At 42.4% G+C, this 71698-nt stretch overlaps 3 protein-coding genes and 1 long non-coding RNA gene across 5 annotated transcripts; 3 read left to right on the forward strand and 1 right to left on the reverse strand.

Moving 5' to 3' along the window:
• Window positions 1-17804: 17804 nt before the first annotated feature.
• lactbl1b (lactamase, beta-like 1b) lies at window positions 17805-39515 on the forward strand. Of its 2 annotated transcripts, XM_037101540.1 has the most exons (9): window positions 17805-17927; window positions 18030-18110; window positions 22673-22739; window positions 26322-26499; window positions 29579-29685; window positions 30956-31113; window positions 33611-33858; window positions 35978-36083; window positions 37662-39515. In XM_037101540.1, exons 3-9 carry the CDS (start codon window positions 22680-22682, stop codon window positions 38638-38640), a joined length of 1836 nt encoding a protein of 611 aa, XP_036957435.1. In that variant the 5' UTR covers window positions 17805-17927; window positions 18030-18110; window positions 22673-22679; the 3' UTR covers window positions 38641-39515. The 2 variants fall into 2 exon arrangements, with proteins under 2 accessions (XP_036957435.1, XP_036957436.1); XM_037101541.1 differs by lacking the exons at window positions 17805-17927; window positions 18030-18110; window positions 22673-22739 and adding an exon at window positions 25595-26113.
• A 1744-nt stretch (window positions 39516-41259) lies between these two features.
• nmur3 (neuromedin U receptor 3) lies at window positions 41260-48259 on the reverse strand. Its single transcript, XM_037101566.1, has 3 exons — window positions 47841-48259; window positions 45612-46529; window positions 41260-42208 (listed from the first exon to the last, which is right to left on the reverse strand). The coding sequence occupies exons 2-3, from the start codon at window positions 46453-46455 to the stop codon at window positions 41778-41780; spliced, it is 1275 nt and encodes a 424-aa protein (XP_036957461.1). The 5' UTR covers window positions 46456-46529; window positions 47841-48259; the 3' UTR covers window positions 41260-41777.
• LOC119021338 lies at window positions 42087-44243 on the forward strand. The gene is made up of 3 exons (XR_005075529.1): window positions 42087-42220; window positions 43162-43235; window positions 44062-44243. It is a non-coding gene; the product is annotated as an uncharacterized LOC119021338 (long non-coding RNA).
• Window positions 48260-68981: 20722 nt separating the features above from the next.
• On the forward strand, window positions 68982-69991 carry si:ch211-220m17.5 (guanylin family protein). The gene is made up of 3 exons (XM_037099701.1): window positions 68982-69143; window positions 69274-69466; window positions 69579-69991. The coding sequence occupies exons 1-3, from the start codon at window positions 69069-69071 to the stop codon at window positions 69635-69637; spliced, it is 327 nt and encodes a 108-aa protein (XP_036955596.1). The 5' UTR covers window positions 68982-69068; the 3' UTR covers window positions 69638-69991.
• Window positions 69992-71698: the final 1707 nt, after the last annotated feature.

The following is a 71698-nucleotide window of genomic DNA, read 5'->3' on the forward strand; positions in this document are numbered from 1 at the left end:
ATTCCTATGTATACATGTTCACACAATATATTTTCCTTTTCTTTACATTTAATCTCTTTTTCATCTCTTTATCTTGTCCCCATTTTTCCTTCAAGTCAGCCACCCATAAGCTGATCTTGTGTTTATTTGTTTATTTGTTGTGATCCACGTCAGTTTTGTCCTAAAGCACAGCTGGTGTCCACACAAGAACAAACACATAAATACATGCACTAGAAAAAAAAAACATACATTAATCATTACAGTGCACACGTGTGCTCTGTGTGTGTGTGTGTGCTCTGTGTGTGTGTGTGTGTGTGTGTGTGTGTGTGTGAGTGACGGATAAACAACCTCGAACCTTTTATTTTCATACATTTAAAAACAGCGTCGTGCGGCATCGCTGACCTTATAACCAGCGGCCATCAGGTTCGTCCACGGCGCATCAGTCTAGACAGTTTCTGTCTCTCCCGCTGTCCTTCTGAACTCTGCGGCTGTATCTTTAAAATGCCTTCAAGGTTCAACGAGCTTGATGGAACTTTCTGGTACAGTCAAGTGCACACAGCGTGAGTGATCAGGCCCTTTCTTGTTACTGAATCATGCAATGTTCAACCTCTCAGACGGCTTGTTTTAGGAAAACAGCCCTCCCCCGCCTGAACGTGAGGAGAGGAGAGGAGGGGAGAGGTACGGCGGGAAGACGGAGGCAAAAAAGGTGACAAGAGCGGAAGTCTAACGCTAATGCAATCTGAAATGTCCTGTAATGCCCCGTCGCTAAATTGGAAAAATTGACCTTCCTCGTAGAGGTGACACAAGCCTACAATTGGAAGGCGTTTCGGGGGCTAAGTGGAGGTTTTTTCGGAGCAGGCTGCAGCAGACCCTGGAGGCCAAGCAAATATTTCATGAGTAATTTAATATCTAGAACATGAGAGCGCGCTCCACTCAGGATGCTGGCCCGGATATAGACAGCGATCTGGGGAGAGGGAGGAGGAGAGGAGCGTAGTTAACGCTGTACAACAACTTTCCTTCAAGGGTGCTCGAGGGATAAACCACCAGCAGCGCCTTTAAAAACTCTCTCCTCTACTGGACCACCACCACCCGTCATTGAACACAGTGATATTTAGTATTTTCTACACACGATGCACGTCACTCTAAAATACTACTGTGTCGTCCAAAAGTGGTTCTCAGAATCATCAGCACGTCACACATTAAGCTCAGTTTGCTGTGGCTTTGCTGTAAAAGCCTGTGTGCTTCTGTAGCTAAAGAGCATCCTCCCTCCCAGCAGCTGTTTGAACACACAGTTTCAACCGATTTCACCATTTACACCAAATTTATTAGAGAATATACAGCAGGAAATTGATGTTAAACACGTCAAATTTTACAAATCCAGTGAACAGTAATATATTCTATTTCTTTGGAGAAAGAGGAGCGTGGCAAAAGTCACCAGTGTCCTTAAGAAAAACCTTCAATTTTGAGACATGATGCTTTGTAGAAACTGTATGAACTTTGTGAAATGCTAATGACAACGCATTCTTAAATTGTTGGGCCTACTTGTTGATTCAGCAAACATTATACATGAATATATTTATTTATTTGTTTAGTAAACTGTTTCCCCCAGTGCTGTTTGCATATAGTGAAGGGAAGTGACATCAGATCTCAGGTGGTCACGAGACGTTTGAGGTCAGGTGTGGATTGACAGGCTTTAAGCTGTCCACTTATGATTGGATCAGTCGGGACAGAAGGTAAAACCAAACATGGACAGTTTCCCTCTTTCAGGACACACCTGTCCAGCTTTTCACCTAAATGTCAGTTACGGTTAGTTCATTAAAAGGGCCCCAAGCTCAAATTAATACTCGGGCATAATGTTTCCCACCTGTGTTCAGCCCGTTAGCATGTTAACATATACTAATAAGAGCAAAACAGAAGCTCAGGTCATTGGTAATGTTTACAGCCAGGCTGTAAGTTAATGCTGTAACTTCTCTGTGCTGTATAACCTCGAGACACCTTTTCTGCACAAGTAATTGTGAACAGGTCTTTTCATGGCAGCCACTTAACTACTTCGATGTCATTTCACTTAAATTTATTGGCCCACAACCAAGTTTTGTTTCGTATGTCTGATAAAATAAACATTTGCTGTTCTTCACCTCTCTTGGGTCCATCGCAGGGAACACTAAAAGATCCTTTTATGTTAAAAAAAAAAAGAGAGAGAGAAGAAGAAGAAATCCCAGCATTTGATTTTTTGCCTTTTCTTGTACTTTCGTCTCTGAGTCATAAGGTTCAAATAGTTTTCAGCCCTCCAGCCACCAGCGAGCAAGTTTCGCAGCATTAAAATTGCAAATCACTTCAGCATCTTCTGAAAATCATTTTCCTGATTCTTTAAACATTTAAAGGTTAGTTGCTGTCAAACAGACACAACTGGCCAAGTTAAGTATATAAAAAAAAAAGAAAAGAAAAGTTATGACTTGTTTGGAGTTTGTTCAAAACATAAAACATATTCATGATACGAGGGCGACAGTAGTGTGAGCCGTCGGTTTGAAGCGGAGCTCTGTGACAGGAAGCTGAAGCGTTGCAGTGATCGCCTCAGCCAAAAAGTTTAGGAGGCTCATGCGACACACCTCACAGTCAGGATGGATCAAATCCAGTGTCTTTGTCTGCTGTCGCTGGAAGAAACACACTGGAACACATGTATTATAGAGGAAGAGAGCTCGGAGGATGCAGCGAGAGGAACATAGACGTCTTGTTGAACAGGGATGCGGGTAACCAGAGTTATTCAGCTGTGCGTAACACAATATGAATGCGATGCATGTTGCAACATCTGGAATGTAGACTTTTTTTGGGAATGATGCCATCTTGAGCTAATTTTTAAGGATTTATCTGAAATGCAACATGACAGCTGCGTATGAATGCACTTTAAAAGAATGCACATGCAATTTCCTCCAGTCATGTTTCACCGATACAAAACAATGCCGACGTCTGTGCGCTGAGAATCAGCACATTGTGTAAACATAATCGAACATTTGAGCCATGGCAACGGGAGCCAGGCCGGAGAGGCCGGCCGAACTTTGGATTTCATGTTAAAAGGACAATTACAAGATTAATAAACAGCATCTCAAGACTTCTGCTTGGATTTAGCCCTAAATTACAAGAGCTAATGTTTCAGTAACTGATGAATGCTCTGACGCTAACTTCAGATATTAGCAAACCGTGTCCAACTGTACAAACTGTATTTTCATGTGAAAAAATCTGATTTGTCCCCTCCAGTATGTCACTGTTATCACAACCATTCGGTTTTGATAACATTAATAACACGCCATTAAAACACTTCAGATGGCAGACGGTGCAGGAACAGTATGAGAATCAGTCTGTCGTTGTGTGAAAGTACTAAAGCAAGTCATATGTCGGATATTTAGCTGAATACAAAAGAGAAACTCGTGTGCAATCGTCAGCAGTCTTAATTTTCTCTGCACTGACTTACAGCTCACTCTTTATGATAGCCAGTGGCTCAGTGACATAGCGTGACATTAACCAGCGTTTGCAGCCCGTCGCAGATTTAGGCGTGTAGTTTTTAGCTTGGCTGTCAGGGTAATGGACTTTTGTTGTCACCCACCTGCAGGAGCTGAGAAATCTTCCTGCAGGTGATTCCTCCAAACTTGATATCAGATTGTAACCAAAGAATGCACAAACAGTGCTGCTCCGTCTCACAAGGTGGTGATGATACCGACTCATAGCGTTATTAGCATTTAGCATAAATCTAGCCACAGGAGGCATATTTAAGACCCTTTCACGAGTATTAGTTTGGGGCTGGGGTGGTTGTATTATTGTATGTACATAAAAGGGTTCAACTGTCTAAAGATTATAATGAATTAAGATTACGGTACTTAAAATGTCAGACATTCATTTTGGCAAGTTTTTGGTCATAAGATGTCAGTAATGTTGAATAGTCTGTGTTCTTGTATCGGGGGAGAGGAAATGAATTACGTTTGTTTTACAACATTATCTGCAACATAACAATGGCCGCCTCCTCACCGATAACTTTAATTGTCAACCTGCACACAAACTCTCCCGAACGTGTTCCGCGTCACAGAGGGATTTCCGAGGTCACAGCTCTTCTGGTCTTCGCTAAGTGGCTCCACGGTCAACGACCAGCGGCGACTGATGTCTTTCTTCCTCCTCAGGGGGGACGCCGCGAAGGTGCTGACGCTGAAATCGATGGCTGTCAACACGTTGCCATTCCTGATAGAACGAGGGACTCTGACAACTGTGGCTGCCGCGAAAGACAAGGACGCACATCTCTGGTGAGCTGGAGGAGGAGAGCGTAAGATAATCTGCAGGTCTTCATGCACTCATCCTGTCACCACTCAGTCTGAGGGGCTTCCTGATGTGACCACAGGGACACAGTGAATTTAATCAGTTTGCACTCAAGATGGTGGTGAGAGAAGATAATATTAAATAATTTTTATTTCTGAATATTAAATCCACTGAGTTTGTTGAAAGGTGCAGAATGAATGTCTTTTCCTTAAAAACTTTATTATTCTTGTGAATTCTTGATTGCAATAATTTTCTTGGGTCCAAAATGATTGTTTTGTGTGTTTCTGTGTGAGAACAGGTGGTTCCAGCTTCTAACAAGGATGAAGAGCCTGTAGTTTGTCACCTTTGGCATCAGGTGGTATCTGTGTTTCGTTAGTGATAGTAAGAGTTTCGGTGGTTGCCAGTTTGTGGGGGGTAAAAACCCAAAAATGGGCAAGTTCTACTCAGCAGACTTGTACAGCGCTAATGGTAGCTAGCAACTTTAAAGTTAGCTCGAGTTAGAAGTGTTTACGTCAGCTTGCATTAGCTACGTTAACTTTAGCTCACTAGTTTTAGCAAAAGTGTTTTTTCTAGCTAGCGTGAGCAACAGAAATCTTTAGTGGTGTTAGCAACGTTAGCGAGTGCAACAAACAGGAAACCACATGAGGGTATCGGGTTTAAATTTGGTTTGATTTTCAACATGTGTTGGAGATTATCTTGATATCTTGTCTTATTTTGTTTTTGGAACATGGGAATATTTAAATAGCTTTTATTTGATGGGGGGTAAATGGTTGAGATGAAGTAGTTTATGCACTCCCGACATGGAGAGTCTCAGTGGTTTGTTTAAAAGATAAGATAAAATGACGTAAATATCATATTTCATTTCACATATATATAGCCTTGAAGTCATTAAAGTCAGAGAGTTCAGGTCAAGTTTAAATGAAAATGTTTAATTTGAATTGAATGTCTAGTTCTGTAAGGTCAGGGTTAGGCAGGCAGCGGCTGGGGTCAGGGTCGCTCTCCAGGAAGTGAATGTGAGTGATTTTAATGACAGTTGAAGTGATGGAAACACGTGTGTGTGTGTGTGTGTGTGTGTGTGTGTGTGTGTGTGCATGTGCGTTGATGTGTTGACAGCCAGCCCTGGATGGTGGAGTGCTCCTGCCTCCCCGGCTTCGAGCCTTACCATAAGCCATGGCTGGCTGCATCAGCGGTGTCACACAGGGGTCACGAGGAGTTCGGTCTCCCCTGAACTCTCTCGATGTTATCTGAAGCATGGAGGCATCCGAGCTCCTCCCCTCGAGGCAGCGCTGCCGAACAAATCTGTGTCAAACTGCACGAGCCCGATAAATCTCCTCTGCGGTGCAAAATAATGAGAGACATCCGCTGCTGGCCTCCGTTGGCAGAGGCTGATCAATGGGCCACCCGAAGTCATTAAGCTCTGTAAATGACAATCGACGGAAAATTACAAACGTGTGAAACCTGCAGGATGGCACTCCGACGGGACTGGCACAGAGATACAGACTGAATGACCTTTGAGCTCCAGTGAGTCTGATACGTGTATAGCATTACATAAACATGTATTGTCTGTTTGTGTAAATGTAAAATATGTGCTGATATTGCCAGTCATGTCAGCAGCTTCAGACCCTTATCTTCCCAAATTATTTCCTCAATAGTTTCCTCAGAGTTCCTAAACGGCAGTATTGGCATCTCAAGTGTTTATACCTCCATCCACTCAACCATCCTTCCATTTTCCCGCCACTTATCTGGGGTCAGGTCGCGGTGTCAGTAGGTTAAGCAGGGTATTCCAGACGCTCATATCCACTAAATTCATTTCCAGCTCCTCCTGGGGGATGCAAAGGTGGTCCCAGGCCAAATGAGGGGTGGGATCTCCCCCCCGGAAAACCTCCAGATTGAGGGAGGTTTTCCAGGAGGGGAGATCCCACCCCTCATCCTCATCCCTCATCCCATTCATACCTAGTACAATAAACACACCCTGCGTTGGGGAGTTTTCCATCGGCTTATTTGCAGCGGCGGTCAGTGATGATGCTGTTGCCGTGTGAGCGCTGCGCATGTACAACCAGACAAAGGTCAAGTGTGTGGCGGTGGCTGCCTGACGAGTGTGACACCGCGCATGTTCTTCACAAAGAAACAAGCGGCAGGACTGGTTGAAGGTGGTTCAGTTAACAGTGAAGAAGCACAGAAAGAAAAACAGATGAACATTTATTTCATTTTTACGTTTGTAGTTCCTGTAGCTGCCGTCACGATAAAGGGAGAAAATTGATTTGATTACTTGAATCATGATCCAAATGATTATGAAAGTAGATAAGCTCATAGTTTAATAATTTGTAATTCAATAGTCTTTATGTCACGTACACCGCAAAGGGAAATGTGATATGGTTCTATTAATGGTCATCTAAACTAATTGAGTCGATATAGCTCAGAAAATCTGCAATATTAGAGGTGCGAATTAAACATATCTTCATTTTTTAATGGGTCGTTCAAGCCAAACAATTTTGGGAAACACCGAATGAGTTCATATTTGAGATTTTGCGAACCAGGTATGAAGTGATGAGTCGTTTGCTGTCAGCACGCGACGTCACACAGGCTGCGTGTGGACGACCTGAATAACGTGAACTGACAGATGAAAGAAGGGACGCTGTATTTTTCTCGACTAAACCAAGAGAAGAGAGGGAGATGATTCAGCGTAGTTTACATGTCGTGCCTGAAAAGTTCAACTTTTTCGAGACACTATATGACCCACTGGTATGGGAGATACAGTTAATGGAATATTGATTGCTTACAAAGCCCCGAGAGACCTTTTTATGGCTCTATTTCCCTTCCTGCCCTCCGAGGTCCTCAGATGTGTCAGTCTCTGTTGTTCCAATGTGTCGGATCAATACACAAAAGGTGAAAGAGCCTTCGCAGTTTGAGCTCATAGACGCTGGAATGACCCGTCTGAGGTGATCAGGGCTGCAAACTTGGCCTCATCTTTTAAATCGCTGCAGAAAAACGCATTGTTTAAAAAAAAATTAAAAAATGCTTTTCGCTGATTTGATTTGCTTTATGACTTTCCGTTTTAATCTCTTTGTGTTTCCTGTTGTCAGTTTTTTTTTTTTTAATTTGCTTTCTGTTTTTAATTCAGTTTTGCGAGGCATTTATGTAACTGTGTTTTAAACAGATGCCATAAAAAAAAAATTAAAAATAAAAAGGTCAAAGATCTGTTGTGTGGAGTTGTCTTTGGGTTCGTTCTGCCTCCCAGTGGTCGAATATGTTCCAATCAAGCTTTAACCAAAAAGTTTGACAGAAAAAAATGGTTTAAGGTCCCATGTTAGATGTTCTAAGCATCCTTAAAGCATAAACAAGAGGGAGTAAAGGAGCATCCAATAATATAAAATCATTATTAGCATGAACTTCATATAACACATGTCAAAAATAAATAATTATACGAATCCAAAGGCTGAACAGGCATGAGGACGAATTGGCAACAGATGGAATCTCCCCCCGGAAGAAGCGCCTTCCCATGAAGTGCACATCAACCCTGCAATTAGTCAGTTGTACTTTTATACCACACACACACACACACACGCAGACACACACGCTTCTGCATTCCCAATCTGTTTATGGTTTTGCCAGTGACACTGAGGGCCATTCGCTGACCTACATAAGAACTCTCTGTGTGTTGGAGGTGGCGCTTAGTGGCGAGAACGCAGCGTCCAGATGCCACTTCTGTACCGCTCCGGAGTGAAAATAGGTCAGAGGTCAGGGAGGAAAACCAATGAGAGAGGGAGGACTCACGCTCTCATCAACGGACTCCGCGGAACAAAGAACAAAAAAAGAAAAGCCTGAGAGCTGGATTGTTGTTTGCAGTTGGCCCGGCTTGTCTGTGGCCACACCATCAGACACCGCAGGCGTGAAGCTTCGCACCCACGCTCAGGAGGAGTGTGTGTGTGTGTGTGTGTGTGTGTGTGTGTGTGTGTGTGTGTGTGTGTGGCGAGACGGTTGTGTGTCTCTAAGCCTTTAGAAATTATCATGAGTGAGCAATTTAAAGGTCTGACATTAAGTGGTTTCTAAAGGGCTTATGATAGAGACAGTGTTACACATTACGCTGCTGCTGCTGCTGCTGCTGAGATAAAGCGTTATTACAGGGCTGCACATCACTGGTCAGGGCCCCTCAAGTCAAGTACTATTCAGTCCAGAGAATAAGTGCAGCTGAGCTTGCACTGAAATCTCAGTTTATTCACAATATCACTACACGTGTCCTCTGTTTTATTTGTAAAAGTGTAAGACGGAAGAGGATCTGTGAAAAATGACAGCGATTGGCGCACGGTGGAGTGAACTTCTGATTCTACACTTGTGAACTGAGGGAAACAGGACGTGATTTCGACCTCGACACCACAAACTGTTTGAAGATTTTGAGTTTGCACGAGAAAATTGACTAGATTAAGCACTTTAAAGCTGTCAGTATGGATGCCGCCACGCTTGACTTTTGACTGAGCTGTGAGTGGACAAAGCAGTTCGAAGAAAAAAAAACACTGAAAGAGGAGGAGCGACTCACAGCTTCAGCGAGATCACTGAAACCAAAAAGGGCCGTCAAGTGTTTTAAATCAATCGCTGCCTTTTTTTGTGTTTAATTGGCAGTATCAATCTACTGGTATCTCTCCCAACGAGAGCGGGATGGAAAACCGCATTGATTTCTTGTGTGCCGACCGGAAAACCAGCACAAACATCTATACTGCGCTATAAGCAGTGTGAACAGGACTGTCAGTGTGTAGCAGAGGGGAACCAGGACACAAACCGAGACCCGAACAGACAACAAGCGGTTTATTGTTCTCTCAGGAAGCAAAGAAAACTCCTAGGAGAGCTTCACATGTTTGTCAGAGACGAGCAGAGGCGGCGATCGATCTGCAGGAGCTCCTGTTCAGAGCGTTAGTTACTCAGTACTGAGGGAAGAAAATACATTATTTTTCATTCAATTTTCATTCAAACAAGAAAGTCAGTGTTCAGAAAATCCATGTGTAAAGATAGATAGATAAAGAAAAAGTGCTCCGATGAATCAGCAAGCCATGATCAGTAACGGTTAAAGTGCATTGTGTTGTATAGTGATGGAATGTAATTAGTTCCATTTACTCAAGTAGTCTCCTTGTTGTTGTTGTTCCTTTTATTTCTACATTCATCCGACAGCTTGAGTTACTTTACACATTTGTATTTTTAAAAACAAAAAATATGAAAAAAGTCACAGTGGAATATGATGTTAAAGTTGAATCAGATAACGTTTTACAGCTGAAACGTTTGTTTGTTCGTTCGTTGATATTGTGCATGTAAAGCGCTTTGTAACTCTGTTTTTTTTTTTAACACGACGTTGCTTTAAGTAAAAGATCTGAACACTTACAGCCCAACTGGTGCTGCAACACTGTCGGGTCTCCTTAACTCAAACATTAATTATTCATTGTCTTGCTGTGGTGTCACTCCAGAGTTGTCAGGAGGACTCAGCTCACCTGGTCTGACTGATGTCCAGCCTCCGCTGTGGTTTGGGGGTTTGCAGTGTGTGGTTGTTGATTGTAATCACACATAGAGATGGGAAAAGTGTAAAAGTTTTCAGGTTTTCAGAGGTTGTTTTTTTCTTAATGATGGACAGAGAGAGAGAATAAGAACAGAGAAGAGAGAGAACTGCATTTGATTTGCTACTGCTGTCAGGAAACTTGGTTATCTCTGGCTCCTCTGTGGTGTTTTTTTTTTTGTTTTGTTTTTTTTCTCTCTGTCTGATTGCTGATCATTTGTCCAACAATGTTGTTTAGAAAATTGAGGGTTGAAGTTTTCAGTTTTCAGTCTTCAGGGGATTTCCCCCTCCCACTCTCTCTTAATAACAGAGAAACTCACTGTGATGGTTTTGTCGTGCTGTCTGACCCTCGCAGTTTGAGACGGTTTGTGGGGATCAGGAAGACGTCAGGAAGAGAAACATTAAGGATCTACGTGATACTGTAATTGAGTGTCACATGTCAGTGCCTTGGCTGGAATGTTCCTCATGCTTCACCGTACCTCCTCCCATGTGTGCCGTCACGTGAGCCTTCTGGCAATTGGTACCGGTTAATTTTCCACTTTTCCCCCTCCCCTCTCTAATGCTCTTGGCTTGATGTGCTTGGCAAGGCAGCACAACAGTTTGCCACCGTCCACAGAACATCCCCAAACCAAGACGCTGCACCTCCCTCCCCCCCGGGGGGACCAGACATGATTACAATTTTTGTATCAAGGATGGAAAATCTCGTGGGTTTTGCGTTTGGTGGCAACTGTTGGCGAGACTGCAGAGACTTGGCACTCAAATATAAAAAAAAGAAAAAAAAAAAAAAAAGGAAATGGGTTGGAGGCCAAGATGCAACACAAGCCACCAGTGCTATTTACTTTAATGGTGGTTTTTTTTTCCCTCCGTGCTGGAAAAACACATCACAGTTTACAACAGCAGAGTCTAACGATAATTCATCACGAGACTCTTCTGTCACATGATAAACCTGCTTTGCCAAAAGCGCGGTGATGTGCTCCAGGCCGAGGCGTTCAGGTACACAAGACTCTTTTACATGTAAACTGTGTTTCGTCTGAGAGCTGCTGGTGTGGAGATGAAGCTGAACTCTGAGTGAGAGCAAACCTGAGCAGAGCGCTGGTGCCATCTAGTGGCAACACATCAGGATTGTAGTGAGGAGAACTAAAAGAAGGACAGGATGTTTTATAGTAACCTCCCAGGATCTGCTCAGCCCCTTTTTTCAACAGACCTGTCTTAGTAGGGGTAGTAGAAGCACAGGTGGTATAATAACATTTATTTGGGGTCTTTGTATTTTAAGCTTCCTGTAAGCAGTGAACATTCACTTTACACCCATTCAGTCCACAGTCGTTGCTGACGAATGTGAGGAGCTGTCATTTGAATGCCACTCTGCTGCTGTGTCTCACTTCAGGGTCTGCATCCTTCGGAGGAGCATTTGAAGGCTGATTGCGTCACAACGCTGCACAAAGGCTCCTCCAATTGCAGCCCTCTTTTCCCTCTTTTTGGAGGATGCACCACTACTGTCCTTCGTGGCTTCACGTATCCCAAGATTCTTTGCACGTCAAAAAAGATGAAAGCAAGAAAGAATATGGCAACATCACATGGTTGCATCGTCATTTTCACGGGCCTGGGCAGCAGAAATCGTGATGTAAGGGACATGCTCCGAAGGCTAGACTACCCCATTTAACAACTGCTCTGTCTCAATTCAGGGTTTGCGTCCTTCAAAGGACCCAGGCTCTGACGTCTTCGAAGGCAAGTCCCTCGGAGAGACCTTGTTAACCACGTCAACCATTGTTAAATGGGATGGTCTAGCCTTCCTGGTTGCGTCACCAGATGTTTGACCCTAAAATCACGATTTCTGCCACCCAGGCCTGTGAAAGTGACAATCTGCGCCATGTGATGTCACCAGTTTCTCTCTTTCTTTATTCTTTTTCAGACACGCAAAAAATCTTAGGATATGGGAGGCCACATAGGACAGTAGCAGTGTGTCCTCCAAAAAGAGGTAAAAGAGGGCCGCATTTGTGGGCTGCATTTGGAGGAGTCTTTGGATTGGGCACCGTGATGTAATTGGCCTTCAAATGCTCCTCCGAAGGATGCAGACCCTGGATTGAGACACAGCAAACAGTTGGCGCTGCCCTCAAAGGTCTCTCCGAAGAGGACTCGCCTTCGAAGGATGCGGACCCTGAATTGGGACACAACATGCCTTTCAGAGGAAACATTGCACATGTTTACCACATCAAGTATCAACCTGTCTGATGCATTAAAGTGGGGACAGGTGCTCCTAATCAGGCGACTAGACCCTGCTCCATATATAAGTGAGGGTGGAGGAGAAGGAATCGCTCTTCTTCCAGAGACAAAGCAGCCACGATTGTTTCAGAGTGTCTTTGTCCTCAGTTGGTTTGTTGTTTTCTTTTGAGGACGGAGGTCTGGTAGTTCTGTTTTGATGTCTTTGTTTGTTAGTTTAGTTTATGTAGTCTTTTCTTAGTTTAGGGAGAAACGCTCTGGGCCCAGACATCCTCCAGCTCGACACACCCATAGTTTTGTTTAATTCTGGTATCATTTCTAAATAAACGTTCATCTGCTTTTGCAAACTTGTCCTTTTTAGTATGGCATCCTTTTTTATGGCGTCACAAGATCGAGCCGACCGTGTTTTAACGTGGCCGTGACGAGGTCTGGTAGTCGCTGCTTTCACAGCTGTGTTAGTTCAGTTGTCTTTTTAGTTTAGAGGGTGAAGTTCTGGGTCCCGTGGTCCACTGTGTGGCCGGCCCAGACTTCCTTGATCCTTTTTGCTCAGTTTGGCCCGGGCCTCCAGACTCCAATAGTTTTGGTTGTCTGGTATTATTTGAACATAAACATTTCCTGCGGCCCAACTTTGTCCTCGGGTCTGGTGTTTTGTTGTGGCCGTAAGGATTTGGACCATGTTTCGCTCAATTCTGACTCACTTGCCTGTTCTGGCTTGGATCCACATGTACATTCCTACATTTTTGCCTCACTATATGTGTATATCTAACAGCTATAGTTACTTTTTGCTGTAAGATTTTTTACATATCAAACACATGACGAGCTTATACAATGATGTTTTGTTGCGGTTGAAAAGAGCAGTTGATTATGTGCATTATTAAGGCGTCGCTCTGGACTTGTGGGTAATTGTGTCACACTGGAGCAATTAAAGTGGACCCACGTGGAGCAGACAGCAGGCAGAAAGATCAACAGATGAGGTTTTATTCCAGATAAAGCAACACGGCTAACGAAGGAGATTCAGTGCGGGTGTGGAGGGAGAGAAGACTGATGAGGAGCAAAAGACGCCGCCTGAAATTTACATTTTTGACTTGCAAAAATGCAATTTCACTTAAATTAATTCACTTCATACGAACCACTGATGGTGTTAATGTGTCCCGTGAGCTCAAAGAGTGGAGACACAACCACAAAGAGAACCTGGAGCAGTTCAAATGGATTTAACCTCACCCGATCTGACATTTGCTTTGAAGTTAATCATGGTTACCACAGGGGAGCTCGGTCATTAAGGCCTCTGCACCTCACTCATCTTTTCATAAACCTTTTCAGGACAGGAGATTCAAATCCAGAGATATCAGACCACACTGACATCTACGTGTCCGTTTTACATTAAAAAAATACAGCGTATCATCAGTGATGGTCCACAAAGCAGCCGGGGGAACATTTGATTATATTTGACATTTAAACGTCTGATCTCAGGTTACCACACAGAAAAAGGTTGTAGTTTGAACATTGTCCACTAGAGAGCAGTATCACCTTCTTCACTGGCTCCACTATAATCCTTCAACACTGTGTGTGTGTGTGTGTGTGTGTGTGTGTGTGTGTGTGTGTGTGTGTGTGTGTGTGTGAGTGTGTGTGTGTGTAAACTAAACACTCGAGAAAGGTTGAGGACTGAACTTTTGAAATGTGAGCTCAGTACTTTAAATAAGACGCAACCGTTTCGATGTCAGGGATAAAAGATGAAACAAGGCTGTAAAAAATACACTAGTACAGTGACAAGACCTACATTTACTGAAATGTACTAATGTACTGAAGTATAAATTAAACAAAATCGGCTCCAAACTGCATTACAGACCTTTGCATTAGCAAAATATTAGCCTGAGATAGCGAATGGCTAACTTGGTTAGCAGTAAACTGATCACAAACATACACGTTATACCTCAATATAATTAGGATTCTGATATAATTAGAAGGCTCCTCTAAACGCAGCCCACAAATGCTCCTTCTTTTCCCTCTTTTTGGAGGATGCACCGCTACGATCCTTTGTGGCCTCTCATATCCCAAGATTCTTTGCAAAAAAACAAGAAAGAAAGAGAGAAAATGGCGACATCGTGAGGCGCCACTTTCTGCCTGGGCGGCAGAAATTGTGGCGTAAGGGTAAAACATCTGGTGACGCAACCAGGAAATGAGAACAACATGATAAATCTATATTTATACTGCAAGAGAAAAATCCTCTTTATGCCTTCATCTTTTTAGAAAACATGTTTTACAGGCCTTCCCCCTCTTTTTTCCTTCCTGAAATCCCAATTATTTTTGTGAATAAGATGTACTGTCATGATGAGAGCAGACTTCGGGGACCCAAATGTGGAAAGACAGCAGGCAGGAAACTTGACAAAAACTAAGGGCGGGACTTACATACTGTACAAAGTAATCTAAGGAGGTGATGAGGTGCAGGTGGAGTGAGGTGGAGAAACAGTCGGGAGAGAGCGAAGGAGCTGATAGGCTGGAAAACGCTGGAAACAAGGCTGATGAAGGAGATGCAGTGCAGGTGTGGAGGGACACAAGAACACAGGAGGGAAAAGACTCCAATAAAAACCCAGAAAACATAAAACCAACATAAAATGAATCTAAAAATGAAATGACAGGACCGTGACGCCCGTCCTCACTTACACCTCACTATCTTACACATAATCCCAAAAATAATAAATAAGCGTTTCCTGTGTATTTGCTGATATTGTTTGTTGTCCCTGGGATGCATTTTGTATCACTGGTTTAAAAAAGAGCTAAAGTTTTATCACTGACATTAGCGGTTCTATTTTTAAATGAAGATTTATAAAGAAATTCTGTGAAGCACTATAAAGGTCAAATAAAGTATAGAGCGCTCTATTACAGCAATGCAACGTGATCACCGTCTGTGACTGTTGATGGAAAACAAAGGATCGGATTTTCCATTTCATGTAGCATTAAGTCTGTTAATGCTAAAGTCTGAGGATTACTGCCGTTATTTACATTAATGATGGGACGAGCGGGCGCAATCATACATCGTATATATCTATATATGCATTTAATGAATATAAAATCAATTAAATGGAGTGGAGATCAGAGGTGGACGCTGTGTTTTGTTCAAATACACTTTGGGAAATTGGTGGGAAGGGAAAAAAAAGGCATACGACTGATTTTATTGCGCTGAAAGATTTGTAAGGGTCGTCGCATTTTTAGTAGGAGAGGATGAAATGTTTGCAATTCTGTGGCTGCAGTGAACGAATATGAATATCAAAGTTCACCCTAATGATGAAGATTTAGTCATTGTCACTGGAAAAATATGATGAAGTTTCCTAAACAACCGAAGTAAATGACGACCGGATAAAAACGCTTGTCGGCTGAAAGTCTCTTGAGGCCTGAAGGTCCCAAGTTAAAATGAAAATACGAAGATGGAAAAAACAAAACAAAGCGATAAGAACGCTACAAAATCCCCTGTCAGGACAGAGATTGTTTTAGCTTTAAACCCAAGAAAACACTCATCCACACAGGCGCCGTCTATGAGGCGCTCTGGGTTTTATAGGTGTGAGACGTCATCTAGCTTATTCTTATTGTGGGAAATTGAGGGAGTGATTGTTTGTGAGAGAAGTAGCAGTGTTTTCAGTCAGCCACAGAGAAGTGAACGCTTTAACGGATAGTAAAATTACTCATTCACTGCCTCAGAGGAGAAACAAAAAGTCCCTCTTCATGTAACGTTTCTTCAGCGTGACGGACGATGGCATTGTTGGCGACACCAGTGTCGTAACCTCTGTTTCCTACAGTCGCTCTGACCTGCTGTCTCACCGGCCCGGTCGCCAGCATTTAAGGTAAGAAGCTGCAATTTCTGCAAACCACAAATACGTCCAAGATTTGTGGCAATTGTGGCACATCATGCTCACATTAAATGATTATCAGCTGACTTTCACATCAGAAGGTTGAGGGGATGACCACAGCTTGAGTCACCTCATTTTCAGCAGTTTTTGTGGCGACTAAAACAGGGAATTTAAGCCAAACCATGATGTTTCCCTAACCCTAACCAAGCAGAGCAAATCATAAATTTGACTTAGACAGATGTTGCGACATAAAGAAACACTCAGTCTGAACCTATGTGAGGTTTTGAGTCTGGGGATTGGTCCGGGCATCTCCAGTCTCCCATGACATACTCCTCCGTGTCTCTTCGTCCGTGTGTTTCCAACTTGGCTTCATCCTCAGAGGCTTGCTGGCTAGTTCTAAAAGGTAAGCTAAGCTAAGCTAACACGAATGAAAGAAACACACCGACAGCGGCCTGCAGAAAAGGAAACGCCACGGCCAACAATTCACTTTCTGTACAACTTTTAATTTTCTCTCCTGCAACACAAACTCCTGCCCAACACCAACTTTTAGAGGACACACTCCGACTTTAGTGCTCTCCGGTCGGACGCCTTTTAAATCACAATGTTACAAGGGTAGAGGGCTCAGAAGTCAGCGGCTGCGAGCCGATGACATTGGATGATGGCGACATCTATCAGCCCAACCCAAGGCTAAAGTGAATTAATTTAGTCTTAAACCAGAGGTCACCTGTCTCTGGGGCAGGTCGGAGAGTCTGAGGGTGAAGAATGGCGACGACTGCTATGCGTCACTGAAGCGCAGCGGGTCTGGGGAAGAATGAGGAGGAAGCACAGCCATCTTTATGCCACGAAAATATAAAGTCTGAAGTCCTTTGTCTCGTGACATTTGCAATCCCTGTGTGAGAACATGTCTATCCTACAGATCAGGTATTACTGCGACAAGGGGATTGTGCAACACTCATGTTATTAGTGAACATGTAATACAGCAGACGCTCTTATATCACCGGTGATCTTGTGCATAATCAAAGCGCCGGCGAGGACAGCTGCTTCCAATAAGCCATGTGCACTGAAGACGTGAGCTGCTTACATATTTATTCCCTCTCTTTTTTTCTGCTCTGCTGTAAAGTCTAAGTAAGCGTTACCTTTACAAATCCAAAGTGTCGTGCTCCTCTGTGATTTTTAGGCATTAAAGGACCAAACCAAGCACAAGCAGCAGCGTGTTCGCCATCCATTTTTGCATTCATCAGTTTACATCTGACCCGCGAGGAGATGTTTTTCACATTCTTATTTATCATGAAATGAGAACATTGCGCATAAATAGGTCAGGCGTCTTCTACGAATCCAAAACAGAGCCGGAGTCGGGGGAGTGAGGTCTAGTTTAGATTCAGCTTCTGCCAATTTTTTTTTTTTTTTTTTTTTTGGAGTGTGTGTGTGTGTGTGTGTGTGTATTCTCCCAGAAGCGAATCCAAAAAAAATGAAAAAATCGTGAGGCGAAGGAGCACGCCGAAGAAAACACCAGAACGACATACGGCTCCAGCAGAGGGGCTGATGAACTATCCAGGTGACCAGTCTGCACTAAAAGCAGAGTTATCTGAGGTTTACATGTTTTTTTTGTTTTGTTTTGTTTTTTTTTATTCTGTCCTGTTCTATCAGGAGGATGTACTCTGGTAGAAACAACCCTTAACCTCAATAATGGACCATGTAGCCTAATCTTTTCCCCTGTCAGTAGGAACTATTTCCAGCTCAGCAAGTGGCACCATTTGGCTTTTTGTTTAGTTGAGGGAACCACACAAACACACACACACACACACACACACACACTGACGGAGCACCCATTTTTTTTTTTTTTTTTGCCGTGGCAGATGTGGCCATTGGCTGTGATGGTTAATCCAGAATGCTGGGTTTGATACAAGCAGGATTTAGCCATAACCATGATGCTAACATCTGTCGAGATCCGAGCCGCTCCGAGCTCCCAAACCCAGACAGAACAAAAAAAGCGGAGTATTTCTGCCGTCCTGGCGCAGAGAAGGGAGAGGCGGTGAACAGGTAAAGACACTGAGGTAAGTGTGCGAGGAATTGATCAATGTAGAGCGATTCGTGGCCTAGAAACAGAGGCACTTGATGCATTGCAGGCTTATGTAACATGTTGTTTTTTCCCACAGCTTTGATTCCAGACACTCACACATGCATGTGTGACGCATCACCTCGCTCGCAGACAGGAGATCTGTTTGCCTCTGTAAAAGGTGAATCAGTTGCAAAATCTAATTGATTATGACTGCTGTTTGTTGTACTGGCATGAATTCATCAAACTAGAGTAACAATTGGAAGAAATTACAGTGATTGGTGTTTAAATTTCGTACTGAAATGATAATAAACACTTTTTTTCTCATGTTAATCAGAGAACCACACGTTTAATGCTAACAAGGCTTATCTTAAAGATGACATTACTTTTAATTTGGATTTTTTTTTTCGACTGACTGGAAGTTATTCGGGGTGACAGCCCTAATTAGATCACCTCTTATCGTTTGACTCACGCTCTATTACAGTCTCATTATGTCGACATGTGATTACACGATAACAAACTGTACTGATTCATGATTAGCAGCGCCGAGGCTAATGAGCGCGCAGCGTCAGCTGGGATTTCTAACTGCGTAAACCGAGTGAATGATACGATGCCCAATGTTCTGCAGACTCTCTGAACATCCAGACGAGAACTTTCTACTGTATGTGACGCTGATCGAGGTGGTTTCAAATCACACAAGAGGTTCTCTCGGGAAACAACATCAGCAGTTTACTTTTGAGTGTATAAAAGTGAGAAAGCAGTTGCACGTTAGTGGCTTTAGATCGATTGATGTGATGAAACTGTTGTAATCTTTGGCAGAATTTGGGTCACTGCAGCAGACGACACAGAGAGAACAGAGCAAAGCAAATATCGACTTCCATTATTGCAACATTAAGCCGACAAAGTCAAAAACCCCATTAAAACTCCAGGAACCATTGAGGTCGCCCTCATTTACAGTGATACACAAACAAGCTGAAAACAGTCTTGAGGCTGGCAGACGATTTATTTTCAGCGTGTGTTGATCATTTCAAGAGTTTGGGCCACTAAACCAAAGGCGGATACTGTGGTAGCTTTCCAATAAGGGTCTTACAAATACATAATTACCAATAGTGTGCAGCTAATATTTAAACAGAGAACCAAATTCACAGTTTGTGAATCTTCCAGTTTGCCTCATGGGACCTTATTTCAGAAAAGCTTTGAATGGTGGTGAACGGAGAGACAAATCATTTTTTGATCGGCTCTGAATTATGCCATGAGCGACACATACATTGTTTGTCAATTAAAAAAAAATCATTTTTCAAATCAAGAAAGTCAAAAGAAAGTAAAATGTCATCTGGTTTTGTGAGGTCTCATGGGGGAAAGCGGAAGGGGCGTGACACCTGCTCTCTATTTGAAGAGGCAAGTCAAAGTCCAGTTTTTTGGAATTGTCTTTTTTTTCAGTTTTTATCTATTTTATTTCATTTTCTTCGTTGCTGTATGGGTGCCCTACTCCTGCACTGTGTTATTTCATCTATATGAGGCGAGAGGACTAACGTCATGGTGTTTCTCTTTTATGAAGACAGTTGTCTAAAAAAAAAAAAAAAAAAAACGGAATAAACAATAGATTAAACTGTAGTTTAGTTAGCATGGATTTACAGTTTCACATAAAAAACTTCACATTCTTAACACATTCTTAAGTTAATTTTTATATTTAATGTTGTAACAATGCCGTGCTTATGATCTGGTTAGGGTTGAGGCACACAAACCACTTGTGTGGATGTCAGGAAAACATCAGGTTTTTGGCTTTAAATACCTGTTTTTGTTGCCTAAAAAAACAACAAAAAAAACTATCCTGGTTAACTGGACTTTTTCCACAAGGCAGTGAAAACAAATCGTTTGTATGATTTATAACCTGCCGTAGTCCTCGGACATTACAGTGTTAAATGTCCCACAACCATCTTCTCGACTGTATAGCTGATGTATAACAGACTTGGGTATAGCATAATAATGCGTATCTGGAAAAAAAAAAGCATTTTCAGCTGCAGGATCATCAGCAAGTTCATGTCAGTGCTGGAATGATGCAGCCTGGTCAGCACTTGTGAAGCTGCTCCGTAAGCAGCAGCTAATTTTGGCTCATTAGCTCCGACACAATGAATAAATTGCGAAACGCCAGGTCAGATTTTAGCTCGTTGCTGTATATTTGACAGATTTTTAATTGGTTTTGGAGGCCCAGAAAATGTCAGCCAGCACAAAGACTCTTTTTTTTTTTTTTTTTTAATTTTCGCAGTAGGATTAAAGGTAAACATGCGTAATCCGCTGTGCCGCTCACAAGGTTGACGAGCTGACCCTGAAGTCACATTGGAAACATGAATAGCATGAAAACCAAATACAGAAATCGCTTTGTGAGGAAAACATCGTTCATTGTGCGACTGTTTTTTACAATGGCTCATTCATCAAGAATGTCCTCGTCACGGAAGTGAAGTCGCCACGAAAAAAAGAAATAATCACATTATTTCGTTTCTCATTTCTTATTCTTTTCGTTTGTGTTTTTATAAACACCCATATGTGACGACTCTTCGGCTTTCTGCGCTTTTGAACAAAGGCAGAGAAATCCTTGACTGTCAGTCGGAGGAAATTGAATGGCAGAAAATTAATTCAAATTAATTTTAAGTGAATGAATGTCCAGCTGAGCAGTCAACAAACCCGTCAAAAGAAACACAGTTTGCATATTAGCGTGCTTCTCCGTCTTCAAGTTCAGTTCCTCTACACACTTCCAGTTAATAAAAGGCAGCAGGAGCAGCTTCTGGTGAACTCTGATGGTGTATCTCTGATAAAAATGAATAAATAAATAAATAAATAAATAAAAATGGCTCCAGAGAGAGAGCTACAACAGTCACGAGGCATATACGACCTTAGACTTTAGACTTTCTATTCATCCCACTTGTCACAGTAGCAGATAGACAGACATACAGACAAAATACTAAAACAAGATTTAGATAAGAGAGAAAAAAAAACAAACAAAAACAAAACAAAAAAAACCCCATAAAAATAAAATAGCATTATTGCGCAGGATAACTGCACATTGACCTTGACTCTGTAGCAAACAAAGCATGCAGTTTGCTCTTAAAAGATGGTCACTGAACCTGATGTCTCAGATTCAGTGACCATAACCCAACATGGTTTGGATTGCAACCGCCTGAACACGCTGTCCAAGCAAACCAGTTCAGTGTGCTGACATTTCCGAGGCAGCAGGGGAACTTTTTTTTAGGCTACTTTTCTGAAAATAGCCGGATGTTTTAAAGCGACTGTGACTCTGCGGTCTTTTGTTTGGAGGCACTTCGACTTGTCTGTGCCAGACGAGACGCAGTGTGAACGGAGGCAGATAGAAACACATTGAGTGATGAATCATCGCAGGCGGAGGAACGCAATAATCTTGTCACCTCCTATGCCCCGCTTTATACATTATAAACTAAACAGACTTGAAGCTAGTTTGTCTACCCAGTACTTGTGTGTATCTGGTTCTGTTATCTCCATCGTCAGAGTAATGTCGCCGCGTACATTTCAGCAATCCGTGGATAAATGCTGAATATTGTTACATTTCTTTATGTTGCAACTTTATGTTTCTTTAGCTTCGGTTTCTATTTCATGCTGTGACAACGCTGTGCTTATGATCCGTTCAGGTTTAGGCACAAAAAACACTTCACTGTTCAACTTTCCCACAAGATACCAGATGAAATATACCTTCACTAATTACTGTTGACACAACAACACTGGTGCTACTGTAGCTGCAGAGACAGTGAAGGAAATATGTCACTAAGATGTTTAATCTGCTCACAGATCATCACTTTTAAAGTTAGTCTGGTTGGACATATTGTCCAGCAGTGTAAATGACAGATACAGTAGAGGAAAATCTTTGTTTTCATTGTATTAAAATTACCATCATCATCATAAAACTAAGCTGCAGTAATTTTATACTGTGTGGAAAAGTTACAGTCAGTGAATTATAGTGTAAAATGAAACTGTGGCGAGGGCATCACACTGTAAAACACATTACAGTAACGCACAAAACCCACAAAAATACAATAAACAGTCTGTCAGTGTTGGGAAGGATTAGGAAAATCATGTTTTGATTATAGAAAAAAACTGTTTTGGTCACCAAAATCATGGTTCAATGTGACTTTCCATCAAAAAAATCCTATTTTTGTTCGTCCTGAGGTCTCCTTAAATATATCCAGCGCTGTCAGACACATATTGTAAAAACGTCAATATGGTACGTCACCCACAGATGCAAAACTGTCTGTGGTAGATTAGAGAGTCACACTTTTTTTTTTATTTATGGCTGTAAATTGCAGACACATGGTTGAATCAGGCATCTTTCTCCACCACATCTGAACCTTTTCGTACCCTCAGGTGCGAATAAACTGCAGTATCGTCCATGAGAAGCTGGAATTTATCAGAGAAAAATGAATTTATTGAGAAAAATTCAAATCGTGCAACCCTGATAATAAGTTCAGTACTTTTATTTTACAATGTTTTGTTGGCACGTTATGTCCCCTTGTTATGTATCACAGCAGTCCGAGCTGCTCTAGCAACAAGAAAACGTCTCAGAAAAAATGATTTACTCTATAATATCTGTGAATGTTCTGTTCAGGCAGCAGTAAAAGTCAACATTTTTATTATACAAACCTTCCGTCTCACAGAAATGAAATAAAAGAGTCATTTGTGCTTGAACGGTAACATCTTGGTTTTGTTTTTCATGCGCAGACTAACCATGGGCAAGGCCGGGAGCAAAGTCCTCAGAACGGCCTCGGTGGACGGGGTGCAGGCGCAGGTAAAGGCGGCCACCTCACCTCACACACACACATAAAGACGTGAAACACTCAGACACTCAAACACAGGCAGGAATCAAATCACACAAAACACTGAGCTGGTGTAATGGTTGATGCTCTGGTGATTACAGGAGTGTGTGTGTGTGTGTGTGTGTGTGTGTGTGTGTGTGTCTCTGGTGAAATGGCCCAGCTGTTGTGCTCTCCAGCTCTCGGTCCCTGTTACGCAACCAGGATCAGCAGCAGCTTTCACACTTCATTTTCCCACGTCGCATCATCATACCTATAATCATCCAAATACATTACTGAGCTCCGGAGAGAAACCATTAATATCTTGTGATTAAGCGAGAAGCAACAGTCACTGGATGTTCCCTGACGATGGATAGAAAAATTCTATTAATTGCCAGGACTTTCACGGCATGTTTTATTTATACGAGCTGCGCTATAAATACATACTGTACATCAGCCAGTGACGCGGCTTGATTTGAAGTCAGACAATCATCTGCAGGCCACAAAGAATTTTAATCACAGCTCTGATCAACACACATGAGTAAGATGAGGCATCTCCCTACTTTTTGTTTTAATTTCACATGCAGAACAATCTCATACTGTAAACGTGGGCCTGTGTCAATGCAGGGAAGATAACTAATCCATCCAAATACACTTCACAGTCTGCAGACTTGCATGTCAACGACAGCTGGTATGATCTCCGTGTAATATTTGAGGAGTTTAACTGAAATGCATAACATGTCCACGATAATCCGTCCGCACACGTGTAACAATTTGTCGAGTGGCAAATGTGTTTTCACTGATTTGTTTTCAGATGATTTGTTTGTTGCGGTTGATTCCTCATTAATGACTTCTCCGTTTGTCTTTCCCCACTAATGATGACATTCTCCAGTCAATTTCCCGTCATTGGCGCCAAAATCAGATCCGTTTTGATGTTGTCCCGAAGTCAAAATAATGCTGCCCTGCTTTTAGAGTAGACCTTTTTCCACCGCAATCTTAATTAGTATCACTGGTAACGCCTGTGTTTAACCTACTGTTTGTTGTCAAAATGGCTGCTGTGTATGAGGTCTATTGTGTTTCCTACGGTGCCACCTCCCACCTTAACCTGCACTGATAAAATGTGGAAAAACACAGGACATGTGGTCCTGGGTGGAGACCCGGGTGGGGCTGGGCCTTTCTGTGCAGAGACTCCATGTTCGCGCTTCGTGATTGCGTGCAAAGACATGAATGTGAGGTTGATTGGTCGCTCTAAATCGCCCGGTGTGAATGTGATTGTGAATTGTTGTGTGTCTCTATATGTCAGCCCTCTGATGAACTGCCGAAATGCCCGGGGGGGGGGTTATGTACCGCCTCGCTTGCCCACTGTCAGCTGGGATCAGCTCCACAGCGCCTGCAGCCCTGCAAAGGATAAGCGGTTACAGATAATGGAAATTGCAAATAACATCTCCTGGCCCGCCTGCAGCACCCTCACGGCACACACTTTGAGAGTCACTGATGTATATTCATGTCTTAATATACACAAGGTACAGAAGGTGTTTTGCCACATCTGATGTGAGTCACACTGATTATCTCGTTACAACGCAAGGTTTTGCCGTGAAACGCTGGGTCCTTACACTCATGTGGACACCACTTGATGCACACAACCCATCCAAACTCCACAGTGGATGAACTACACCCTCATGGCAACAGCACTCTCAAATGGCATTAAACCCCCCACCAACCCCCTGCACCAAGCAGGACAATGTGCCCTGACACACCACAAAAACTGCTCAGGAACGGCTTGAGGAACACAATAAAGAGCCCAAGGCGTCTTCCCAGATCCGAATCCAACTGGGACCCGAGGGATCAGGCAGCTGGCACCACAGGAGACCCCCTGAGGTCTTACTGTATGAGCACGCTTTGACAGGTCAGCTGTTTTGGCTGCACGAGGGGATCCTGCTCAGTACCGAGCAGGTGGTTTTAATGCTGTGGCTGACCGGTGTGTGTGTGTGTGTGTGTGTGTGTGTACGTACAGTACAGAGTGTGCTCGGATTTACAGTATATGGTGATGATAACATGTGCAAGCGTTCATCAGAGTGATTGACCCGACGCTGCAGATGGTTGACACGGGGGGATTCTTCTTGCATGATGTCACGACCTCATACGATCTCGTGAATCCAAGTTGCCTCTCAAGGTGTCCGAGCGACGACCTGCGGAAACATTTGTCTGGTTGTTTTGCTCCGTGAGTTCCAACTCGCGAGGGAAATAACACTCAAAGCAGACTTTTTATATATATCTCACACATGTTTTATGAAAGTAGTGCTCTGAAAGGGGATAAATTCTTGGTATTAACAGTAACAGCAAATCTCTCTCATCCGTGTCGGTATGTCATCATATCACAGAACCTCACCGTTTGCTATTAGAGGAGGATAAGCAAGCAGGCTTAGAAACTGTTGGCATTAGCCAGAAGAGCTGAAACTTTTTAGTGCTGATGCCGTTTATATCTTAAATGTTGACAGCTGGTTTTTCTGACTGTCACCATGTGTATCGGTTCACGTATTTTATTTCAATCGAAGGATATTTTTGGCTGACTCGCAGTAAAAGCTCCAGAGACGGCGCGCACGTCGACAAGAGTTACGTACCATCGACTCTGGTCATTCTCTTTATTCTGGGTGAACAAACAAGTCGTCTGTAAAGTCTTTCGGGGAGACGAATAACTGTTATTGTGGTGATTGTGTTTCTAAATTTCTGAACTCTAACAAAGCTGTCAGTGGTTAGAGCGAGAACGCCGCTGTCGTACATCTTAGCCCCGGTCGTTATCTCAATTCGGCTCAACGTCCCAAATCATCTGTCCCTCACCCGCTTGATCCAAATTCGCTGCGCCCAAAGTGATTGTACTTTTCAGCTCACGCTCTGGCTAAAAGGCGCAACCCTATCGCCCCGGCTCATCTTGTGTTGGTGCCATCTTTGTCAGCTCGAGCGGCTCGGCGGTGGGCTCCGCGAGGCGAGGCTGGACTGAAGTGAATTGATTCGTGGGGATTAGGGATTAAGACTTCCCCGGCTGCTTCGGTGGAGTAAATCTGGGGATTATGATGTCAACAGCCTGTGGCTGCAGGAGAGGAAATTGAATTGTGAGGGACGGGAGTGCCGATGGGCCGGGATTACAGCACAGTCAGTGAGAAATCAGAGATGGGCGTCCATGTCTGTGCCTTTCTCCTGCTCAGGAAACCCTCCATGGAGCACCATTTACTGCCTTTGAGGAACAAAGGAGTCACTCACATAGGAGAAGCAACTCTGAGTAAATGTTTAGGATGTTGATTGAGTGAGAAGACGATTTCTGTGTCCCTGGTAATCCGGTCCATCCTGCTTGGGCCCTGTGAAGCATCAGGTGGTGAGTACTGTTAAGTGTAGCAAGGGTCATTTGTCTTAGACCAAGCTGAGAGGGATTTCTGCTTCTTTGCATCAACACAGATGGCACGGAGGAGAATATCTGGCCAGACCCTGTAAAAATGAGAAACTTTTTCTAAGTGTGTGTGTACAACAATTCTGCACACTTCCTCTGCTGACCTGCTGTGTGTTGTTGTGTGTTTGTATTCAAGCCATCTCCCGCTGCGGCTGCTCCCGCTCCCGCTGCGACCGTTAAATTCGAAGGACTCACAAAAACCAGCAGGATGAAGGTGAAATGGACCCAGCTGGGTTTGGTGTTCTTCCTCGTTTTATCTCTGGTGATGACAGGATGCTTCTTCTGGCAATATCAGCTGCCAAAACTTCTGCCAGGTGAGACTGCAGACACCACTGATAACATGAGATGCTTTCAAAAATGTTTTTTTTTTTTTTTTGAACTGCTGATGCTGCTGCTGGTGGGTGAAAAATGTCTTGAAGCTGAGCAGCCTTCATGTCAGCCAGTCATGCTGAGTTTATACAACGAGCCTCTCAGGTTCTATGTTATCAATCAATCAAAGTTTAAGGTTCATTTTTTTATCATCTCACAACATCAGGGTTAAGAAAAATCCAAAACAAAACAAACTTTTTACAGAGTCGAGTGTGGACGATGAACTGAGGAGTCTCACAATCAATCAGTCAATCAATCAATCAGTCAATCAGTCAATCAGTCAGAGGTTTACAATGACATCCACTCGGAACAAAACAAAGAAAAAGTGTAGAAGCGATTAAAATGAGAAAAGAAAACTGGCAAAGTTCCTCAATTTGCAAGTAAACAAACATTAAAAACAGCTTCTATAACGGATAATCTGATGAAAAGTGTATAATTAAAATGTCAAAATAATGTTTAATTATGCACAAGCTGTAAAACATTGTGATTATGGCAGACATCTGAATAGTTAAATGATTATTTTTGTGCTCAGTGCTGCAGCATTTGACAGTTTTCAGACCACAGCTGATGGTGTTAACACGCACGCGCCAGTAGAAAGACGAAAACAAACACACAAGCTAAAAACAAAAAGACTGAACAACACCGACACACTGCCTCTCTCGCTGCCACAAGACTTTAAAAAAGAATTAAAATTTGAATTGCAAGACGACGGCGGTGAAATATTTCATGTGCACTTTGTTTGTTTGTTTGTTTGCTTTTTTTCTCACTTAGCTGGCAGCCTGCCCTGGAAGACATGTGATTAAACTGCTGCTGGCTTACTTGAGACTTAATTAAGGACCGTCTGTGATAGGCTTAAATATAACTCTACCACAGCACAACTCAATGAGTGACATCGAGTACGGTGACACAGTTTATCACAGTTTCGCATTTTTTTGTTATTATCTGTGAGGCTGTGACGTCCAGCCACTGCAGACTCTTCCTTGTTTATTGCATTTAGCTTTTAGCTCGCAGCCGTGCTCCTTATCCGCGTCCCCACAGCCTCACTGTCCTGCTGGAATTTGATAATCAACAGATTATGTCGTCATAATTAAGAGATACTAATCTGGTAATTAAGAGATTAAATGATTACTTAATTATTTGATCTTTATCTTGTGATTATGAGCTAAAATGCTGGCCCACAGTAGCCGCTGGTGTGCTTGCTGGGACTGTGTATAAATGGCGGCATCATAACGAGTGTATGATCGCAGACGGCAGCGTCGATTATAAACAAGTGCAACTTGACGGAGAATAAAGGGAAAATTCAAGATTGACACGTTGGAGAGAAGAAGAGACAGAAATGTTTTTCTAACTGTTGTCACTTCAGTCTGGTGGAATCAGACACAGCGCTGGAATGTGTCGTCCCTCCAGCTGTACGAGCCCTCCCCAAACTTAAAAATGACTCCAAATCAAACTTTTAGTCATAACTCTGATCAACACATGACACCCACCGGCCAGTGTCGGTGCCAGTGTCCAGTCTGGACCGGACGGTCTTTTTTCAGTGGCTTTTTGGCTGATTGAGCGTGCAGAATCGCTCTGATTGGCTCTTCAGGTGAGCGAACCAGTGCACAAAAAGAGAAACAAACAAAGGAAGGAAACGCCCCTCGAGGCTGTCGCTGTAGTATCCATGATTTCACCTGTGAAATGTGCAGTTTCTCTTCATTTCTCTCCTCAGACTTCTTGCAAGCGCCGCATGAAACTTTTTATCAGACATATTTCTGATTAAAAGTGATTATATTGCGATGAGTGGTGACAAAAAAATCCTGCTCAATCATACTGATTTTTTCATTATCGTCTAAGGCAAATTAATAATCCGCCCACATACACCTAGCTATTTTAAACTTGACAACTCCCATGTAAGATCTGATCTGAGATTGCCAGAATAAATGCTGGCTCAGTAAATTCCTGCAAAACGAAAAAGTTTCTTTTTGTTGCAACTTGACGTTTGTTTAGGTCTTATTTTGTATTTTTCTCTTCTGCTTCTTACACACAAAAAACACTTGGTTAGGGTTTAGAAAAACAACATGGTTTGGCTTAAAATACCTCTTTTGGTAGTCATGATTAGGGAAGGAATTGAGCCGACTTCCCGTTAATAAATAGTTGTTTTTTGTCATTACAAAACCAGCTGGAAACGTCTGCAGGTGTCTTTAAAGAACAACCAGTTTTGACGGCACAAAGCTCCACCTCCTGACGCAGAAGTGACGCAACATCAGTCGTGGCTTCAGGGCTGAATTAAAGCCTCTTGTTTTGTCAGTTTTAATTACTTTTTAAATGCGAATATGTATTCATAAACATGTTGCGGTAATTTCTAACTTAATCACAAAATTGAAAATGAATTGTCACCTCTGACTGCCCACAGGCAGTACCCAGATCATTAAGTCTGCTTTAAATGTGTTGACACTTAATTATAGCAGCTCATCAGGCACCTTGGCGTGAAATGAACACACAGCCAAGACGCTTTATTCTCCACAACACACTCTGGGTTTGTGTTCCCTCCACGGTTCTATACGAATAAAGAAACGACAGGTGACGTTATTAATGGAAAAAGCTCGGCTCCGCGGGCTCTGATTCATATATTCCAATGTGCGCTGATGTGTCTTTTTATATTCCAAAAATCTAATTTTTCATGTATAGCAGCCGTTTGGAATGAAAAAGGCAAATGGAGGCCTGAAGCTACACAATAAAGCACACTGTAATATCCTTGTTCATGCAGAGTTCACAGCGGGACCAGGCTACGTCTCGTTTCATCAGCGACTTATATATCACACATCCTGCCGAACTGTATAGAATAAGATCAATGGGGTTCATCAAAATGCAGAGGGGACTAATGAATCCTCGAGCCAGCCAATTACACCACATTATGTGGACTTTTGTGCAACGGGTACATTATTCAGTCAAATACCAAGTAGGCATTACAATAGCGTGTCCCTCTGTGCTTCCTCTGCTCTTTCTCTCCTTCTCCTCTCTCATTTCCCGTCCTGCTCCCAGATGAAGCGATGGGTCGCAACGCCAAATTGGAGATGATGTGTCCCCGTTTCCCCGAGCCTCTGCCCCTGGAGCACCCCATCCCCAGTCTGAAAGAGGCCCTGGAGAAGGTGAGCGGAGTCGCTCGTCGTGCTCGGATTGCAATCTGAGGTTGCGTCTCCATCGTGCCCGCTCACGTCCGAGTAAATTTACAAGCTGTCCAGGGTAATCCTTCACACCAAATGCCGTTGCGGTCGACAGAAGGAGATTAAAGATGCTGTAGATGAAAAACTGAGTGTCTGTCCGAGCAAAAAAAAGCTGTGGCTCCGTACGCGAGGAGCAAGCAAAGGGCATTGATTTCTACTGATGTCATATGATTTGTTCGACTGTCCTCATTTCATTGGAGTGTTTGAACATCAGAGTGAAAGCTCCATGGTTTCATACGGCAGTTAATAAGGGACCTTTGCCAAAGCAAAAGCTACGTTTGAGCCATCAAACAGCGTCAGTGACTGTTGCCACTGCATACATGCTGTTATCAACCACCAGCACATTTAAAAGATGTCTTTCATACCTGTAAGTTCACCTTATCTGTCCTGCAGTGGGGGGGGAGTATTTAGATCAAGTTACAAGTAAAAGCTCTGTACTTGAGTTTAAGTTCACCCAAAAATCATGATTCAGTCACTCTCCCCTCACGACCGTGTGGACAGAAAGTCTGATGAACTTTTGCAATCCACATAACATTTAACATGGAGCTTTATAATAATAATAATGAATAAATAAATGCCGTATTTTTGGATCGGGACAGTACCTATTAATAAACATCGAAAACTTCTCTGTGAACATGCTGGATTATAGCAAAGCTACTAATTTGCATCTTTTTTGCTTCACAGCAAAATGGTGTTGCAGCTTCCTCCTCAACATCTGAAATACCTGTGGAAAAAAAAAAATCACAAAATGGCTCCACATTGCCTGATTTAAACCCAAATGTTCACTGCAAGGCTCAAAGCGTGAGCACGCTCCTCGTTTGAGCGATCAAACGAAAACCAGAGGGAGCTCACAAAATCAAAATGGGAGAACAACAGAGGCAGTCAGAAGTCTGGCAAAAAAACAGAAATCCACAAGTGTAAAAATAAATAGAAGCCAGTGGGACACAAGGAGACATGCAGGAAACACAGGAGTAAGACCGACGAACCAACAGAGAATGAGGGCAAACACTGATTTATAAACACGGGTGGTGATTAACTAATGAGACGCAGGTGTTCACAGAAGACTGGCGGGGGGAAACAGACAAAGGGAGGAAGTGAAAAACACAGCTCTGGAAAATGACTTTAACATTTACACTTCAGTTCCGATAACCAGATATAAACTCCTCATCCTCACATCCGGCTCTGTTTCTTCCAGGTGGACGTTTTGCTTCGGCAGTACATCAACCCCATCAGCCTTCCCTCTCTGTCAGCCATCGTCATCTTAAACGACACCGTTCTGTGGACCGGCAACTTCGGAAAAAGGAACAGCAGCGACCCGAACTCAGGAGCCCCCAACGAGTACACGATATACAGGTGAGCGATATACTGTTTGTTCCTTTTACATATACTGAGGTTGTGAGTCAAAGTCCTCCTAACTTACAAGATTACCCACATTAGTAGTAAATAACTTGTTACATTTACAGCATCACCTACTAAGAAAAGTAACTGGGTGGATTTCTTTCACGCTACCAAAACTGAAAAACCCTTCTGTGATGCCTTGAGCATGTTGGTTATATTGTCTATATTGTCGGTTGGTTATATGGCTATACTGTCCAGAAGTTACATAATGTAACAGATTACTAATTTGTAACACACTGGATTACATGAATTGCAAAAAATGAATGCATTATGCTCCTTGTCACAGCAAACAAGTAATCTGAGTACTCTAACACGTTGCTTTGTGAGCTTTTTATAACTTGTTTTGGCTTTTAAAATCACTTCAGCTTGTAGTTATGAAATGATTTAAATGGGAAAATCAAGATAAATAATTCAAGTAGAATATAAGTTTGATAGAATCAGGCCAATAAATGTACAAAAAAAAATCAATCAGAATAAAATACCAAACAAATAACCTCATACAGAAGGAGAAATAAATTTTCTCTCTAGCCGCTATTTTTACTGATTCAGTTGCTGCCGTCTGAAACATTTCAGCCCAGGAGGCGCTTTATTACATCACCCTAATTTAGCGTAATTGGCACATAATCTCTGGCCGTAATATTATTTAACAAGGTACACATCTGTGCAGCAGCTCCCGACTTTGATATTTTAATTGATGCTGCAGCATGATGTCTCTGGATGTCTGATGATTCGGGGAAAGGACAGCTACATAAAAAAAAAAAAAAAACAGTTTTAATTGGCAGTTTAGGTAAGTTTTGATTAAATTAAATAAATTAAATTAAATTAAATTGCAGCGCCTCTGTCGTAAATTAATATCCCGGATCCGCAGCAGCTTGTCAGACGTAATGTACGTGCAAACTACGAACAAAACTCATTACGTCATAACAGTATCATGTGTTTAAAACCTGGATCTTGAAGTAAACGTGCTTAACGCTGTGATCCGACCCTCTCACTGAAGTCACGTAGTGCAGGAACAAGTGATAGAAGTCTTTCATCCTATTGCTAGAGGCTGAACCATCAAAATGATTTTGAAGTTGGAATAAAAAATTTAAAAAACATACGCAATGTTGCGTTTAAAAGCTCCTCCAGAGCCACAGAAGACGCTCTTAACGACACACCATGTACCATCTAGGTTTGTGGGATGCCATTTTCAAGAAGATAGATGCTGTGATCAGTAATTACAGCACTGAGTGCACATAAAGTCAAGCACAAATTATCTAAATGTCCCCATGAAAGCGGCCTATATGTCAGAGGAAAATGCAAAACCATACGTAACGCATGTACACACACGCAATGTTTAATGAACGACCTCAATCAATCTGTACTCAAACAAGACGATTAGTCAGACGAGGGTATTGGGCTTGTTCCGCTCTTTGAAGACGTGGCATTCAAGACCCGCCGGTGTACTAAGATTTATTGAGTTCTTTCACAAGCACACTGAGTGTCTGACTCATTCACTGCTGCTCTTGGCCGGTAAATGCCCCATTCAAGTAATTTCTGCCGCTGTAGCTGGCAATTTTCGCTCCGCAAAGGCCGATGCACTACAGGCTTGTTCGGATTACACAATTCAAAACTACATTGTGTTAACTGCAAAAAGATTTTTGCCTACAAACCTGTTCTTTGAGAGAGTTTTGGCAGGTTTGAATTCCTTTCACAGAGTCATTGCTAAAACTGCCTTTTTTCCGTACTGAATTGGGATTCTTGATTTAGATCGTGGTATTTTGTAGCATAGGAGCAAATTAGGGGCTCAGTGGAGTCAAACGCCACAGACCTCGGTGTACATTTGCATATTTCAAGTTCAAGCAAAGTATTTGTGGTCATTTCATCTTACGTTTTGAAAGATATGGGCCGAATTTTTGTTTAAAACCTTCAAAAAGCGAAGTGACATTATCAAGAGAGTGTGAGGAAAACGGCAGTAATGTCAGGATTGTCTTTGTACTGTGTTGCAGGTCACGCTAGCACGCAAATCTGCTAGTCCTTAGTCCATCCTGTATCCTGATTGGCTGGTTCGGGGTCGTGTGTGTGTGTGTAAGAGAGGAAGTGTGTTGCTGTTGTTGGGAAGCTACATATGGAGGAATATTAATAACACTTAGATCATTGAGATGTCTGTCTCCATCCTGCCGTCTCTCGTCTTAAGGAGTGGTCCAGTCGCCACCAACGAACCGTCACGTGCTGCAAGAAGTGATCGTCTTACAAGCTCTTCTAGGTTTTGGTGTACTAAATGGACAAAATAAACTCAGAAAAATGACAGCAAATCAGAAGACTCCTCTTACCTTCTGCCTGTCAAAAGAGTCAAGCCAGAAGCAAGTCGCTTAAGAGTAAAAGCCGGGCAGAAGGCAAGAGACATGAGTAACTAAAGCTGTGCCGGTGTAAAGACCCTCGTGAATTTATTTCTCTGTTATCTGTCCTCCAGAATCGCCAGCCTATCAAAAATCTTCCCGACGCTGATGCTGTATAAACTGTGGGAGGACGGGAAGATCGGCTCCCTCGACGACCCTCTGGAGAAATATGTGGAGAACTTCACCATCAAGAACCCTCTGGGGAAGACGCGGGACTCGGAGCTGAAATATGTGACAGATGGCCTGATATTTCTGGACAGCGGGGAGGTTCAGATCCGCTCGTCCTCAGTCACCCTGCGCAGGATGGCCAGCCAGCTCTCAGGTACAGAACATCACACGGAGCAATTTAAAGTTTTCACCGAGTTCCCCCGAGCCAACTGCTGCGATATGATGCAGGTGACAGTCTGAGCCTCAGGTCTTCGCTACATCTTATGCAGGAAGTGTCCTGTGAAGATGCATCCTCACTATCAGCTGGAATTTAATAGTGGAGCTGCATCTGAAACACGCTGTTTTGCTTTTTTATAATTCTGGTGCTGCATGCGGACACGTCTCGAGCAGCAGGAGCTGATCTGTTCACTAAAAACACAAAATGGGAAGAAAAAGAAGAGGCTGCTGGTATCTTTGATATGTTGATTCTTCTATTTATGAATTTTAGAGCTAGAACAGCGGGTCTGTTTATTGATGAGTCAATATTCTGAGATATACTTGTATTTTTAAGTGATTTGTGAAACGTGTGGCATCTGATTCAAACACGGCGAGATCTCCGAGAAAAAGCAATTTGTAGATTTTTAGGATTCAGGAAATTGCAATTGATGCAGTGAATCAGTGAATATAGTAAAACCATTACACACTGTAATGGTAGCAGTCTGGACTGGGAGCAGAGAGGGCCAGTTGAGTGTTTTGGCCTTTTTCCACCGGCACTTTTGGCCGCATCGAGTCAAACCGAGCCACGCCAATTTTGCTTTTCCATCACCAGTTTTGTGGAGCTGCCCCCGGGTAGGGCCAAGCTGTGCCGGCTGTGCCTCAAAGCAGGGCTGCGCTGACATCTCACGACTCCCGCCAACCTGCAGCAAGCCCTCATCTCCCTCTCAATCATGTGTCATGCAAATTGATACTCGGCTGGTGCCTGTGCAGGAAAACCTGAGCGAGAGATGTTTCTTAAAGTCAGTGTGTTCAGCTGTCGTTACTTTTGTAGCTTCTCGCTGAATCTCTTCAGCTCCTCTCTCAAACATCTGCTGCGTTTTCCTGTTTTCGTCTTGTTCATTCTCAGCTGTTTCAGAAGACGTTTTTAGTGGCCAGCGCTGGTGAAAAAACGATGTTTCCTGTAGTGCTTCTTCATAATAAAAAGCTTTCAAATCAACATACAATGCAGAGCTTCTACTGTGACAGGAGATGAAATGTGTTTGTTACTGAACCAGCGGAGAAACTTTGTTAGCGGTGATTCTTCAGTAGTGCTGCAGGGATCAGAACAAGTGGGTTCAAGCAGGTGGCCCAGTTGTGGTGGAAACGCGAATCCCTGCCGTGCCGAGTCAAGCGGAGTGGAGCCAGGCTGGCAGATGTAACGGACAGGCGGCATTGGTGTTCACACCGCTGGCACAGGAGCTCTGGCCCGGGACAGGCCACCGCTAGCTTGTTAGCATGCTAACCTCTGCACATATCTCACCTGAAGACTTCAAATAACATCAGAACTGTTGCTATGAACTTAGCAGCTAAAGTCCTGACTCTTGAAACTTTAAATAAAGGCATCATAGAGTATCAAAATCTGCTCCTCATGTTATTACAGTACACTTCGCCCTGTTTGTAGTAATAAGCCTAAATAAAGATGTCAGAATACTGTGAGGACCAAACACAACGGTATCGACTCGCGCAACAGTCTCCTTTTTAGACAAGATAGCAGAAATCGATCCGACCCAGCGGCAGATTGAGTAGCAGCGTGAGTGCGAGGTTGATAGGGAAGCACTCTGTATGGGGATGGTGTTACTGTGCAGTCAGTATTGACTTTAGAATGATAAGTTATAGCAAAAAAAAAAAAATATATTATATCTATTGGCAGCGTAAAGATTGAAATGTCCCGCCGTGGTGTAACTAAACAGCACACTGCAAACTTTCAACAGTTACATCCCGATAGAGACGCGGCAAAAGTTGTTGCGGTTTTCATCAAAGACGCCAACTGATCTGAAGAAGCCTGTCTGTTTCTGACACTTCACTCTGTGTGATGAATTAATATATGACGGCTGAACGCCTGAGGGAAGACCACCTGTCTTGTCGAGTGTCAGGACTGAACATAATAATCAGGTTCAGACGATTTGCCGCGCACCTACAGTATAAAGTGGAAAAGAGAATCTCCGGTACACACAAATACAGCCCATCTGTTATACCTGCTGTTTTTATTTACTTATTCATTTTTTTGTTTGACGCTGTTTCGCTGTTGGCTGATCCAGGTCTACCCAGGAGACTCCGGGCCACAAACCTGCTGTGGAAAGGAAAAACACAATCTGCAATAAATCTGCTACAAGACGACGTCCTTGTCGCAGATCCAGGCACCAAGTGAGTAACGCCGTGCCAGTTTCGCTGTTTCCCATTTTATTGTTCAATCTGTAATAGTAAATTGTAAGAAAGTGCATGTTGGTCTTATTCTGTATTTGCTGTTTACCGGATGAGACAGTTTGAAGGTCTTTGATCAAAAAATTTCATATCTTAGAGTTTCGGGGTTTTTTTTTTATGAACCTGAAGAAAATCAAATCAAATGTCAGGTCTAATTAGCACAAAGCTCACTACATGTATTACACTGATTGGCACTGAGAATATATGACCTTTAAGTAAAGACAAATGTTCAAATTGAATTTCAATAATCTCAGAAGTCAAAGCTCTTTAGTAAAGCTGCAGGGGAGTTGGCTTTTGGAACCACAGCTCTAATGTTTCACATTTAAGCTTTTTGGACCAAGGCAGTGACTCCCTGAACTCTCTCTGTTTACTCATTATATTATGTTGTCTCTTAAGGACCATGCACTATTATTTGATATGTTGTAACAGAGTTAGCTTAAAGCTCTTTTTCATGTTGCACTTAAAATTCGCAGTGAGGTTGCCGGAAAACCTCAGAGTGATGATTCATTGCAAACACTAAAAAAAATCATCAGATAACGTGTTACGTACCTTTACAGGTGCTGTTAGGCAGTTATTACCAATGGATAAAGCCAGCTTGATAGTTCAGCTAGCAGGCTCGTCAGTCTATATTATAAGTTCCTGCCTCGTTCTAGCTTCATATTCAGCATTCAAAGAGCCAAAGGAATGAGTCCTAGAACCGGAACATTACTTAGTAATTTTGCACCTCCGGTTCCCTTGTCTCAGAGTTAATTACTGCTTTGAATGGGCTTTCAACTAGAGTCCTAATTTAAAGTGTGTGGTGAGCACAAGCTTAAAGCTCCTGTTTGTAAGATAAGTTGATTTTAGAGTCTCGTTCCCGGCCCCTCAAATACTGATGCTTACAGTTTCCCCACCTCTTCAAAAACTGGCAGCCGACCCGCCCTTCAGTCCCAAAGCATCTCTATTACTGTCTTAACAAAAAGAGCTTTAAGGTATTTTTATGTTTTATCCTACAATGTGAACTATGTCAGTAAATACCCTGCTAGTACATTTCAAAGCATTTATGTGTCTTTAAATGGGAAGTGCTAACAAGTGGCTAAATTAGCTTATAGGATAACATTCGCGTTTGACTTCTTGCAATGGTATTTCTGCTTCAAACATCATAAAATTGGTGTTGAACTGTCAAGCTTATCTTCCTGAATAAGACTTGTGAGTACCATAAACTTGAGTTTGCCAAAGAGCAAATTATTATTTTCAGCAATAATCTAAAATTCCCCCCAGTAAACTTCCTCACCTTTTTGTTGAGAGAAGGAGGGCGATACTAACTTGCACATTAGCCTACAAAGATACATCATCCCCGTCACTCTCTAAAGGAGATTGTCATCTACTTTCTCATTTAACGCTCAGCGCTAGTGAGCATAGTAATTCTTCAAGATGTGTAATGAGTTTCAACATGGAAAATCAATTTAGTTTTCTAATTTTCTACGTGAACAACCCGACTCTTTGAGACACTCACCATCTCTTTACCTTGCTTCCTTCCAGATGTCACTACAGCAACCTGGCCTTCTCGCTGCTGGCTCATGTGCTGGCCGAGCGAGTGGCCTCCACCGACTACCAGAAGTGGATCACCGACAACATCCTGGACCGGCTCGGGATGGAGGACACGGGCTTCGACATCACTCCGGGGCTCCAGGGCCAGGTGGCTGTGGGAGTGTACTCCAACGGGAAACCGGCCCCGCTCTACGATCTGGGCTGGTACCGGCCTTCTGGTCAGATGTTCTCCACGGCCGCAGACTTGGCCAAGCTCGCCATGGTGCTGCTTGGGGCTTATCACCGCAAGCTGCTGGAGCCGGACTCGTTAAAGATCATGCTGACCCCGCTCTTCAGGTGCGATAAGGACTACTTTGCAAACCGCACCGGGACGCCGTGGGAGGCGAATGAGCAGCTGGGCTACGAGGTGGTGCGCAAAGACGGCGATCTGGACGGATACTCTGCCACCTTCTCCCTGGTTCCTAGACTGAAGCTCGGTCTAGTGGTGCTAATGGCTGGCAGCCGGTCTCAGAACCAGGATGTGGTCACCAAGGCTTACAACTTCATCATCCCAGCCATAGAGAAAGCCTTCAGGGAGGCCAAGAAGATCCTCTTCCCTCCGCCAAACCCGGAGCCTTATGTTGGCTTTTTCACTTACAGCAACATCACCTTCTACGAGATCAAAGTCGGGACGGATGGCGTTCTGATCATGCAACAGTTTGGGCCCCAGATTGAAGAGCTGATCCCAGAGAAGTTCAGGACAATAAAGCTCAACTACCTGGTGGACAGGGTGTTCAGAGTGGTTTTTGAAAAGGAGTACCCTTGTGTTTTACAAGTCGGCTCGGCCTCGGTGTCCCTGGAAGCCCAAGACGGCCAATTATTTAACTTCTACACATTTGACAAGCGCGGTTTGTCCCCTGGTTTTGACGCACCGGGACTGAATACATATAATGTGGTGAGAATAGCCCGCAAGCCATCCTTTTCAAGCTGAACTGCAGCAATGCTGTGTCATACAGACAAATGTGTCCTTGGGATATGTGATGGTAAACAAATAAACGGCCATGTGCTACTGAAAGACTGAATAGAACAGTTGGCGTCATTCCGCAGTCAAAGATTAGGATTATGCTCATGATTTATTGAGTGGGACAGCATTATGTATAAGGTCTTGCACAGAAAATGAATTTCTCTGCTGAATGATGTATATGACAGTCCTCTTCACCACGGTCCTTCATTGTGCCTCCTAACTGAACGCCCACATTATGGTGATATAAGGTGCTTGTCTTTTCTCCTGCTAGCTTTTTAAACCGCTCTCACATTGTCCTCACCTCCTCTGTCCTTGAGTTCACATGAGCGACATACAGCAGAACACCGGCTCACAGCAAAACTCACTGTTGTTGTCATTTACATAAATATTTTCATAGAATAAATTATCTCCATTTCTTGGACCAACGCTGCAGCTGTCGACGACTCATACATATTCATCCCTCCATCGTGAAAGTGGGGGAAAAAATAATCAATTTAATATCCTTCCATGTTACTTGTGGAAGGTAAATGAGGACATGAATATAAACATGAATACACATGACTTATACTTCAACACTGACGTTGCCATAGGTACAGACCTGCTGATTTAATGTTAACAATCAAGAGTGTAAATGTGACCAAGACGCAGAATATTTATGATTAAGAACAGAGAGGCTTTTTGTTGCCTGCTGGAAACTTACAGAGACAAATGTACAAAACTAACCCCCTCGTAAGACGACATTTCACCTTTCATATACGAGATTTCCTCTCTGACGGCCTGATGGAAATGGATTAATATTGGAAGTGTCGCCCACTCTTGAAGCATCTGGTGCAACGAGTGATATCGAGGGGAATGTGAATGTAATGTTGCCTAAAAAAAAAAAATAAATCTATTGTATCCACTTCATGCGGATATGGATGGTTGAAATTGGCATTCGACGATGTAATGCGCTGTTGTCACAGCCTGCAGATTGGATTTCATTCTGATGGATGGTGGAAGGGGGGGTGTTGGGGGGGGAATCATTTGGGTCACGCAGCATTGTAAGCCAAAACTGAACCAACATGCAAATTATACCATGTGTTCAATCTCCGCTATTGTTGGGGCTCGTTATTTTGGGTAAGATGTCAGATGAGAATTACACACAGAGCTTCCTGGAAAAAATGCAACAATCACACAATGCAATCACGATGATGATTAATACTATTCAGCTTTTACATCACATAAACACAACCAGGTATTCACAAACCATAAAGAATAATAATAGTTTCAGCTTCAACATTTATTTGTGTAGCTTTGAAATTAAATACTGAACAATAGCCGTAATCATTTTTTTTTTCAGCTTTGCAGTCACAGTGAACACGAGCTTACCAATCAATCAAATCACGGACATGATTGCTGGATGAGCGCAAGAAAAGGACACAACGAGATCAGGTAAAGCTCACAGTGAAGCATTGCAATCTTTTGTTTACGCCACAGGAAACATAGGGAAATACGTGACCTGTTTTTGTCGCCCCAGCACCACATACATTTTTGCGGATAAGAAATAAAAAAAACAATCAAGTCAACGTGTTATCATTCTGATCGGATATGATTGTCCCACTTTCCGCTCTGGGTTCCCCCCTCTAAGGCATACAGCAGTTACAGAATAAGACAGCAGGTGGGATATGCAGGCACTGTTGAACAAGATTAGCCAGTTTAAATACAAACAAACCAAATCAAACAATACTTAAAAAGCTCTTTAATGACATGTATTACAGCTCCAAGGAATAATTCGACATTTTGGACCAATCTGCCTATAAGTGACACAACTGAAGACTTTCAGATTGTGTGTAGTACGTACGCCAAAAAACTCCCAACACTGGATTCCGACTGAGTGGGCTTGTCTCTTCTCGAGCCTCCGAGTCTTATTGGACCGAATGGCTTAAAGGGATATTCCGGTGTGAATTTAATCCATGGTCTAACACACCGTGACACCGAGTAAGACCCCCCTCGCCCCCCCCCGAGAGATCAAGTGTTCTGATTGCTAGCTTACGTAGTTTTAGCAACCTCAGAAAAGACTGCACGATACCAGCACACTGCAGTCTATGCCTCCACCAAGAAACCGCCATCAAAAAGCCACAAATAATGATCAGAACAGCACCAGCTAGCTCATTGTGCGGAAGACCTGACGAGTCGATTACCGAGTGCAGTAGAGCTCCGCAGCTCAAGGATGAAAATGTATTACCCCATCAAAGTTCATATGTGTCTTACGTACTAGTTTATAACAATTATTATCGAGCGCTGATGGGGAAAAGAACGGAATTGAGCATTTCTAACCGTACTCGGTAATCGACTCGTCAGGGCTTCCCCACAACAGCAAGCTGCTGCAGGAGAGTGGTGAGTTGTGTTCTCTTTTCAGTAGAAATCCAGCAAAGCTAGCTGCTGTCTGATGCCTTGATCTATGTGCTGGGACCCTCTTCGTACTGTTGCTGAAGTTTGGTGCTGTTCTGAGCATTATTTGTGGCTTTTTGATGGCAGTTTCTTGTTGGAGGCATAGACTGCAGTGTGTTGTTATCATGCTGTCTTTTCTGAGGTTGCTAAAACTACGTAAGCTAGCGGTCTGCAAACTTGATCTCTCGAGAAGGGGGGTCTTACTCTGTGTCACGGTGTGAATATCCCTTTAACTCTTGATAGTCAAAGGAGTAATGTTGAAGGGGGCTGTGACACAATCCGCTTCTTTCACAATGTAAGCCTATGGGAAAAAGCTTTTTTGGACGCCAGTTTATTACGTGATGATGTAATTGTAAAAGCCTGGTGCTGTTGATGAGGTCCAGGCTCTTCATGGGGACTTTGATGTGAAGGGATCACCTGCACACAGAACTGAACTTTGGCGTATGCACTGCAGAAAGTGTACAGTTGTGTTATTTGTAAGCAGAACGTTATGATGTGTAAACTGATATGTTACCCTGTGAGATTTCCAGGTGTCTGCAGGTGGCTCCGGTCCAGTCTGTCAGTGTGACTGATATAAGATCTGTATCGCAAGAAAGCGAATTAAGCATTATTCCCAAAATGTCAAACTATTCCTTTAAAGTCGTTTGTGATAGCTCATTAAAAACAAATCTCAGTTAGAACACAGAGGTCTTGCAGGTTGCGTCGTCACAAACACACGTGAGGATCGCGGTGTCCGTGCTCAGTGTCATGTTAGGAGACAGCAAGGGGATGAAAGCGTTGGAGTCCTTACACTCAGCCTGAGCTCTGGAGCTGGATCCAGTCGGGTCCAGTAAAATCTTGGGGAAGGGCGGCGAGTCTCTGACGGAGCTGTTATCCTCCGCCTGGGAGCACATGAGTTCTCGGAAACACTCCCTGAACCGCGTGGAGAGCAGGCTGTAGATGATAGGGTTGACTGCTGAGCTGAGGTAGAAGAGGACGCCCGACAGGATGTGGACGTACTGATAAATGTTGTGCATCAGATCGGTCCACTGGCTGATGGAACTCCACAGGAGCCGCTCGATGTGAAAGGGCGCCCAGCAGACTCCGAACACTGCAACCACGATCGCTGGAGGATAAGGTCAGAGACAAATCAGCTGTTTAGTAAAGTTTTTATGTTGGTAAAGGTTACAGACTTTTCTTTGATGCTTTTTTTGTATTATTTTCATGCTGGCCTTTTTTTGGATGGAAAGAGAGGGAAGCCAAAAGGAAACATTGGGATCCAGACCACAGATTCAAACAGCTGTTTCAAATATTTTAGTCTAAGCTGTTTTAGAGAAAAACTTGAAAATGAAAAGACAATAAGTAATAAACCACAACATTAATCACTTCAGTGTACTTGGGAGTTTTCTGCAACCTGCAGATTTACTTGACAAACTCCAACTTCAGCGTTATTAGTTTATCACCAGAAAACTTATCAGCAATTATTCTTTCAATATTCGTGAATCATTTTAGTCAGCTTTCCAGCAAAATGCCAAATATTTCTTGGCTCCATCCTGTAAAATGTGACGTTCTGTGCATGTCTTTAAATGCCGGACTTGAATTAAACAATTTGAGTACATCTCCTTGAGATGTTGGTCATCACAACGTTACTCACTCCTGTGTTACGTGGGAAACTGGTCAGCAGTTTATGTTAGTGGACTTCATTTCTAAACTAACGGATCAGAGAGAGGCACTCAAGAAAAGGTTTTATTTGCCACTCTTTGCCTCTAGCAGTCGCTGTCATTTCAAGGGCAACAATACAAAAATGACAAGGCCACAGTAACATACCTCTAAAGACAGAAAAGTCATGTATATTCACTTTGACAGGATAAAAGCCGGAATAAAAGTGTCTTTTGATTTGGCCTACAGACAAAAACCAGACCCAAAGAATAAGAAACCTGGGACATGAAGTCTGAGTCATCGTCGTTTTGTAAGCGTGTCACTCTGAGCGGTAGAAGCTGCTCTACTTCACCCCATGATGAAGTGATTGTACGTTCCTCTCCCATTAATCAGCGCGTGATGCTCTCACTCTCTCTGAAGGAGGCGCAGCGGGAGGCTGTTTACGTTGGTGGACCGACTTTGTTGGAGGTTTGGTGGCACTCCAAACTGACAAGGTATAAATAAATGTGAGAGCTGCAAACATTTGACAGTTTTCTCTGTTTCACCAACGACAGCGTCTGTGAGATCTGGCTATTTATTCCCCCGAACAAACAGCTGTTTATCTTTCCGCCTTGTAAATAAATCTCAACAGTCTTCTATTCAATGCTGTCTGGTGGAATCAAATGTATATTCTGTGTCATCTTGTTCCAGCTTTTGAAGCTGCAGGATTCGATGGTTACGCAGTGTGAAATATTCCAACTGATGCAATAGCTGCATGATTAAAACAAATGGAAATATTCCAGATGACATGTGCACCATTTCTCTCTTTCTTCGTTTTAAATTTCTACAAAATTCGGCCCAGCGTCAATTTTCAGGAAGTCTTTGGATGTCCACTTGAAAAGCAGTTCTATGGGTTTGAAAAAATGTTAGTGACATTTCTTTTTTAAAATTGCATTTGTGTCTCCCTGGCTACATAAAGAAACAGCTTTCAATGGAGTTTTATTTTTAAATTGCTAAATTATGAACGGCGGTAGAAAAACCCGACACCTCTCTTCAAGCAAAACACCAGTGATGCTCCAACTTTGGCAAATAACAGTGAGTTTATTTAGGGACTCGCTGAGAAACTGATTCAGTAGAATTCAGGTATTCGGGGTTATTACTTTTCTTTTGTTGCACGTGGTGAGAGAATGAACGATCAGATGAAACCCCTCACATAGAACTGAGAAATAAAAGAAGCCCCACTGCCTCGAATTCAAGAGAAGTTTGTATCACACCCAGGAGATCTGAGTTTGAGTTATCTTGCACTGCGCCCTTCATTGTTTTCTCCTCCCATTCTTTCAGGTGCTGCTCAGCAGGCAATTAGCCGAGCCTCATACTGAACAGCAGGTGGAGGAGAAGGAGCGCTCGCCTCCACTGACCGAGCAGTCCGGACTGTTTGAGAGCGTGTTTGTCTTTGTCCTCAGCTGATGTTTTGTTTTCCCATTGAGTTCATTTTGCTGTTATTTCTAAATAAACATTCACTTTTCTTTTACAAACCTGTTGCTACTCGAGTTTGTCGTCCTTTTTAATGTTTTGCATGTCACAAGGTAAAGCCAACTGTGTTTGTCACTGCAGCCAAAGACAAACTTGACTTATTTTTCCTTTACACACTCATCAACACAACCTAAGCTACCTATAGTGAACTTGTTTTCTTCTTTTGACCATGATCCACAATCTTTTCCGAAAACATACCAAGTAGTTTCGGAGCCCTCAAACCTCAAACAGTCCAGAAATCAAACGATGTGAAATGTTTGTCAGCAAGCTTTTTTTTCTGACACTCTAACCACACATGACATGATTGTCAGAGAGTGCTGCAGGGATGACCTCGATGTGTAGAGTAACTCAAAAGTTAGCGTCACCCTGGTTGCCTCGATAAGAAGCCTGCGGGGCTTCATCTGAAAATAATCTCTGTGGCAAACACAAGTCTGTGATCCTAACACATTTTGCTCAGCAAGACAGTCTTCACAGATGAAAACCTCTTTTGTGTAAGGCTCCAAACTACATCATGGTTGTATGACTTCAATATCACCACCATGACTCGCTTTCACGATACATTTGTTGGAAAGCTGGAGTTAGAATAGCTTTCAGTCAAAGTCCACCTGCGAAGACGAAGTAGTGAGCAGGTGAGACTCCGTGTTCGTTCTCTGACAATCTCTGGTAGTTGTTTCATTCAGCCACTTGTCAGCAAGTGTTTGGTTATGTTTTTCATGTTTATGTTGAGCAAAACATGAGCATCTCTTCAAGGTAGGGAAGGTGATTCTGGAGAAAGATGGCTGATTGTTGAGTCTCATTCCCAGGTCGTCAAACACAAACACATGGGGTTGGTATTCAGCCTGATGTTCTGTCCCAAAGCATTGGAATGACTTATCTTTCTCCAGATTTGCCTTCCCTGCCTTTATCTCACTGACTTTATGAAAAATGCTGACTTATTTATAGACTCATTCCTGCTGTGCAAAACAGGCTGGAGGGGCAAGTACTGAAGGGTCATATATTATATATATATGTAACATATAGGGTCATAGTTTGATGCTCAGGGCCATTGATCAAAGCTGCTGTAGTAGAAGATTTGGGAGTGAGAACATGTTGGATAAGAAAGAAAAGAACCGTGTGCTTACACTGTCAGTGAAACCTCATCAAGCTTCAAATCTTAGAAAAAAACAAAAAGACTCCCTGGAATACAAATAAGATGGTTACAAGGACTTGACATTTCTTTTCTTCTTTTACTCATGTTTTGTCCTCGAGAACATGTCTTGGCATTGATCACTCAGATTAGAGGGGATCTGCTTTCAAACCACAGCACTCTTTCATGGTAATGCATGTTTCGTGGCAAGGGACCAGAAAACAGAACTCACAAAGCATCTTGTTGACCTGTCTCCTGCGCCCGTTCACGCTGATCTTCCTTCGGGTGCTGCTGCCACAGTTCTTTCCCAGGGTCCCGCTGGGCTGCCGCCTCTCCCTGCCCAGGTGGACACCCATCACCAGGTAGAGCACGCTGATCACCATCATGGGCACAAAAAAGAAACACACGGTGGTGATCTGCATGACCATGTTATAGATCCACAGGGGCTTCAGCACGGTGCATATGGCCGACTCCTCCATCCTCTCCGGAAGGTAGAAGATGCCGTGCAGCGAGGTGTTGGGGATGGCACAGGTCATCGACACAGCCCACAGGATGGTGATCACCCGCTTGGCGTGCTGGTTGGTCGACAGGTACCTTGTTTTGAGCGGGTGCAGCACAGCGATGTACCTCTCCACGCTCAGAGCTGTGACGTTGAGGATCGAGGCGAAGCAGACCGTCTCAAAGAGGAAGGTCTTGAAGTAGCAGCCGCCCTCGCCAAAGGGGAAGGGATAGTTCTGCCACAGGTCGTAAATCTCCAGCGGCATGCCGAACAAAAGGACCAGGAGGTCCGACACAGCCAGGCTCACCAGGTACAGGTTGGTGGGGTTTCGCATTTTCTTGTGCCGCGCTATCACCACGCATGTGAGCAGATTCCCGGACAGGCCGGTGAGAAAGATGAGAAGGTAAACGCCGGTCACAGGCAGGAAGAAGGGAGAGCGTTTTGGACCCAGGATTTCAGAGAGGTTGAATTCAGTGAACGGGTCGGCAGTGTAATTCCCAGTGGTGTTTAGTGGCATGCTGGCGTTGTGGAACAGTTTAGATACGTTTGAAAGGGAGCACTGCAAAGGGGGCTCCATTTCAGAGAGGAGAACCGGAGCAACAACGGGAGATTTCAACACATCCTGTGCTGATCAACACTGGGAGACTCTTACTGAAAGGGAAAAAAGAAACAAAAAGTGAGGAGAGTTTCGTCAATCTCCAGTTTATTTCTGCTTTAAGTTTTAAAAATGATTTTTCTGCTCATAATTAGTCAATCAAACGAAAATATATGAATTTCATGAGGGTTAGGGTTAGAAACTGAACTGAAAACTCACTGAAAATCAGCATGTTTGAGGGGTTAAAAAACACAATGTTTGGCTTTTTTTTTTGCTTGAGAAATCCCTAAAACAACTGAGAAGAAATCCAATTAGTCTCTCATTAGTAAGTGATTAATCAACTAATTTCTTCAGATCTACTTATTACCATCCTAAAGGTCTAAAACAACAACAACTGCCTGACTTTTTAATGGGGGTTAAGCACCAGCAGGTGATTTAGGATCATTGCCTTTTTAATTAAACTCATGAAGCTGATAATTACAGGATGACCTGCTGCATAAAAAACTAATTACTCAGCAATAAAAACACACTTTGAATGTGTTTATTAAGCAGGTAGGGTCGTATTAGTACAATACACAGAGCGATTTCATTATGCTATTGTTGAAAAAACAATTTAATTTGTATTATTAAACTTGGCTATTCTATTTAAAGACAGAAATTATTTCTGCAGACCTCACAGCACATAAGGAGACTCTCAACCTATTATCTAAATTGCATAATTTTTGCAGACAGACCCCTGATGACAAAATCCATTTGCTATTTTTCACGGATAATGAAGAAACAATTTATTGGGGGGCAAACACACACACACACATACACACACACACACACACTCAGAAAAAATACAAATTAGATTCAGAATAGCACTTTCCTCCTGTGGGTTGTTGAGAAATATTGGTTTTGCTGCTGCACTAATATGGTTCAAATTATTCTCATCAGCTGCTGAATGTTGAGGATAATTGACATTATACACACAGCTATAATAAATGCTAATGGCTTTTTTCTGGAAGGTTAATTATGTTGCTACATTTCATGCATCACCCTGCAAATCCAAGGTTATGTTACTAATACGGTATGAGCTGCATTTTAAGAGTTAACCTTAAAGATAGTTCAACATGATACTTCAGATGAGACAATTAATGTGACAGTGATGTGACAGAGAGACCTAATGACATTTTTCTTGATGGATCTTTTAAAATGATGACTGGAAAATGTCAGAATGAGCTTTTATTTACATTTTTAAGGTGTTTTAGGTTCATTTCAGTCTAGAAAGCAAATGAAATATATTATTTTAAACTTGATAACACCCTGTTATCCAGCCTGTAAGTTTTATATAAAATATCAGATAAATGGAGAGAAATCCTCACCTTGATGCTGCTAGTCTGCAATCCGCTTCTTATAACGTGCTCTCTGTGTGGTCATGATTGGAGGTGAGCAAGCTGGCGGCACAGCCGAGGAGAACAGAAAAAGGAAACAGAGGATGCAAAAAAGTTGTTGGACGCGCCACAGAGAGTGAGAGAGGAGGAGGAGAGGAGACAGATGGACTGACAGACAGACAGATAGAGGGATGGAGGGATGGAGGGATGGAGGGTCCATGGGGGAGGATGTGAGCCGCGCTGCAGCCACGTCTCCCTTCACAATGAGATTAAACCGGTGAGATGTAAAGAAGAGGAGGGAGAGGGAGGCAGAGAGGGGGAGACGGAGATCGTGCACACTTCATTCAGCCAGCCTGGTTTGGAAAAACAACATTCAGATCCAAAACTGCACATCATGTATCTGATGTGTTGTAAATAAACTGCTGCTGTGTGCCACAGAAACATTAGAGACACTACAAAAATGGGCGAGAATTAAGGGCTGGATTAAATGTGCAGATGACTCTGGGCAGACTGGGCAGACTGCCACATGATTATTATTATACTCATGAATTTAATTTGGCATATATTTAAACTAATCTCTTAATGTTTCAGTATTCATATGCAAAGACTACTCGTAAAAAAAAAAAAAGAAGAAGAGTGTGGCAATCATTGTGTATGTTGAAATGTTAACTGGATGAATAACTGAGGGCTGTCAAGTGATTAAAAAAAACTCATTAAAAACAAGCTTTGTGCTGAATTAATCAAAATAATCGCACATACCAGTATTTGCCGTAAGCATTTAAAAACAACTCAGTGCAAATGCATTCTGGTAGAGTGAATCAGTGAATAAATGGACATCCTGTGTTTGTTTGTTTTAAGGAGGTGATGTTTTTAAGTACTCCGATGGTACAAAAAGTCCCTCCTGCATAAACTGCACAAAAATAATGCTCCTGTCAACATTTGTACCTGGGTGGTTTTTGAAGCCCCAATCCAGTGTTTTATCTTTCCTCGTAATGTTTTATAATTTCTAACAAATAACTTAATTTTGTGATTACCCTTTAAAACATTAAGCTGAATGTACCACAGTAGAATCTGACAAGTTTGGATTCTGGTGTTATAATAAAGGCTTATTTATGGTTGCACGGAGGCTTTACATGAAGCCAACACCATGATTTACACAAGTTGCCTATACAGCGTAGTGAATGGTTGTGTGTCCACGTTGCCGACAGTGGTGACCCGATTGCCAGCCGACTTTCCCCTTTAAACACACCAACTCATTCGGCTCACAACTGTTTCTCTGGACGAGAGAGAGCGGACAGGCGGAGTGTGTGCAGGGCGGGCAGCAGCTCCATACAAACTCAGCTTGAACAACTTGGTTTCTGCTAGCGTTTGCCACCGGGCTCCTCGCTGAGAGGCAGCCTGTCCACTCTTCTCTTGCCCAGAGACTCTCTGGCAGCGAAGAGAGGCTCCCGAGGACGAGCATGATCCAAGAGAAGAGCAGCAGCAAGCCGGTCAGGAAAGACTGGGAACATCCTGAGGATACAATCCCCAAATACATGCCCCATTGCTGCAACCTGCAGTTACATTTCTAGGCAGGTGCATGTCAGCGTTTAGTCATCTGCTTCCATCAGGTTTACAAAGCTGCCGGTCATAGGGCACGATGAATATGCTTTTTTCTTTTTTTTTTTTTCCAGAATTAACCAGTTGAAATTGACATTGACAAATTGACTATTGAGTATGGACAGCCCTAAAATAAGTTCCAATTTGTAAGAAAGTTGATATCTGAGTCTTATTTCCAGCTCGTCAGACACTGAGGTTGGGAACGAGAGTTCAAAATCTACTTTATTACAAAAACCTTACAAGACGTTTGAAGTAAAGTTTTATACCGGAGATTTTTTTAGGTTTTCAAATTTTGAAAACATTTCAAAATAAAAATTTCAGGTAGGCAGTTCTTTTTTCCTCTGTCGGGGCCCCCTAGTGGAAATAAGGCCAATGTGCCTAGAATACCCGAACCGAGGTCCTGCAGGTCAGGAAGGAGGTGGGAGAGAGTTATGTATTATTAATTTTGCTCAAGAGATGGTTGTCTGGTCTATACAGACAGAAAGACAGACAGATGGAGGAGCACTGGAAAAACAGAAAATAGAAGAAATCAGTGGGGAACATGATGGTGAGTTTATTGGAACTGCAGTCACATGCAGATGTTTAGAAACTGGAAAAAAACAGGAAAAGAAGAACGATAAGAATTGTGTGCATTTGTAAATTAAACAAATGAATTCCTAGCACAGCAGCTTCTGTTCAGTCAAGCTTCAAATTGATGGAGGTTTCAGAAACACACCGCATTTTTGTGTCTTGTTTACAAAGTCATAGGAAGACGATAAGTGGTCTTATCTGTAATGTAGATGCAATTAAACCAAACAAAACCACAATTACAGCTGATACTTGTTACGGTTCTTAATTAACCCATCTGTGAGTGGAGACTTCCGCTTTGTATGATGATGTTGTCATGGGCGATGTCGCTCAAGTAGCCTCAAACAGAGCCGTGTGACGGTTGTTTGTGTTTTAATACATGAATATGAATCAAAGGCGCAGTGGTGTCGCACAGATTTGAATAGACAGCGGTGGATGGTGCCAGCTTTCTGGAGGTAATGGGTTCACATTGTTGAAAAAAAACTTTCGCACGCTCCTTCCAGACGCAGAACTTGAGTATTTGAGCTTGTATTGGTGACAGAATGGATTTATTTTATTATTTTTTTTTTTCCATTTATGAAAATACCCATGTAGGTCTGGACTTTGTCCCAGAGACACTCGTCTGCGTTTACATGACACTTAAGAAAACCGAATTACTGGGTTAGTCCGACTATGATCGGATCTTTAAGATGCATGTATACACCTTAGTCTGACAAAAATCGGACCAGATCGAATTTCTAATAGTCGAATTAAAGCACCCAGATTATTCGATTGATAGTAGCATTACTCCTGCATGTATACGTTCCAGCAGATCGGATTTTGCGTTCTACGCAGGTGCAAGATTTTTTCCCCCGGGGCCGTGAGCCGGGACGGACGGTGAAGTCATTGTCTTTCCTCCGAAATCACCGAAAGAAAGAGCACCATTGTGCATCTAGTTTGTGTAATTATCATGTACACCATATACAAAGTGTATAAAGACGTAGCTTCGCTTCGCTCTTCGTACGCCATCTTTCTTGAATGCCGAGGCAGCTGGTGATGTAAAGAGGTCAGCCAGAGGCGTTTCTGTTACCACTAGTTGAAATGACTACAGCGCCACCTAGCGTACCGGGGTATGACAAGCTCCGGCCCAATAATCCGATTTTCTCACCGGCACGTATACTCTACGTATACTATGTAAACGCACTGAGTGTATACATTCTCACTCTCACTCATAGCTGTAAATCTTGATGTATAACAAGTGTGCGAAGAATTTAAATCATGCAACCAAAACAGAGTACTGTTCTGAAAACCACAACTGGAAAAAAGGGTTGATACCATGCGGGAAATTCTCCTTGTTGAAGCAGAGAGTTGCTAATTAACTGAGACTCTCTTTGATTCGTGCAGCATGGAGAGAATCCCCTCAGTGCTCTCTGCTTCCTTTCAAATGTTTCTGACTTAAATACAGTGGTTACAAACTTTATTACATGTGGTAATTACTCCTTCCCAAAACAATGATCCTGTGATGTTTGTTTCGATCAAACCTTTCCCAGGGCAGTGGCCCCTGTTTTGTGTTTTATTGGACTGTAAATGTCAGCCTATCTACCAGTTGAATTGCCCCTCATACGACTTCCTGACCTGTTCGAATACAAACAAACCTCCACACCTCAGGTGAAGGGCAATCTCCTGATATGTCCTCTACCGTACACTGATTACTGAATTCAAAACTATTCAATTTTTCGGTCAAGTCGTCGATCTACCTTTCTGAAAACTCTAATTATGAGTTCGACATTTTTTTCCAGTAACTGAGTTTGTGGAACGTAGCTAAACGTCGCCATGCGCCCACAGACGTTTGCATAAACACAGGCACAGGCCACGTTTTGCCACGTAGGCGTCTATACCTCTGTTAAGGTGTCGTTACCAGATGAGTCGCTGTGAGTATCGCAGTATCAATACTGCAGTATCTACCCGCCCATCCTTCATTTGGACCGCAAATACTCAGAAACAGCAAATACGCGTCAACAAAAAACAAAACTGTGTTTGTATAAAGTCGAACCAAATCAAATGTCCTGGTGATGTTGAGTAGAAGTTGATTTTAATCTGCTCTTCGGGGACATTGAAACCACGGTGGGTTGTATACGGTCCCGCAGTAGCGTAGTGTGTGTACCGCCTCAATCTGCAGCACACAACAGGCGGCTGGAACAGTTTCTGAGTTTCTCAGTTTCTGAAGACCACAGAGAGGTTGGATTGTATGCCTGCTTCCTTGAAAATCTTTTTTTTTTTTTTAAAGTGGTTCATCGTGAACGCTTTACTTTGCAGTTTCCTCTTGCGGCCCTGATCTTTTGTCTGGTAACGTGGTAGAAAATGTATTTGCTGTTTAGTTCTCCTGTACGTTGCTGAAGACAATTAAATATGACATCAATAAAAAAAATTTAAAAAAAACACAGCAGCCATGGAGTTCATCCGACCTTCAGTCTGGCTGAAAGTCGTTGACACTGAGCCCCCGACTGATACGGATCTTTTGTCCTCTCTTTTTCACAGCAAAGGGTAAATGCAAATGCACAAATTCAGAAGCACCTATTCATCCGATTCACTTTAGAAAACGCTTTGAAAGTCAGAATTTGCATTCATTTGCCCCAATGTCCAAAGAGATGTAAATATAAGTTCTGCGTTTCTGAGTGTTATAATTATCCAGGCTGCATCGTTTTCCAGCTAAGAGTCAGATACACAGGAAGTGGCGATGCTCATTAGTATTCACTGCTGGTATGGCTCCCCACATATTGTGTGATGAGTGTATAACACATTTCGTACCCACAGTCTGTTTCCCTCAAAGTGCACACTATCTAAAACACTCAGCTACACGACCCCCCGCTGGTTTTATTTATTTGTGTAGTCAGCGTTACAGACCTCCCTCCAAGATATTTGTCTTGTTGCAAATCTAAACTGTTTATTTCTCGTCTTAATTTGCCTAAATGTATGTTATGAATCAGGAATATCGGTAACCCACTTAATGCAGAGGAAACATTTTGTTTCTGTCTTTTGTTGTGTAATCCTTTAAATCCCTGCTGTAAACAAATACGGGATTTGGAAGAAGCAGGAAAGTAAATCCACGGTATCTGGCAGATAGTTCTTCTCCAATCCTGCTCCAGAGTTCATGATGAGGTCAGAGAAAATGATAATTGACATGCGGTCAGGCATGTGCCCGTATATGCTCAAAATGCCTACAAAGAGAGCCGGTGAGGACTAATCAGGATCGCAAGTCAGTAAGTTGAGTGAGTGAGTGTGGGCGTCGGTATTGGATGCAACAAACACATTTTTAAAAAGAGAAGAGACGACAGAAATCTCGGTTAAGACAGTGACTCTTTCTGGGGATATGTCGATCTGGACAGGGGATCTGTTTTAAGGTTGATATCGTGAGCATCTTAGCAAAGAGTTGGCTATCTACACATCATCATGCAGTCACAGCTCTGGTTGCTGCCACAGGGAGATTTTCATTTTCACTCTGTTTGGTCTCGATTGTTGCTGCCTGCAACTTCCAAGGAGAAAACGTGACTCTTTATCTGCTCCTTTACATTCACTGACTGTCCTGGGTTTTAGTTTAGCTGTTTCCTGTTCATGTCTAAAGTTCATGACTCTATCCTCATGTCCTGTTTTGCGTTCCACTTCCTGTCTTTGTATTTTTCCCACCTGTTTTCTATGCCTCATTAGTTAATTAGTTGGTCTCTTTCCCTCTTCACCCAAGTCCTACATTCCCTGCATGTGTTCCTCGTGTCATCCCAGTGTCTCATTTTACGCTGTCAGACTCTCGCCAGCTTTAATTTTATTGCCGTCATTTTTGTTCTTTGGATTTCAGCTTCCTGTTATTACAGTTTGTGTTTTTATTTCTGCAGCCTGCCCGCCACCTGTTCTGTATTTCAGTTCATTTTACAAAATCCTGACACTAGCTTTTCATCTGTCTAACATTTGGTGCAAGCACGTAGTGTACAGCAGGGTTTTCAGAGACGTTGTTTGTGACAAAAAGCTTCCTGCAATGGCTGAAAATGACATAGTGAGAGCAGTCTAAGTGAACCAAAACACGCGGGGCTGGATGTTTGATGTGAAGCTCAATAAAGGTGCAGAGTTTGATGATTGTTATCTGTAGGTTCATCGCGATAAGCGACCAAGATCACGTACGAGCAGTCTTGTACAATCATTTTAAGGATGCTCTTGCTCTGTTACCTGAACTTGTGACCCTCTCTCCTAGACTGAAGATGTTCACAAGTTCAGTTCTGTGTATTTTTATGATGTGTCTCTGAATTCATTTGTGCTCAATCTAATAACTTCTTAATCATGTAATTTTTCTGAAAAGGATCACCGAACGCCACGCGCAAAGTTTTACGCTCACCACCCAAGAGTACGGACAATGACGTTTGACTTGAAGTTCAAAAAACCGGATTGGAGCGAGTGCATCAACAATCAGGCAACTGTAGCCCGAGCTGAGCGATAACAGCTTCAATGTGTTCAGTGCAACCTTGAGAAATCACAACGATGTTGAATGATCAACTGCAGGATCATCACAGGACACGGAGGAAGTCGTTTCTAGCCATTGATGAACAGTGAGTCACTGCAAATGTGGGCCTGAGGAGGTGTTTTAAAAGAATGAAAACATGACAAAGGAAACAGAAAAATCCATCCTCACAGCATTTACCTCGCAACCATTTACCTTCTGTGTGCACAATTTGGTACCAAACTGAATAACTGCTTCCTTTTGATGTTAATCATTTTGTTTCATAACCTATAAAAGTTTTTCAGGCCAATGGAGAGTCAGAAAACGACAGTTTAGACAGATTCATTTCATTGAACAAGTTTCCAGAGTTGTCCGTCTTTTTCAGACGTGTTCGTGCCCACAGAGGCAGACGTTTTAAACGAGATGTCAGGACTTTCACAGCTGTGTTTGTGGTGACAAAACCACAATAGTTGTTGTGCCTAAACATAACCATGTTGCAAAAACTGTCAGCATCTATCAGCAAGGCGTTGCCTGTGTGTGTTATTCAAAACAGAAGACAAAGGTCAGGATATCGAACAGAACTCAATTTCCCATGAGACTGATAAATGTTGCATTAATTTGGTTTGTTTTCTTGGCATCAAGGTGGGGCCCCCCGATTCAGAAAGAGTGCAAAGCATTAATCCACGGAGTTGTGGTACCACAACATGGATCAGGATTTGAAACGCCCACCGCTGACAAATGTGTTGAAAAATGTTAAGTTATTGGACGCCAGAGTTTTCGCCAACAGAGGGCACAGTAGGTTCAGGTTGTGACAATGAGTCAACAAATGAGGGAACACAAAGTAATGTGTGTGTGTCTGTGTGTGTGTGTGTGTGTGTGTGTGCATGACTTAATTATAACCACATTTCTTCTAATACAGCGTATTTCCGTCCAACAGTTAATTACAGTACAGAGTGTTTTATATCTGACGCTGTGGAAAGTTTGCAGACATGCTTCAGTTGAAAAGTACATTACATTCCCTAAAGTCCACAAACACAGCACACACTGTGTTGGTCTGTGGCAGTTTGCACCAGTCCTCTGAGTTCACTTTAAAGCTGCACTGATCAACGTTCAGACGCTAACAAGGGAGAAAAAAAAAACTGTATGTGAGCGAATGTCAGAGGAGGGGTTGCCCGTGTCACTACAGCTCAGCTTTCTTTTGCCTTTCCATCACAAAACTTTACTGTATTGGTTCATTCAGGGGGGAAAACAAGCCCAGATAAACCCATCGCATGTTGCCTGTTAAGGTCCAAGCAGCGGACAGACACTATTGAGCTTGTGAATATTTCGCAGCTGAAGAGCCAGATATTTCCCTGCAGGTGCTGGTGGGGAGCAAAACATAGTTTAAGGACAGTGTGGAGGATTTACATTCATTACACAGCGGTTCTGTTGGTCACGTAATGGGGAAACTGAGCTGCCATCAAAAATTAGACAATTAAGCACTGGCTCAGCATACAAGGAGTGCTTCCAACAGCTTGAGTTTACGCCCGTCATTTTTTCCAACATGACAACATCCCAGTGCACAAAGCCAAGTCCATTAACAAATGGCTCTCCCAGATTTGGTGTGGAATACGTTGTTTGGGCTGCGCAGACTCCCGGCCTTCAAATCCAGCAAACACCTTGAAGTTGAAATGAAATGTCGAGTCGGGCCTCGTGGAGCCCCTGCAGCAAGGTTCCTAAGTCTTCCCAAAAGAGAGGCGGCTTTTACAGCAGTCAAATGAGCAGCCTGACAATCGCATAGCAGTCGACAATCGCATACGGCCTCAGCGCTCAGGTATCCACACACTTTTGGCCATGCAGTGTGTGTAACGCTTGTTGTCTTTGTGAATGAACAAATATATAAAAGCATTCAGCTTCACAAAAAGAAATGGGTTTCATCTAAACATCCATGGGCAGCAGTGCAAACGTCTAACAGGGCGCACTCATGCACTGACGTCACGGTCTTGTAATAATCTTAAGTAGTGGTTACAGGAAAAAAGAAAAGTGGCAGCAGTACATCTCAAACCTCGTTGAGTTCAGTTAATGGAGCATCTCCGGAACGCAGCGCGTAGTGTCTCACAAAGCCTTCTCTCACGAACCTCTCACACACTTCTTCTTCTTCTTCTGTGGTGCTCCATTTTGTGTTGCTCGTCTTGCAAAAAATAGCTATTAGGTTTTCACATTAGTGAGCACTTCACCATCTTGCAGCTCTCACCATGTGCTCTACGTGAAGTGTGGAGTCAGACTGAAAGTCCTCTTATCTCTCGGATGTTCTGTGTGTCAAGGGACTGCAGATATTTCACTGCTTCAGTGCTCGCGCTGATTCAACCACTTGCATCAGTCAGGACGACAGACAGAACCCTTTTTGGAGGACTCTTTTCTGATAGTCTAGGTGTAACTGTCGGCTTGTTTTGATGCTGAGTAACATCTAAAGTCTGACTCCACACTTCATGTAGAGCACATGGTGAGAGCTGCAAGATGGTGAAGTGCTCACTAATGTGAAAACCTAATAGCTATTTTTTGCAAGACGAGCAACACAAAATGGAGCACCACAGAAGAAGAAGAAGAAGAAGTGTGTGAGAGGTTCGTGAGAGAAGGCTTTGTGAGACACTACGCGCTGCGTTCCGGAGATGCTCCATTAAATGAACTCAGCGAGGTTTGAGATGTACTGCTGCCACTTTTTTCCTGTAACCACTACTTAAGATTATTACAAGACCGTGACGTCAGTGCATGAGTGCGCCCTGTTAGACGTTTGCACTGCTGCCCATGGATGTTTAGATGAAACCCATTTCTTTTTGTGAAGCTGAATGCTTTTATATATTTGTTCATTCACAAAGACAACACCATTGTATGACATAAAAGTAGTTTTGTTGGAAGACTTAAAATAGATAGGATGAGGGTCGTGTTTGGAGGATGATGGGGGTTGAGGAGGGACAAAAACAACGGGATTATTGTTGGCGGATGAATGGAGAACTTGAGACGACCAGGAGAATAAGGCGGTTAACATTACCTACATCATATCCTGTAGGTCTGCACGGGTGATCGTATGAGTGAGAGAGAGCGTGGAGTGATCTTGTTCCCGAACCTTGATTATAATTCCCAGAGCCTAAGGGCTTGGTGCAAAAGCACAGCTGAATAACGTAATTGGTGTCATAAAATGCCATTTTGTTTTGTTAAAGACATCGGGCGTGTGTGTGTCCCAGTAGGTTTCCATTGTTAAAGGGATAGTTTGGGTTTTTTTGAAGTGGGGTACATATCTACAGTCCTACAGCCCCGATGTCCCGTCAGTATGGATTAAGGTCTTTTAAATTTATTACTCTCTTTAGCTCAATTGTGAGTTTCGAACTTGATTTCAAGCACAGACCAAGCCGAGGAACATTTACCACACTTCCAGCAAAAGGAAGCATTTGAAGGTAAAAACTGGGCAGCGCACTTTCTTCAGTTTGCAAAGAAAAATAAAAGCTCTATTGTACTGTAGACCATAGATTATAAACGTGGAGGCTATAGGGATAGTAAAGGGATAGTTCGTGTTTTTTGAAGTGCGGTCATATGAAGTACATATCTATAGTCTGTTCCCTACCGTAATTGCTGATCACCTGTTTGGGTCAGAGTTTCAGCGTAGGGATACGGAGGTTCTACGGTTGAGAATATGTAGTGCCAAAAGAAAGGGCGCTCTGACGGCGATGTAAAGCGGTGTGAATTTTCTCTATATAACATACTCTTGAATTGATATAGATTTTTTAAGGTGAGCCTTGTTTTAGGTGGTTAAAAATTCACTTTGCATCTGGGCACCATTCACTGCAGTACAAACCTGAGCGTCTGGGCTGGAGCGGCTCTCTGATTCTCCAAACTGAGGCTGTGCTGATCGGTGATTATGGTAAGGAACAGACCGACTATAGATATGTACTGTATATGACCCCACTTGAAAAATCCCAAACTATCCCTTTAAGGTTAAGAAAGCCTCCACGTTTATAATTTATGGTCTACAGAATAATAGATTTTTATTTTTTTGCAAACTTAAGAAAGTGCGCTGCCCAGTTCTTCATCTTGGTCTGTGCTTGAAATCAAGTTCGAAACCCTCAATTCAGCTCAAGAGAGTAATAAATGTAAAAGACCTCAATCCACACTGAGGAGACATCTGGGCTGGTCACCTTACATAATGTACCTTTCGCAGGTAGTTCCTCTTATCTTACTCATACGAATTTGGCCTTTCACTACCCGACTGTACTCACATGTGTTCCTTGATAAAGGTTGAAGATGTAACACCGGAGACATAAATCAAACGGGCTGAGCTCTTTGCTTTGAGGTGATGATTTACAGGAAAAACAATCTGAAAACGAAATGATTTGTATGCACAGATCTCCATTGTGTGGAGTGGGTTTTGTTCCCTCAATAAAAAAAAAAAAAACCTGCTGGTGCCGGTGATTGCATCACACGAGAACCGGGGTGTGAGTTATGCAGAGCGGTGGCCGCCCGTCAGCTCACACATAATACCCTCGACCTTGACATCAAAGGCTTAAACAGCTTTAGTGCCTTTTTCATTTTTTTAAAGGCCAAACCATCTGAGATAAACTTTGGTCCATGCAGCTGTATGTGTGGTCGGTAACCAGGGCAACACAGCACGCGCGCCCAGACCAGAACTAAATGAAGTCGTTCATATGCTGATTTTTTTATGGGTCGACTGCAAGAAAACATGAATGCATACCTTTCACTTAACCATGATCTGGAGCGGCTGTTCGAAATGATGTCACTTTTTTTCTTTTTTTGTATCTTCCCACCAAAAAACCAAATTGCACTGCTCACTTTTTCTCATTTCATTGTTTCATCACGACTTCCTTTATTCTGTTTCTATTGTAATACAAAGCACTTTGCAAATATGTCTGTTTTGGAAAGTACCACATAGATAAAAATGCACTATCTGTTTATTTATTTGATATGATAATCACGCACAGCAGATCTCACAGCCTTTGACTGATCTATTTGTTATTTGTGAAGACAGATAATTACAGTTTTTCTCAATGTATGTACAAAAAAAAAGGTTAAAAAATAAAACAATCACAGCTTAATGAAAATATCTGATTAGAAAACAGAAGAAATTATTTGCTTGACTGCAAACAGCTTGAAACTCATCATGAACACGCAGGCCTTTGAACTCGCTTCACTTAGATTGGCTTTTTATCCTTCGTTATGCGCGCAATAAATGTTTATTTATTTTTTAATATCTCCTGCTGCATATGTTGCAAAATAAAGATAATGATACGGATGATGATGGTATGATGAAATTTGTTTGCTGGACTTCACCTCATCCTACTTACTGACCTCCTCCTCCTCCTTCTTCTTCTTATTAATATCATTTTTTTCCCTAATAGATACTTGATAGGCTGGAATGGCCGGACTGACATTGCCACTCATAGACACAGATCATAAAATTCCTAATAATTCTCTACATATCTTTTTAATCACATTCCTTTGGCAGATGCTTTGGGATCATTTTAGGGATTCAGCGTTGTGCTCAAGGACACTTTGACGGACAGCGAGAGCCGAGGGAGGAAAAAAACCTTGAAATTTATTTCCAACCTGGAGCTGCAGCCGCTCTTGAAAGGAGAGGTCTTAAAATCGGATTATTCCATAATTAGATTCCTCCACTCATTTCAGGTCCATCCCAGTCTGCTCAAATGTCAATTCATCCGATAACATTTCCCCGTAGGAATGTGATGGAAACGTTCAATTTTTCAATCACTCTGTCAGTTGTGGCGACAGAATGTTATCACGTTTTCATTGCTCAGTTTTGTTTTTTTCATGTTTTACGACTTGTTTGGGTCTCTAGCTTTAGCCGGCTGTGGACCTAATGGATTGACTTTTGTACTGGCTGATAATTAGAGGCAATAAAATCTTGAAAATAATCAAGATGTTAGGTGTGGTGAGCTGCTACATGTGCCTGCATCGCATGAAGTGTTGTCCTGCCTCTTGCTACTTCTTGCTTGTTGTTTGAATGAAAGCGAAAGCAGATTCTTACAACGTGGCATCAATAAATATACAAACAGACGTAACAGTCTTTGTGTGTCATGTTCGTGTACCTGGACACTTTTAATCAATGCAGCTAGATAATAAGTTACTTCACTTGATCAGATAAAATATTGCTCTAATTGTTTTCTACAAGGCATTTACCAGTACGGCTTTTTTTTTTTTTTTTAAATAGATAAGATAACTTGAACAGCTACTTAAAATATAGACCAATCCCGTGACAAGATCAAGGAAATCATAAAAAACTCTATAAAACAGTGTAAGCAGACACCGGTGCTCATTTAGTTAAACTCTGTCAGCTCTGTTAATGAGGTAGAAGCAAAACAAAGTCATGTGACTGTGGATGTATCCTGTATTTCTAAGAGTTCAAATGCAGCTTTTCCCAAACTGTTCAAGCATGTTTCATGGAAGATTCAAGATTCAACTTAACCAGGATGAAACGTTGGCAGTGAAAACCACTGATATGATTGCATGTGTAAATGTCATAGGTTACGTTCCATATTGACATTTCTCATGTGAAATTGTGTCGTATTTACATTATATGTTTATGACTTATCTTTCATATCACTGCAGGCCAGTGACCGCAGTTCCCAACAGCATTTCAACATTTGTAAGCGTTACACCCCTGCAAATCTTTAAGTACATCTCCAGCTGTGTTCCTGGCGAACTAAAAAGGTATTTGATGGCATGATGTGATCTTATCCTAACCCTAGTCAGTTGTTTGTTGTGCCTAAACCTCACAAGACAAACTTAATAAGCTGAACATAAAATCAGTGGTTTGCAGAGACCTGCATTGCAAACATGTATAACATGGGTTATACAGCTGAATGCGGAAATGATCACAAAAAGTAAAATTACATAAAACGTTCATTAAATAATGGGTCAAATCAAACAAATTGTTCGTTTTTCAATGTTATGTTGTAGTTTGTTTTGGTTCAGACGCAACAACTTCTTGGTAAGGGTTAGGAAAAGATCATGTTTTGGTCTCTTTCGGTTCCCACAAACGCGACTGTAGATGTCCATCTCGTAACAAATATCTTTTTGTTGTCTACTTAAAAATATCCAGTGGTTTCATGCTTACAAATGTTGAACACAGTCTTGAATTGCAGTGACTGGCTGTAATTCCACCATCAGCCCGTCTTACCCCATGTCATGAAGGTTTAGTTCATACAGACGCAATGAGAACTTGATATGACACATATCAATTTGAACATACTGGTGATTTGCATTACGTTAGCTGCCATTATTTTACTTTGGCGACTCAGCAACACAAACCCTTACAGGTGTCCAAAACTGTTTTCAATCATAATATGGAAGTGGCACACAATCTCAACCATCAAAATAAGTAACATAACAAGAGAAATACTTTTAAGAAGAAAGTACAATAACCCTGCCTCAGTGTCAAACTTTTCTGTTCTCACTCACATATACATATATTGCATTTTTAAGTTTCTAGGGAGACGTAAGGGGAACACAAAGTGATGGGAACAGTAGCAGTAGATACAACACTAATCAGTATGACGTCCAGCCTGCAGGTGAAATAAACAAGGATGATTTATGGGTGAGGATTAACTCAGCAGAGCGTAAATCTGACACTCCTGATAAATATCTACAACTTCAGTCTGCAGGAACTGGAGGAGCCATCTGTGTCAATTTATGGCTTTGTAGCAAAGCCGCCACTGTTAGCCCTTGTCTAATAAACAGTGTACACTAAAGCAGTCAATATTATATGCCATGACCATAATTTAAAGTGTGTAGATGACAAGTTGGTTCCAAAATCCTTGAATATTTGGTCATCCGTTGGGCAGAATATATTTTAAAATAAGTGGTTTTGTACCTATTCCCTGAATCCCAAAGTTTATTAAATATATTTGTGTCTCAAAGTGAGGATTGGTTAACAATCATAGACACTTTTCATTTTGTTATATTTGTAGAAAATCTCGTCACATCCCGAGAGCAATCAATATTTCATGTTCTCTGACAAATAAAAGGAAAAAAATCCAATATCTGTGGCTGTTGCAGGCCTCTAATAAGCCCATCTAATCATCTCATCCTGGCAGTGTGAAAACACTGAACAAGTGGATTTATTGCTAAAACTAGCAGCGAGCCAGTCCCACAAGAATGGCAGAGAAAAGTGCAGCCAGAGTTTCCCAGTACTAACATATTGTAGCTTAACAGCAGTGCAGTTGGATATGTTAAGCAATGATAATGATGCGCTCACCCAACCTCTGATTGGTTGCCTTTGTTGGTTTCATTGTCTTCACTTTACTCAAACGGTTAACTCAAAGTAAAGAGTGATTTTGTCTGTTTTTGCGCAGATCTGATACAGTGGTTTATGAGTTGTAGTTTCCCCAGTAAACACACCGACCTCTTCGGCCTGCCTCCCAGTCGGCTGCTGCTCTTCTCAGGGTCACTAAGTGTCTGGAAAAGCTGATTTTTGAGTCTCATTCCCAACTCCTCAAATAATGATACTTTGGGATCCCAATGCATCAGTATTTGATGAGCTGGGAATGAGACTCAAAAATCTACTTTCCTTACAAATAGCACATTTTGAGATCATCAGATTTTTTTTCCAAGTGGTTTGGCCTTTCAGCGTGTAGTTTGCTGTATGAGAGAAGTTCATTATCTCTTTATTGGCTGTTTTACTGGGATGATTTGTCCACTTTATAGCTGTAGACAGTGAAGTGTCCCGAAGCCTTTAGATAAGAAGAGTTTACATGTGGCAACACGGAGACGCCTTTATTAGGTTTATGCGCCTGACAGGGCAGAGAGTTTATACATCAAACACACAGATCTGATGATCATATAATAACTGTGAGATGAAATTTTGTATATCCTGAGTGGCAAATTTTCCCACACAATTGTGTTTGTTTAAGGGTGTTATCACATTTTGGGTTTCATGCTTTGTTTGCTTTCTTTCCAACAGTCAGATGAGAAAATAAATACCACTCACTGTACATACACTGTGCGAATATTCAATATATACAATGACTGGAAACGGGAGGAAATAGCTGTTAATAATATGTTTGTTAAATCTGTAGATTAGTCAAAATGTAGAGAACTATGATGACAAAATGTTTCCATTTCCAGTATAAATGCTAAGCTAAGCTAACCAGCTGCTGGCTGCAGCTTCATAATACCTGTACAGACACGAGAGTGTTATAAATATTCTCATCTAACTGTCTGCAAGAAAGTGAATGAGCATAGTTTCCCAAATGTCAAGGCATTCCGTTGGTAGCTAGATAATATTCCCCACAGCGACTGAAATAAACAGGATACTGAATTCAGATGGATGAATAAATGGACTCTGCTATATATAAACAGCGAGGGAATGGCCGCATTTAAATGAAACGCTTGACTTAACAGAAGTCTCCCAGTGAGGAAACTGAAACTAATAACCAAGTTTAAAGTCCTGCAATTCGTATGTTATCAATTTTTAAATTATCTACTTCATGGCAGAGGGTAGATGATCATTACAACGTCAGCCTTCATGCCTGAGGAGCACAAACACCGTCCCAAAAAACACAAATAAACTCCTGGGGGAGCGGAGATTGTTGGTAAGGAAGGAAGTACGAGACAAAAACAATGACACAATAAAGCTTTTTTATATTTCAAATACATAACATTCCCGGTTCAGTCACTCCCATTTTCGATAACTATACGTGTCTGTTTCTATCCTGCTGGAAATAAAGCTGCTCATTTCTGCATTGTGTCATAAAGTGCGTATGACTCATCGTGTTTTTCAGACCATGTTTTGACTTCCTGGAGAGCAGCAGCATGGATCTGATGGTGGAGGCCAAAGGTAATAAAAGTGAGGAGCTGCCTTTGATATGAAGTCTGACACCCCTGAGGCAAGGTTTGGCCTATAAAAAAAGAAAATTTGGCTTGACTTGGCAGATGTGTGATTAAAAATAAATCTAGTCTACTTAGTATTATCTATTGTGAACATTATGTCCTCAGTGAACATCTATTTGGGCTACGTCTTATCCAGATCATCTCCATAAAAATGGTAAGATAAGATAAAAGATTAAAGCCTTTTTCAAGGAGCAGGAGATAACACAAGTCTCTAAACAGAGTAATCACCTTTTTACTGACAGATAAAAAAGAAATAGCTGGATATAGATATGCGGCTGGATATGTCGAACCTTTACATTTCTTTAGGATCAGTTGTGTGCTTTGGGTCTTGTTAGGTTTGGGCCGCACATTCCTTTTGGTCAGGGTTAGAAAAAAGATCATGTTCTGTCTTAAAATACCTGCTTTGGTCGCCACAGACACAGCTGGAGACGTCCCAAGGTTTCCTCAAATGTATCCAGCAGTGTCACACTTACTAATGTTGTAACACAGTCTAGAACAGTGGTCACTGGCTTAACACATTTACACCTCACATTTTATAACCGTTTTATAACGTTTCCTTTCCTTCTGTAGTAAATGTTTGGCTCTGTGTCCAGGCAAAGAAGCATCATACAGATGTTTAAAAATTCTCACCAACTCGCATAACCTTTTCTCATAAAGTCCACCATTTTTAATATGGTTGTGTCTCACTTAAATGACTAAATGACCGGCTACGCTGCTACATGGCCCCCCAAGACTATTGCTGCTCTATCTGGTCTGCATCTGTACATTTTCAGAAGACATGGACAACTTAAACGCATATACCGAAAAAAAGCTCTGTACGTATCCATACGTATTTTCAACGATGAGCATAAATGAGCCTTAACTCCACCAGCATCCCCGTCACCTCATGATACGGAAGTCAGGTCATGAATAATAATGTGAGCGTAATATCACACAGCTCTACCGAGAGTTTTAACGCCTTTCAGCTCACTGTTTTGGTTTAACACCCAACAACTTTTTGGTTTTGACGCACATTCACTGCTTTCATCAGCATCATTGCCAGACATGACTGCAGCAGATGGACTGAAGGTGTTTGTGTGCAGAGCAAAGCAGAGCAGGAAGTGAGCACATACTGAACTTGCGTTGACTTAGTGGCCAATTACAAAAAGAATTAAGATTTCTGCTCCAGATCTATGAGGCAACTGTTTTAACAAAACACCTTTGAAGGGGTGGTAGTATGTCAATGTTGTGTTTACTGCTCATTTTGCTGCAAAGGAAATCAATTTAACCAGGTTTAAGGAACTCAGGGGGCCATAGGTTCATGTTTAGACGTGAAGAGCGGTTGATGAAGTGTCCTTAGAGAGAAAGTCTGCTTGCTGACCCACTTGACGTTAAATACTCAAAGATATTCTATTCACCGTCAGGCTGATCATTGACTTCCCTCCGGCCTAAATGCTCCTCATTAGTCTTACCTGTCTGACTGATTGCCCCTTCCCGTGACTTGGAGACTATTTTTCACTGCTTGGCTCAACAGAAAGCCTTTTGGACAAACAGTAAATTTTGTCAAGCGTGAACAAACGTTGTCCTGGTTGAATTATGAAGTCAATCAGCTTTAATTGTTTGACCACTGCTACAAAAACAACAGGCGGCATTCACTCTTGAGGTTGAAGGGGAGGCGGAATCTGTAACTTCCAGCCAAATATTTCTTCAACAATCCACCACAGCGTGAAAATGCTGATGCTGGAAAATGTCTGCACCTCACAACCCTCATTTCTTTTTTTTTCTCTCTCTGCTGTACATCACACTCTACCACCCACACACTTCCGCTCCTCCCATCCTTCATGGCAGCCTGCTGGCCTTATTTCAAAACACCTGATTGGGTAAAACCTCCTACCTGTCTGAAGTGAAGGTGATTTATTAACAATGCAATCTCAGCATCATATCCCACTCCCACCTGTCTGCAGGGACTGTATGATGCATACAGTGCGACTAATGATGACTAATACTGACTATTAAGCATAATGCTGGCCTTATTCTCACTATCTCTTCCTCTTATCCTCTGTGAGGTCACTGGTGACTGCAGCCAGTCCCATCATATTGGGTAAGAGGTGGGTAACAGACAACCATTGACATGCCCAAAACCGTTTGGACTTTGTGTGGAAAGCCACGCAGGCCGCCTGAATCATCTGCAATGTCGGTTTCCTTAAACTGGCAACACTGTATGTTGAAATGTTATTTCTTTATGTTGCAAATTTATGTTTCTTTAGGTCCAATTTTAGGGTTAGGGAAATGTTTTTTGTCCAAAATATTTGTTTTGGTTGACACAAACAGCTGGAAATTATCCAGAGTCTTGAATTTGTGGCCACTGGCTTGGCAGCCTTACAACCCCTCCGCCTCCAAGTATTATAATTAGAAATATTTTTGTTCCGGCTTGAAAACAGACAAGCCACTCTGGTTGTTGTAGGTTTTCTATCTCTGCCACTGGGCACGAAATCTCCAAGGGCTGATCCATTCAGGCTGCCTCATACATTGCAATGTAGCACAAAGTGCTTTACAGAGTTAAAACAGCAGCAATTAAAACAACAAAAGGTATTGCAGAACTGAGGAAATGATATCATCAATATTGAAGCTGGAATATGAAGGTCAGGGACTCCAAGAGAATCTTGCTGCTCCAGGTGACAATACCTGATGCCAGGATCAACTTATTGTGTATCGGTTTCTTCGGGGAAACTGTTGATAATCAAGAACAGAGTAAAAAGCTATGAGGTTTTCCTTTGTTGGCTAGAATCACCTCATTAATCGCAACTCCAGACTACCTGATTACTAATCCGATAACAGATTCTCTGTTTAATTCTCCTTTTCTATGTAATGGAAATGAAGGGTAATAGAGATGACGACAACACGGCTGAGAAGCAACGTGCCGTGTGTGTTCTGCTGACAGTTCCTTCGTTCTCTGCGTAAAGAATTGCGTTTAATGAGCTCATTAAGAACTTCAGAGATGTGTTGCTGGTCTGCAACATCACACTACTGTGCGTGTGGGCTCATGGTCGGTGCCATTCATAAGCGAAGTCAATTGATTTCTCCACAGCCTCCTGCTGTCCTTGAGAGCCATGTTGGTTAGGTAGTCACACCATTACTGGAAGGTCACAAAGCAGCAGACGTGTCTATGTGTGTGTGTTTTTTACCTGAAAGGCAAACTCATTATCCTCGAGAGAAAAATGCAGCTATAGGTATTCATTCATTTCATTTGCAGCCTGCAGTAATGCCCTGTCCTTTCTTATTCTCGTAATACAACTCACGTTTGTTAACAGTAATTCATTTGGATCTGATGGGACCGAGGGCTACATAAAGAAAACTGAGCTTTTGTCTTTGTCTGCAGCGGACGCAGAAACAGTGTACACCAGCGTTCAGTAAATACCATCTGATTCCTCCACACCACCCGCTAACGAGAGCTCCTCAGGCAACTCACATGGGATGAAAAAAACATTTGCATGTCGACTTAATGGTTTGTTGTAGCCTAGTGAGATGCAGATGGGTCTATCACTCATGAGACTGTAAGACTGGCAAGACAATTAAAATATCTGGCAGGAAATTATATATGCAAATGTGTCTTTTTTTTGTAAGGTGTTATGTGCTCTAGGAAATGTTGCAGCTTCGGAAAAGAGTATAAAGGAACAATGAATATAAGTTGTTTTTTTCTTGAACATGATCTGAAAACAAATCCCATTTATCTCCATGAAATGCTATTTCTAAGGTCAGGGACTCCCAACCATCCAGATGTGGGCCATTTAGGTCTTTCAGTCCCGGGCCAGAAACCCTTTAAGAACTAACGGAACAGATGTAATTACCATAATGTGTGGCAAAATGTCACTTCAAGGTGCAATATGTAAGAATTATAGCTAGAAAAATGTTCAATAAGTTACTCAAATGATCAACAGAATGTGAAGATTATTTGACGTTATGATATATATGTGTGGTATTACAGATATCTACTGAAGTAAGCTCGCTAACTAGCAAGTTCCAGCAGGTCCAGGTCAACCAACACCAATTTTCCCCTGTGCCCCAAGCTCCCTGTCCATATCGCTAGCTGCACTGTTAACTGAGCTTACAAGCTAATGGCAGCCACAGTTAGGAGTAACTCTGTTGACATGCTTTGTTTTCAGTATGAATTTGACAGTTGTCTAATAAGTGTACTGAGCTATTTTTGTCTGGAAATTAGATACACTGTGGATTTACAAATAAAAACATTGGATTATATTCTAAACACAATATGATCATGATCCAGACAGACAAAAGTTCAATTATTTGCATAGGTGTGCATGACAGAGCTTTCTAACTAGGGGCTGGTGTGGCTTCTTCGTCATCAGCGGAGCAACTGGGTAACTGTTTAACCCACAACATGAGGTATGATCAATTCTTCAAGACAGACAAGCCAAGGGAGCCAGGGATCCATAAAAATAATCAGGCAGGTGATGAGGTCAAAGAAGGATTTATGAATCCCCTTTTACCACCCTGTAAAAAAAAACCCTTCATCACTACTCATTAACCCATGCTCCCATTCGCAGCACCTGTGGTCACGTGACCCCCGAGCTGCGGGGCAGGATGGTTTAAAAGGAGGCATGTGGACAGAGGGAAAGCAGACGCTGAGCTAAGCACCTGCTGAGCACATCCACAGCAACCAGGCAAAGACGCTGCAACGACCAACGACTGTCACCATGAAGGCTACTCTCATTACCGTCGCTGTCCTCGTCCTGGCCCTCGGCTGGACCTCTGAGGCCGTGCAGGTTGAGGTGAGCGCAGCACTGACGTCTTCATGGCGAGGCTTCTGAGAAGAAGGAGTTCAGAGATGATCTAGCTATAAAATACAAACCAGCATTATTTTTTGCATCTTTAAATCCAACATCTGCCTTTTCTTTCCAGGAGAATGGATTGACTTTCTCGCTGGAAGCCGTCAAGAGGCTCCAGGAGCTGACGGAGAGCCACCTTGCGACTGGACAGCAGAACCCCCGTCTCAGGGCGAGCACCGTGTCCTCCTGCGCCGACCCCATGCTCCCACAGGAGTTCCTGCCCCTCTGCAAGCTGAGAGGAGCATCTGCATCCCTCGCCAGACTAGGTAAGACCATCTATGAACAGTGCTGGAAGTGTAAATACCAGGTCACGAAGACCGAAGCACGGGTGATTCAACAGTTTAGCTAATGTCTTCCTGCGTCCTGTGTTTGTTTCAGCCATGGTTCCCCTGGACGTCTGTGAGATCTGCGCCTTCGCTGCCTGCACCGGCTGCTAAACGAACCCCAGCACGCCACAAACATCTCGCCTAGCTTAAAGACTTGTGATTTCTTTCCTCCCCCTCAAAGCTATTTCAGGGAATTTTCTAAAAATGTTTTCCTGCAACTGTTCGACAATATGTTCCCTGACTCTGGTCAGTGAGCACAAACAAGTTTTAAGACATCAAAAATAGGCCGTAATTTGAAAAAAAAAATCAGACAGACTGAGGTATGTTTTTATTTGCAAACTGTTACTTTTTACTTTATTTTGCCGCTGACAGCTCTCTATCATACAGGTTTTTTTTCCAAATTCAGATCATTTGTTACATTTATATCTTGCCAAGCTTTGTATACGTATTTAAAAGAAAAGTTTTGTGCCATTTTTCTTTTTTTATTAACATTGTTTTGAATAAAAAGCGTTCATTGATAGATCTTGTGTTTCCCTTGTGGTCTTTGATCCATATCTTTGCAGATTATTCCCAGTTGTGGAAAAAGGTGTTCTTGTTTCAAGCTGCCTTGATTCATATTTGGCCAGTACGGAGCAGCAATATAGGCATTCATTTGGAGTCGTGTCTGTGTAAAAGTATATTTACAGAACTTTTATCTCCGTTTTCTTTCTTCATGAGCTTGTCGCTAACTTCTTTTTCTTCCTGTGGTTCGTTGGTGGACAGATTGCAAAAATATCCACCCACAGGGGTTGATGGGAGAGGAAACTTTGCACAAATCAAAACAATGAGCTGAAAGTAGGTAAAAAGATGCAAAGGGTGTCAGTCCTCTATATTATCAGTATTTTGAGCCACACTGTTTAAATCCTTTGGTTTTGAAGTTTAACAGTATTATACAAAGCAACAGGAGCTTTCAGGCACTTCCAATATTATTTAAACACTCACAAATACTGCAACTGTGCTGTGTTATTTTGCATCACTGATTACTTCACTGTCTTTAGTCTTAACTCATCCGAGAACGTTGTTGGTCCGCGTCCCGTCCGGTGACGACACGCTGCATCGGTAAGAGTGATTGTTCCCTCTGAGCAGCTGCCTCTTCACCGTCTGTTTTCATTCTGCTTCAAATAAACGTACAGTATATGTACCGTGGTCCGCGTTGTGAATAATTCATGTGATGCATCTTATCTGACTCAGCGAAACTACCTCATTATGCAGATATACTGTCAGTGCAGGGTGCCAGGAGACTCCATGCAATCATTCTCCGGCACCTATAATATACAGCCTTGATGCCTGAGGGCAGATAATTAATGTAATGAAGTGTGCAAACAGTATATCTGAGGTGATAAGATCACACAACAGTCCGTGTGGAGAGCAATCGCTGTTCTGTGTACGGAAATGCAGAGCACGCAGATTCTGACTCGAGATCCTAAACTCTGTACTTTTAAGGGTACCGACCAAACGACATCGGCACAACAGAGTATCGAGACACGTGGAATCGATTCTGCACCAAATTTCTTTCCAGTAACTTCATAGAGAGAGAGAGATTATTCGTTATTGGATAAGTTTCTCACCATCTTGGTAGCATTTTTACAAGCATTTGCCAAAACTCAGCCACTAGCCCAACACCTTAGTATGGGAGTAATAGTTTGATATTCACAGGGAACATAACAGACAATGCAGGTGTTTCTCCTTCCTCTTTGGGTTAAGCAGACAAGATGCAGCACTGCTGTTTTGCTGCCCACTTCTGCCTGTTATGAACGTTCCTCTTGATATTCATTTATATATTTTTTTTTATATTCAATACCTCATTTTAGTCCAGGTGTCCACAATTTTTCCAGCTGCTTCCTGGTCTTTGAACAGCTTCCTCCTCTCCATCTGATGACTTTTTTTTACAACTGAATACGAAATTCCAGGCACTGTTACTGGTATTGGTTTAAATGTGAGCGGTATCAACCCCCAAGCTGGCAGCCTGGTACCATTAAAATCTACTCTCATGTCTCTATTTAAGATGAAGTGAATTAATGAACTCACTTTTTGTCCTGTGTTGTTGGTTCACTAGGAGGGATGTTGTTTCCTTTGACTTCAAATATTTATATATCCCAAAATAAAATAAAAGAATATGATACAAAAGTGACT

Source organism: Acanthopagrus latus, chromosome 6 (genome assembly GCF_904848185.1).
Source record: "Acanthopagrus latus isolate v.2019 chromosome 6, fAcaLat1.1, whole genome shotgun sequence".
In the NCBI taxonomy this organism is placed as follows: domain Eukaryota; kingdom Metazoa; phylum Chordata; class Actinopteri; order Spariformes; family Sparidae; genus Acanthopagrus; species Acanthopagrus latus.

Bases quoted from the DNA above. Each gene is read 5' to 3' on its own strand.
- si:ch211-220m17.5 (XM_037099701.1), top strand. From the start codon at position 69,069: ATGAAGGCTACTCTCATTACCGTCGCTGTCCTCGTCCTGGCCCTCGGC. The intron at 69,144-69,273 runs GTGAGCGCAGCA...TTTTCTTTCCAG, and splicing joins CTGAGGCCGTGCAGGTTGAG to GAGAATGGATTGACTTTCTC. The intron at 69,467-69,578 runs GTAAGACCATCT...TGTTTGTTTCAG, and splicing joins TGCATCCCTCGCCAGACTAG to CCATGGTTCCCCTGGACGTC.
- lactbl1b (XM_037101540.1), top strand. From the start codon at position 22,680: ATGGGCAAGGCCGGGAGCAAAGTCCTCAGAACGGCCTCGGTGGACGGG. The intron at 29,686-30,955 runs GTGAGCGGAGTC...TGTTTCTTCCAG, and splicing joins TGAAAGAGGCCCTGGAGAAG to GTGGACGTTTTGCTTCGGCA. The intron at 33,859-35,977 runs GTACAGAACATC...TGGCTGATCCAG, and splicing joins GATGGCCAGCCAGCTCTCAG to GTCTACCCAGGAGACTCCGG.
- nmur3 (XM_037101566.1), bottom strand. From the start codon at position 46,455: ATGGAGCCCCCTTTGCAGTGCTCCCTTTCAAACGTATCTAAACTGTTC. The intron at 42,209-45,611 runs GTGAGTTCTGTT...CTTATCCTCCAG, and splicing joins ACAGGTCAACAAGATGCTTT to CGATCGTGGTTGCAGTGTTC.